Source organism: Physcomitrium patens, chromosome 17, assembly GCF_059467195.1.
Source record: "Physcomitrium patens ecotype Gransden chromosome 17, ASM5946719v1, whole genome shotgun sequence".
Taxonomy (NCBI): Eukaryota; Viridiplantae; Streptophyta; class Bryopsida; order Funariales; family Funariaceae; genus Physcomitrium; species Physcomitrium patens.
The window spans coordinates 11,976,559-12,048,647 of NC_143426.1; the positions used below are offsets into that span (position 1 = coordinate 11,976,559).

The 72,089-nt window shown below is 32.6% G+C and overlaps 4 protein-coding genes and 1 long non-coding RNA gene across 20 annotated transcripts; 2 read left to right on the forward strand and 3 right to left on the reverse strand.

The window, feature by feature from the left end:
• Window positions 1–16,741: 16,741 nt before the first annotated feature.
• On the forward strand, window positions 16,742–19,668 carry LOC112294221 (uncharacterized). 6 transcript variants are annotated; one of them, XR_016497970.1, is made up of 3 exons: window positions 16,742–17,345; window positions 17,524–17,662; window positions 18,453–18,591. XR_016497970.1 is itself a non-coding variant. In XM_090243779.1 (3 exons), the coding sequence occupies exons 2-3, from the start codon at window positions 18,350–18,352 to the stop codon at window positions 19,092–19,094; spliced, it is 441 nt and encodes a 146-aa protein (XP_090099905.1). In that variant the 5' UTR covers window positions 17,014–17,345; window positions 17,524–18,349; the 3' UTR covers window positions 19,095–19,668. The 6 variants fall into 6 exon arrangements, 4 of the variants coding, with proteins under 4 accessions (XP_090099905.1, XP_090099907.1, XP_090099908.1 ...); XR_016497969.1 differs by lacking the exon at window positions 18,453–18,591 and adding an exon at window positions 17,883–18,353 and having other exon boundaries at window positions 16,956–17,345; XM_090243779.1 differs by adding an exon at window positions 19,067–19,668 and having other exon boundaries at window positions 17,014–17,345; window positions 17,524–18,762.
• Window positions 19,669–19,800: 132 nt separating this feature from the next.
• Window positions 19,801–22,473, reverse strand: LOC112294222 (uncharacterized). 2 transcript variants are annotated; one of them, XR_016497972.1, is made up of 3 exons: window positions 21,158–22,473; window positions 20,452–20,972; window positions 19,801–19,986 (listed from the first exon to the last, which is right to left on the reverse strand). It is a non-coding gene; the product is annotated as an uncharacterized LOC112294222 (long non-coding RNA). The 2 variants fall into 2 exon arrangements; XR_016497971.1 differs by having other exon boundaries at window positions 20,452–21,054.
• A 2,026-nt stretch (window positions 22,474–24,499) lies between these two features.
• On the forward strand, window positions 24,500–26,875 carry LOC112294343 (vesicle transport v-SNARE 11). The gene is made up of 5 exons (XM_024544655.3): window positions 24,500–25,156; window positions 25,323–25,381; window positions 25,527–25,718; window positions 25,973–26,143; window positions 26,330–26,875. Exons 1-5 carry the CDS (start codon window positions 25,066–25,068, stop codon window positions 26,480–26,482), a joined length of 666 nt encoding a protein of 221 aa, XP_024400423.1. The 5' UTR covers window positions 24,500–25,065; the 3' UTR covers window positions 26,483–26,875.
• Window positions 26,818–30,761, reverse strand: LOC112294344 (caltractin). 10 transcript variants are annotated; one of them, XR_012219372.2, is made up of 7 exons: window positions 29,614–30,761; window positions 29,083–29,405; window positions 28,848–28,962; window positions 28,504–28,592; window positions 27,782–27,860; window positions 27,346–27,466; window positions 26,818–27,207 (listed from the first exon to the last, which is right to left on the reverse strand). XR_012219372.2 is itself a non-coding variant. In XM_073540112.2 (7 exons), exons 2-7 carry the CDS (start codon window positions 29,383–29,385, stop codon window positions 27,161–27,163), a joined length of 657 nt encoding a protein of 218 aa, XP_073396213.1. In that variant the 5' UTR covers window positions 29,386–29,398; window positions 30,541–30,761; the 3' UTR covers window positions 26,818–27,160. The 10 variants fall into 10 exon arrangements, 8 of the variants coding, with proteins under 8 accessions (XP_073396213.1, XP_073396212.1, XP_073396211.1 ...); XR_002973307.3 differs by having other exon boundaries at window positions 27,337–27,466; XM_073540112.2 differs by having other exon boundaries at window positions 27,443–27,466; window positions 29,083–29,398; window positions 30,541–30,761.
• Window positions 30,762–54,258: 23,497 nt separating this feature from the next.
• LOC112294688 (uncharacterized) lies at window positions 54,259–57,235 on the reverse strand. The gene is made up of 2 exons (XM_024545427.3): window positions 55,078–57,235; window positions 54,259–54,935 (listed from the first exon to the last, which is right to left on the reverse strand). Exons 1-2 carry the CDS (start codon window positions 56,655–56,657, stop codon window positions 54,701–54,703), a joined length of 1,815 nt encoding a protein of 604 aa, XP_024401195.1. The 5' UTR covers window positions 56,658–57,235; the 3' UTR covers window positions 54,259–54,700.
• Window positions 57,236–72,089: the final 14,854 nt, after the last annotated feature.

The window sequence follows — 72,089 nt, forward strand, 5'->3', positions numbered from 1 at the left end:
CAAAAATGACATATTATTTTTAAAGATCTTTATTTCTATTACATTTTCTTTAAGGCTAAATCACATTTTTTTATTTAGCAAAGATTTGTTATTTTTCTATCATGGTTTTAATGGATATGTTTAATTAAAAGCATCAACCTTTTTTACTACATTTATAAGATTTTTGATTGACTTCTATATATATTCACTAATATCATATACGTGCCAATGAACAAAATATTATAACCTATTTCGGTAATGCATTGATTCTAAAACTTCTTCTACTTTAAGCTTTTGCTCAATTTTAATATGAAGTAATAGTATTTGTTTTCTTCTTGAGATATTTATTATCTTATAAGGCTCAAGAAGAGATACATAGAATATGGAATGAATCTTTTTAGAATTTAATAGATGTAATCAATAATAAATTATATTGATTTGTTTACAAATAAGAAATGGTACAAGCCTACAATAATGTAATTTGTCATAAAGATGTTTAATCTTCATATTATAATAGAGTAATCATACCTTGTTACTAATATAAAATTGAAGTTTCTTTTTGCAATAGGCATTCGAATTAGTCTTTTTTTATTCTTGAGATTCTTTTAAAAAAAATTTATTGTTGTATATAGCTCAAATAAATGATTTGTTAAATTTTCTACTACAAGATTATTAACTTATGAGAAGTCAAAAGCATAAAGTCGAAGATGATAACTATAAAAAAGAAAGATATTTGTTGAGTAGAAAAATTTATCCTATCATTATAAATAAACTCTATTAATGGCAAAATAATTATCCAATTATCTTGTTAGTAATTGATGGTATATCTCAAATAATATTCCAAAACTTGATTTATATGCTTTATTTATCAATAAATTTGAAGCTAAAAAATCAAAGATAGTTTTATCTCCAACTTTAGAATCTTAAAAAGAATTTTTTAAAATTTTGATATAAAGTGAGTTCCCTTATTCAATATAATATCTTTAAGCAATCTATAAAAATAATAGATATTGTAAATGAAAAGCTTAGCTATTTTTTTACCTATAATATATTTTGTACATGATACAAAATATGCTATCTTAATAAAATAATCTTTTATTAAAAATATAGAATCATAAAAATCTAAGATTAGAAGATTCAAAATAAAATTCATAGAAATAAAAGACCATGGTTGTTTTGAAATAGATAATGGCTAAAAATGTCCATAAATTAATGACAAGAATTTTTGATCTTGAATAAATATCACAAATTTGTACAAAGTCTTTGATTATCTTTCACATTTGAAGCCACTAAAAATCTCTAGATATTAGCTCCAAAATCTTGTTATATTCAAAATGTCCAATTGTTGGAAAGTCATGATAAGTTTGAATAATACAAAATCATGCTTTATCTTCTAGAATATATTAATGATCCTTAAAATAAATAGATTATTTTTGAATTCAAACTTAGAAATATCATGAGACTTTAAAAAATTATTCTAATTATCACAAATATAAAGATCAAAGGACAAACTTGATTGAACTTACTTAAAAATAATTGAATCAATAATCAATGTTGATTTTTTTGCTCAAAGATGAATATGCTCTAGCTTCAAGATAATAATTCTTTATTAATCAAAAGCTAATTTTTTTTTCTTTTGGTATAAGATAAGAACATTTAAAAAGGATGTTTGATAAACTTTGTTGTTTCTTGAATTAATAAGTGATCTTAAAATCAAATCTTGATAAAGTCATGTTTTGATAGACTTAGAGATAATTCAAAATATATACTACCATAAAATACTCAAGATTCTTTTTATTTCTATATATGATGACTAAATTGAAAGTATCTTTTAGATAATGATGCTATTTTTGAAATGAATCCATAATTATAAGAAGCTATTTATTATGGATCTTGTAGTTAATTTCAACTACTAAAAAAATTTTGGAATAAAAAAATATCAAAGAGAGCTTGTCATTTGATTCAATTTGTGACAATACTACATCTATGACAAAGTTTGATGCATTTCTTTCCATAAAAAATGCCTTCAAAATATTGATCCAATATAAGATTGGTGAAGAAATATATGTTGTCTTCAAGGCTTCAAAAAATACTTCAACTTCTTTATTCCACTCAATTTTGTCTTTACATGTCAAATATATAAGAAGAGTCACAATTTTTAAAAATTTCTTGATAAAAATTTAATAATAATTAAAAAATCTCCAAAAATATTAAATATTTCTTATTAAATTCAAAATATTCCAATCTATAATAGTTTGAATATTTTTAAAATTGATCATAAGGCCATCATTCAAATAATCTATCCTAAGAAGTCAACTTAAGTAGTGTGAAATACACACTTTTCTATCTTGGCATATAATCTTATATTTTTAAGTTTTTGTAATACATGACAAATATAAGATTTATATTCTATTAAATTGTTAGAATAGATTAAGATATCATTTAGTTAGTAGATGAAAAAATCATCAAAAAAAATCTTAAAAAATATCATTCATTAGATATTCAAAAGTAATTAATACATTCTTGAATTCAAAATGTATGACATTATATTTGAAATATCCATACTTGGCTCAGAATGAAGTCTTCCATTCATTACTTTTTCAATACATACTAGGTTGTATGCTCTTTATAGATCTATTTTTGTATAAATCTTTGCTTAATTGAATTGATCAAAGAGTCTTAAAATCAAAGATAAAGGATACCTATATTTCATAGTGATATTTTTGAGCCCTTAATAGTCCACATATATCTATAATAATTCATCTTTTTTCTTCACAAATGAGATAGGAGCTCATACTTGAGATTTTAAATGGCTTATAAAGTTTTTAACCAAGTTCTTGTCAATGTACTCCTTAAGTGCCGCCAACTTATTTTATAATAAGCCTTAGATTGGTCCAAATGGCTCTTTTTTTTAAAAAAAATAATTAAACAATCATATGAATAATATTTTAGAAGGATATTTACATTTCTTTTTTCAAAAATATCTTGATGATTTTAATACTGACTTAGAATTTTGCTTATAGTCTTTTCTTAAAAAATTAAACTTTATCAAACATAAATGTGGGATACATGACAAAAGGTGGTCTTTTTTTTGCAGCATGCATGAAAGCTCTTACACCTACCAATGAAGATTTGGTTATATGGACTTATAGGTTTCTACTTTATTAATAAAACCTTGGATTAAATTAAAAAAATATCAAGGCTATGAAAAATCCAATCTATTTGAGAATTATACTTCTTTAAGCATGATAGTTTTAAAATAACTAGATTGGAAGGAGATTCAATCACATTAAATATTATTAAATTATTATCACCATTAGTCGTTACATCTAAACAAATAGTTTTATAAGTAACATATTCAAAAGACAACAAACGACCTTCTATTAATTTTATATGTATATGTTTAATTTTTTTAATTAAGAATATTTCTTATTTTTTAACAAAATCTTTATCTATAAAATAGACTAAGGCTCTTAAATGTAATAAGGCTAAGACTTTGTGATTTTTTTGTCTTAAAAAATCTTTTGTTATAAAGCAAGGTGAAGGATCTGAAGAAAAAATGAAACCTTTATTTACTATTGTATAAGATTTTAACTATATAATTCTTATTGTAAGTGGTTGAACGTAATTTTTTTCATTAAGATATGAGTTTGGTTTCTACTACCTTTTTTGATTACTTTTTTTAATTGTGGTTGTAAAAACTTTCAAGAATGAATTCAAATCATATAGTCATAAATCATCTTCCATCAAAAGTGCAAATCAAAAAAGATCACTTTCAAATAAAACTGTACTTATGAATCTAACTTGAATAAATTTGTAAAGTTATTGGAAAAAATACAACCATAGATAAAGCTTCACTTATAGTAAAAATACCTCAAAATTTTGATTTTATTCCATCAAACTTCTTTTATATGCTTATTATTTACTTTGTCATATTTTTAATAGCGAAGCTTTTTGAATTTAATTGTGAATTTGATCTACTTGCTTCTTTCAACTATACAATTTCTTGGCATGTACTTGAAACTTCATTATTGACTTCTTTTATGAGTACAAGATTAAAACTTCTATCATTCATATTTGAAATATGTGAGATTTTTATCCTAAGAATATTAATAAGCTTATAAAGATCTATTATAGTTGCAAATCTATTCTCACTTCTATTAAGAATAGCATCTATAATTTTTTCTTTCGTAAATAACTTGAATAAATTCAAAAGTCAAATTGAATGAGAATAATCTATAATTTCAAATATCAAATAAAAATTTCTACAAAGAGGGTTAGTCCATTCTCTTTATTAAAAAAATAGTATTAAAAAACTATAAGTTATTTTTAAAATAGATTATCTAGAACCTTCAAAATTTAATAATAGAAATAAACTAATCTACTCACTTTTAAAAAAAATAAGAATAATGAATTAGCACTCTCTTCAAACTATCAAAGATATGAATATCAAAAAACTAAAAGATCAATACACTCTTGTGTAACTTAAAAAGACTAAAAATTTATTTTAAAATGGTATAATATTAAATTAGAATTGCTATTGTCAAAGACAAAAAGACTAAAAAGACTTGAAACAAGTTTAAGGACTAAAAATGCATTGACAAGAGTAAAAAAGGCTTCATTCTTGCTTCTATATATACTATCTAATTAGGAACTATGTAGCAACATTCTATAGGACTTTTGATATACATCCAATTTATAAGACATGTATTTTAACTTGCAAGGCAAGTTTTTTATATGTGCACTACATCATTAACTTGTACCACAAGCTATCTACATGTATGATATTTAGCTGACTTGTTGGCCAAGTTTCTAACCTATCAATCAACTATAAACATGTACAAAGTCAAATATATATCTATAAAGCTTCTAAGAAGCTTTGTAACAAGATAATAATAAATCTAACTACATTTATCTTTTATTTAGCACTGTCACGGATATAATCATGTAAGCTAGTAATTACATATATAAATAGGTAGAAGTAAGTAAAAGTAGATAAAAGTAAGTTAATTCTATAATATTTAATAAAGAAGCTTCTTAGAAGCTTCGTAGACACTGCTTTGACTTCATAGATGTCTTTAATTGACTTTTTGGATTAGAACGTGGTCAACAAGTTGGCCATGTGCCACACATGTTCTTAGCTTGAAGATCAAGCTAATTATATGGCCCACACGTAGAAAAACTTGCCTTGTAAGTCAAGGCATGTGTCCTACAAAGTCAACACATATTGGAGGTCCTATAGAACGTCGCCACGTAGCCCCTAGTTAGATAATATATATAGAGACAAGAGTGAAGGCTTCTTCACTCTTGTCAACTCCTTTCTTGATTCTAATCTAGTTTCAAGGATCTCTAGTTTTCTTGTCTTTTGGCAATAGCCATTCCAGTTTCTCTTTCAATATATATACTTGTTTATATATATTTTGTTACCTCTCTTTGAGTGAAGGCTCACTTATCTGAATTTTTTTTTCATCGAGTTCTTGTCCTTGAGAGATTGACAAGAGTACACCTACAATATCACAGCTTTGTCTAATCTTGATTAAGAGTGGATTACCTCTTTTTCTTGATAAGATATAAGCGTATTAGAAGTTGCGGATTACCCTCTTCTAAACTGATATTGTCCTTAGTATTTTCTTTGTCCGCAAGTCCTCTCTTCTATTTGACTTGAGCGATATTAGACATCTTCTCTCTTCTAAGTGTTATCATGGCAGAACTTCTTGAAATGAAGAGTGCAATGGCACAAATGCAAGAGCAATTGAGGGAGTTAATGCTTGCGATGCATCAACTCAATTTACCACCACAAGGAGCAATAAGATTGGCAGAAAGTGAAGATATAGAAATAGTTGAAGCTGCTTCAACATCTGCACTAAACCATGTCCTTTCTCCTATGGTGGAACGCCCTTTCAGTGTTAGTGAACCAAGAATTGCCCTACCCGAGAAGTTTGATGGCACCAGATCCAAGTTTCGAGGATTTATCAATCAAGTGCAACTTGTGATTGAACTTCAACCCCAAAGCTATCCAACTCCAGGATCTCAAGTTAGATTCATTGGTACGCTTCTTTCAGGTTCGGCACTATCGTTGTTTTCATCTTTTCTAGAATGACAAGATCCAATATTAGATAATCTAGAGGCTTTTTTGGCAGAGTTTTGATCCATGTATGGAGAACATGATGCAATTCATGTTGCAACCAATAAGATCCGTATTTTACAACAAGGCAATCGATCAGTAACGTTATATGCTTCACAATTTTGACAACTTGCAACTGATATCAAGTGGGATGATGCTGAACTTATTAGCCAATTTCTCTACGGATTACAATATGAGGTAAAAAAATTAATGCTCAACTTACCTGATCCTCAAACATTGAGTCAAGCAATTGACTTTGTTGTAAAGTGCGATAATCGCCTTTTTGAATTTCGATCTGAGAACCGTACAAGTGGACCTCAATGTTACTATAATTCAATGGCAACACCAACATCTCTTCAACACATACATTTGGAAGTAGAGGATATGCAAATTGATGCAGTGCGTTTCAAACCTCTTACTGAACAAGAAAAGACTCGTCGTCGTCAAGAAGGATTATGTTTATATTATGGAGAACCAAAGCACACTGCTCAGTATTGTCTAAAGAAACGACGCAATCACAAAATGAGGAGTATGGCTGTGAAAGAAGATAATATGTCGAAAAACGAGTTTGTCCAGCTACAATAGGGACCGTGCGGCTGGAACCTTGCACAACTTCTAATAAAGGTCCGATTCTCTCTTCAGAGCCCTGTCCTTGTTTTACATTAAATATTATTTTAGGACCTAAACATTACAAAGTCTTTGTCTTGTTAGATTCAGGAGCCTCAGCTTCTTTTTTAGATGAAGAATTTACTAAAAGACATAGCATATCTTTAGTAAAGAAAACTAAACCTATTCATGTAGAAGTCATAGATGGTCGTCCATTGTCTTCTGGAGATATTACTCACAAAATCCTTCCTATAGAAGTAATAATCAATGGTCATAATAGTTTTGTAGTATTTAATATCATTAGATCTCCTTCTAACCCAGTCATTTTAGGTTTATCGTGGTTAGAAAAATACAACCCTCAAATAGACTGGATTTTCTAAACTCTCACTTTCTTTGAAAGTATAATTAATAGTGTAGTTAAGCAAGTAGAGAGTCATAAGTCCAGTTCAATTAAACCCATATTTATAGGTGTAAAAGCTTTCTTGCATGCTGCTATGAAAGAATCACCATACATTATTTATGCTACATCCATTTCTACTGGTGAAAAGACTTCAAGTGGCATTCCAAGCCAATATCAAGAATTTCGAGATGTATTCGAAAAAAAGAATGCGGATACACTCCCGGAACATCGTCCCTATGATTGCTCAATTGACCTTCAAAAAGGAGCACAACTGCCATTCGGATCAATCTATAGTTTATCACAAAATGAATTGGCTGAACTCAAGGAGTATATTGAAGAAAATCTAGCCAAGAATTTCATACGCCATTCTAAATCTCCGGCAGGAGCTCCAATTCTATTTGTGAAGAAAAAAGATGGATCATTGCGGATGTGTGTTGATTATCGAGGACTCAACAAGATTACCATCAAAAACGGGTATCCACTACCTTCAATATCCGGACTTCTTGATCAACTGAATCAAGCTAAGATCTATACAAAAATAGATCTTCGAGGAGCATACAATCTAGTATGCATCAAAGAAGGAGATGAATGGAAGACTGCGTTTCGAACTAGGTATGGACATTTTGAATACAACGTCATGCCTTTTGGACTTACAAATGCAGCAACAGCTTTTCAACATCTAATGAATGATGTTTTTCTGAGAGTTTTTGGACGATTTTGTGGTATGTTATCTTGACGACATCTTGATCTATTCTAAGAATCCAAAAGAACATGAACTTCCTGTTCGTCATGTGTTACAAAAATTAAGAGATGCAGGACTCTATGCCAAGATAGAAAAGTGTGTATTCCACACTACTCAAGTTGATTTCTTAGGTTACATCATTTCAAATGATGGACTTATGATGGATCCTAAGAAAGTTCAAACTATTATAGACTAGAAGATCCCAAAAATGGTAAGAGATGTCCAATATTTTTTGGGATTTGCCAACTACTATCACATCTTCATCAAAGACTTCTCTCGATTTACAGCTCCACTTACATGTTTGACTTGTAAAGACAAACTCCAATGGAATGAAGAAGCGGAAGTTGCTTTTGAATCTTTGAAGACAGCGTTTGTTTCTGCACCAATCTTGTATTGTGTTGATTTTTCCAAAGCATTCTTTATGGAAACAGATGCATCGGACTTTGCTCTGGGTGCGGTTTTATCACAAATGGGAACAGATGACAAACTTCGTCCAATAGTCTTTCATTCAAGAAAATTTTGAGTAGCAGAAATCAATTATGAGATCCACGACAAAGAACTTCTTGCAATTATGGATTCTTTTGAAGAATGGCGTCATTATCTAGAAGGCGCTTCTAGTCCAGTCATCGTGTATATGGATCACAAGAACCTCGAATATTTTATGTCAACACGCTTATTAAATCGTCGCCAAGCTCGTTGGAGCATGTCTTTATCAAGATTCGAGTTCATCATCACTTATCGGCCAGAAAAACAATAAGGTTTATCCGATGCCTTGTCTAGACGTTCTTATCTTGCACCAAAAGAAGGAGATGCAGCTTTTGAGCAACAAAGAACGGTTTTCTTGAAGCCAGAATAATTTCATCTTCGAGCAATAAAATCAACATTGATTGTTGATTTAACTTTCCTTAAGCAAGTCCAGTTAAGTATGTCTTCAGATCTTCTTGTTCATGATATCAAGAACAATTCTTTTAAATCTCATGATCCATCTAAATTTGAATTCAAGAATAACCTACTCTATTTCGAAGGACGCCTATATGTTCCAGAAGGAGAAGCTCGTTTACGTGTTCTTTAAGCTCGTCACGACTTTCCAGCAGCAGGACATTTCGGATATAATAAGACTTTGGAGCTCATATCTAGGGATTTCTGGTGGCTTCAAATGTGAAAGGCAGTTAAAGATTTTGTACAATCATGTGAAGTTTGCTCAAGATCGAAAACTCCTCGTCATCGACCTTTTGGACTTCTTCAGCCATTACCCATTCCAGAACAACCATGGTCTTCTGTTTCTATGGACTTCATCACGGATCTTCCAATCTCAGGTTCTTATGACTCTATATTCGTGATAGTAGATCGTTTTACCAAGATGGCACATTTTGTACCATGTACAAAATCTATCACAGGTGAAGAAATAGCTAAGCTCTTTCTTGACAATATCTATCGCTATCATGGATTACCCAAGGATATTATATCAGATAGGGGAACTCAATTTGTATCAAAATTTTGGCGAACTCTTTTTAAGATACTTAAAGTGGATATAAAACTATCTTCGGCATTCCATCCTCAAACTGATGGACAAACGGAGCGTGTTAATCAAGTTTTGGAGCAATATTTAAGATGTACCATTAATTACCAATAAGATGATTGGACAACTCTTTTGCCATTGGCAGAGTTTGCTTACAATAACACGGTACACTTTTCTACAAAACAAACACCTTTCTTTGCTAATTATGGTTATCATCCACGACTTGATACTTTTGACTTTTCAAAAGTTGATAATCCTACTGCGAAAGATTTGGCAATTCATTTATCAGAGCTACATGCAATGATGAAGGCGTAGTTAAAAGAGGCTCAACAACAACAAAAGGCCAATGCGGATGTCTATCGAAAGGAACAACCATCATTTGTCTTGGGTGATAAGGTATGGCTACTTCGTCGCAATATCAAGACCACTCGTCCTTGTGACAAGTTGGACTATCGAAGGCTGGGACCATTTTCTATTTCTGCACAAATCAATCCAGTTGCATATCGTTTACATCTACCGGAGTCAATAAAAATCCATCTAGTATTCCACGTGTCTTTTCTTGAACCATACAAGACAGTGGACATACCAAGAAGACGACAAGCTCCACCTCCTCCTATAGAAGTGGACAATAATGAAGAGTTTGAAGTAAAAGAAGTCTTAGATTCAAGGCGGCGCCGAAATAAATTGGAATATCTTGTCCATTGGCACGGATATGGTATTAATGAATGCACATAGGAGCCAATAAAAAATATTGCAAATGCAGCAAAGACGGTGGAGGCTTTTCATCGACGACATCCATTAAAATCAAGATGAAAACTTTTTTTATAAAAGAAACAACATCTATGCAAGATAACATTCTACTTTCAATTCTTGTTCGTAGCTTCGTTGTAGTAGTGGCGCTCAAGAGATGGAGAATCAACAACCAGCGGATTCAACTCAAGAGCCTTCATTTGCTGACCTGCCGGACGAGACATTATGATTGTCACAACCTTCAAGACGATGCAATCGAGATGAAGATCTTCAAGAACAACATGTTCTTCCTCGAATAGATTGTAAGATACAACGCGTTTGGTATCACAATTTGGGAAGGGACTCCCGATGTTTGGTGATTTTGCTAGAGATAGGAACAACTCCTGATGGTGTTCCAAATATGCTATTCGAAGGAAGTTACGAAGGCCTCAACAATGATCAAATAACTGGGTGGTCTTCCCGCCCTGGTATGGGACACTATCGATGGTTGAGAGGCCCTATCAATCATCTTCGAAGAGAACAGAGATCAGAATATGTGGGGAATACAATTCGTCGCATCATAGATTTCCTCAACATATGATGACCGCTCCTCGTGGAACTCGTCCCTAGAAGGAAGGGTAATGTCACGGCTATAATCATGTAAGCTAATAATTACATATAGAAATAGGTAGAAGTAAGTAAAAGTAGATAAAAGTAAGTTAATTCTATAATATTTAATATGGAAGCTTCTTAGAAGCTTTCTAGATGCTGCTTTGACTTCATAGGTGTCTTTAATTGACTTTTTGGATTAGAACGTGGTCAACAAGTTGGCCATGGGCCACACATGTTGTTAGCTTGAAGATCAAGCTAATTATGTGGCCCACACGTAGAAAAACTTGTCTTGTAAGTCAAGGCATGTGTCCTACAAAGTCAACACATATTGGAGGTCCTATAGAACGTCGCCACGTAGCCCCTAGTTAGATAATATATATAGAGACAAGAGTGAAGGCTTCTTCACTCTTGTCAACTCCTTTCTTGATTCTAGTCTAATTTCAAGGGTCTCTAGTTTTCTTGTCTTTTGGCAATAGCCATTCCAGTTTCTCTTTCAATATATATACTTGTTTATATATATTTTGTTACCTCTCTTTGAGTGAAGGCTCACTTGTCTGAATTATTTTTTCATTGAGTTCTTGTCCTTGACAAGCACTTCTTATTTAGGTAAATATGTATGTCTATGATAGCTCGTCTAATTGCAACATCTTTGCTAAAACTAAATATCATTATTTTTTTTAACTATATGTATTTAAGTTTGTGTTCTTTGTCTTAAATCCACTTAATTTGATACAATATCTTGTACCTTATGATTTTTTTTTTTTTAATATATACAAAGGTTTTACATCCTCATTTATTTTTTATTTTATTCTAATGTATTAATTTCTTGAATCTAATCATATCAATCTACATAGATTCTTAAATTGATAAATAGATTTTTGATGATTTCGAAGTTATGATCATGACTTGATTTTCTCTTTTGTAATAAAATCTTTATTTTTATTTCTGTTTAAAGAATCAATTTCTACATACAATTGCTTAAGTAATAAATTATTTTAATAGAGTTATTTTTGATATTTTTAACAATATATGTTTGATTTTTTTTCTTGAATCATATTGAAACTAAATAATAAGATAATTATTGTTTAAATCTAGATCACAATAAAGTTTTTGGAATTTTTCAATATATGTAATAGCAAAATGTGATTCTTATTGCAAAGATTAAAATATATATATATATATATATATATATATATATATATATATATATATATATATATATATATATTTTATTATTTTTTTAAATGAGGTTATAAATATCTCTAAAAATAAATTAAAAGAATGCAACTTTATAAAAAAATTAAATTATTGTAAAAAATATTTTTTATCAAATTTATTTGACATATCAATATTTGATTCTTTAATACTTATTATAAGATAAAAAAAATTAAAATGTCTATTTTTAATTACAACAAATATATAGTATATTGATTCAAGATTAAAACACAAAAATGTATTAACAAGATTAACAATAGTCAAAGTCTTGCTTCTATATATACTAATTACTAAAAACGTCTTATAAAAGCTTCTTAAGAATTGCAAGGCTTGTAGCTTAAAGATTGAGTTATAAATTACTTCCAACACAACTTCTTAAAAGTGATAAACTATAAAATCTTATGTTATGATATATGATAGACTATATGTTTTTTAAAGATCTATTTTTGTATAAATCTTAATTTGATTTAATTAATCAAGTAGCTTTAATATCAAAAATGAAGAATAACAATACTTAATCATAGATTTTTTTGATCTATAAAAATCTACAAAATTTGCACAAATCCATCTTCTATTCTACAAAGAAAGTTGATACACATGCAAGAAATTCTTAGTATTAAATAAAACGTTATACAAGATTTTTATCAACTATTTCCTTAAAAAAGAAAATTTTTTTTTTTGATAGGTTATTAGTTGATCTAAATGGTGATTTAATTCATTCTTAAAGATTATATTTGAAATTTTAAGAAAAATATTAAGATTAAAATAAATAAATAAATAAATAACTATTTAAACATATAGATTAATTAATTGAAAAAAAATACAATTAAAGATAATAAAGTTAAATAATTACACTGAAGCATCCCAAAAACTATTAATACTGCCACCCCAGATCTTAATCCAAAACTTTCTCTTTGACTCTTGCATGTCATAATTCTCTTTACATCTCTACTCATAAACCGTTTCAACCAAAATCCATGATCAATATTAGTTCAATACCATGAATCCATCACTCAAACTTCAATCTCACAAATTATTAAGATATTTCATAGGTGGGTCAATTTGAGATTTATCTGGATCAATTTAATATTCTCTTAAATATATAAAGATGATAAAAGATTTAATTGCTTTAATAAATATTCTTGTGTATTTCCAATTGCAATTATGCAAACTATTTTACCTTAAAAGTCAATATTGTTATCATATAGGGAAAAAAAAAAAAAAAAAAAAAAAAAAACTCCAAAGAATAAATAAGGATATGGCCACACAAAACTAAGTAAACCTCATCAACATTTGAACATTCTATATAGCTTCAAAAATTCGTACAAAAAATACATGAAAATAATAAATAAATAAAAATGAATTATAATTTGAGCATCTTCTACACCTAAGATCAAATTAGTTTCTTCTTGGAATTTTTAAATACTACATGAGTTGATCTCCACATCAATAGATTTAGTTTTCAAATGTGTCTAAAAAACAACAAGAACATTTTTATCCCATCACCACAATAAAAATGCATAAAAAACACAATAATTGTGCAGAATTTATGAAGTGTCTTCACTCTCTCTGTCTCTCTCTCTCTCTCTTATTTTTATTCTTTCTTTGACTTATTGATAGTGCTTATTCCCTTTTTCCCCTAGTTGGGTGGATTCAAGCATTTGGGCACAGATCTAGTTCAATAATTTGACTGCATTAGGCCCCTTTGGAAGGAAAAACTTGTTTTAAATATTTATATTATATTTAAATACTACTCTGACCTTCCTTCATTCCTTGCTTGCTTGCTTGTTTGTTTGCACACCATCAAGGTCAAGCCGAAGACTGTCTTGTAAATCACCCCATTGTGAGTCAATGTTCTAAGAAAAGACCTTCATTCCTCTTTCTCAATGCAAAGTTTGAACTCTTTTGTCATGGCTATGGACAAGGTGACTGAGAAAGCCTTGACTCGTACCACCAGTTATTTGTAAAGGTCCTTCACAATGAGTCAGCTTTCTTTAGTTTTTTAAAATCATCATGGAAAATTAACAAATTTGCAGTGGGATATTACAGAATGAAATATGTGTGTGTGTGTGTGTGTGTGTAATAAAGTAAACAATATGATTATTTAATTATCAGTGTAATTTCTATTAATAGTAATCACAGGCTTTCATACCTTGTATGAAGGACAATGGTGCTGGTCCATGATCTCATCAAACACTACTAATTATAGATTGTCAATCTTAAGTCCATCCTTGAATATTCTATGCATTCTTCATTTTCGTAAATGCTTCATCCAATGGTATCATTTTTTATTTCTTATTTTAAACCTCAACTTGAGACCTTTCAAAGTCGTTGGTGAATGTTTGGTTTATATTATATTGTAACACAGAAGAGGAGCCTTAAATTAGGGTCAAATATTCAGTCACAATGTATCTCCTAACAAAAATTCGCTTGTGGAAGCAAAATTGACTTCCCAACTAGACCACCATTTGTACATCTGGTAAAATTTAACTAGAAACTTTGCCACAATATCTCATAGGTATGAATGTATATGTATATATCAATATATATATATATATATATATATATATTGGGGGAGAGAGAGAGAGAGTGTGTGTGTAAATATATATTCATCAGCCCACGTGTTTACACTTACAGGCAAGCTGGGCAGTGACCTTGCATGCACATTAACACTTTTCAAATACTAAAAATAAAATGGGGGGGGGGGACATGCACCCAACTGGGTTTTCCTAAGTGGCTGTAAACCGAAGGGACAAACATGTGCCATGTTCAAGAATAGGGGAAGAGAGCTCACTCATTCCCACTGAGGGGCCGTAAAAACAATTACAATAAATAAATAAAACGCAATAAAAGAATATCTCATAAAACAAATAAACCTACACATGTCAATTGGGGGGCCCCAACTCAGGTTGACCACTCCCACATTTCCTGACCTATCCACACCTTTAAATAAAAATATGTAGTGAGTTAAAGTAAAAGTCGTTGGCTTGGGGGTCATCGCCGAAGCCATTCAGGATAAAGACCTGGGCGGAAGACCAAGATGGGGGGTCTTGATTGACCCCTAATTCATCCGCTATTTATGAACAAAGCAACGGACGACAGAGTAAGACTCCCGGTTCTTCGAATGTTGAACACGTGAGCCATTGACTCTTGATGACCTACGACTAGGAGGCGACCTCGGGCCCAGGCCCGGATTTAGAAAGTCAACCCGTTCAAAACGGGGGACCCGCCAGCTCTGCACGCATCTCAAATATGTACAGTATACGATATTCGCGTATATTATATCATATATCCAGCAGGGCCTCGGTGTCCTGTGAACCTACTTGATGAAGCATTTCTGATCCCATGGGGTTGTATGATCTGGGTGTTTCTCTATATTGCACTTTTTCGTACTATAATAAATATATTTGCTTAAAAATTCTTTTCTACATATGATTCTGTTGTTGGGTTTTGTATGAATTTGTGAAAATACAGACTTCCTGCACAACCATTTTGTGTTTGGATCCTTTTAAAGGGCAATAAAAAAATACAAAATACTGTGATGAAATCAATGCATGATCTAACACATGCTGCAATAGTTTAGATGCTGTTATGTAAACATATTCCAAAGAGATTGGCATGTGTGCACAGTCGAAATACTATATATTGTAATTTTTCCAAAAGGAGTGAAAATCCACTTCTTTGCATTATTGAGGGATCACATGTCCTGATCTACCTTACCAAACAGATCTATAGGTTTAGAAAAAAGATAAAAAGAAAAACAAACAAACCTCACCAAGTCCTTTGAATCCTGATACTGTATACCATGTTTCATAATCTTGCAAAAGGGAATAAGACACAAGTATGCAATGTAAGTGATGCAAAATAATACTAAAGTATGAGATCAGAAAATTGTCTTATTGTAAATTCCATGCACCAAATGATTTCCTGGAGCTACAGCCAAAAGAGCAAAAAATTTGTTTTGCACATTCAAAAAAATCAATGCACATTGGATGTTCCACAAATTCATTGTCATGCAGAGCCCTTGGCTTCAATGCCACACCCAAGGATATCAATATCTAAAGCTACTTTAAAAATACTATTCCCTCTTCAAGTTCAAGTTGACTGCATCTCCAAATCAATTATAATTATTGGCATAATTGTTTTGGTTGTGAGGTGCAAATGTAGGAAAACTTCAATGCACTGGGATCATTTCCTACCATGTATTCAACAGAGTGAAGCCTCTTTTAAGGGCTAGTAAAATATTATATATATCCTAAAAAATAATAAATGAAATAAAAAAGGAAGCAACTGTTGAGTGACATGAGACTTGTGCATGATTATTCCTTATTCCCACATCCTTATATACCTCCTCCAGGAACCTTTTACTGAGGCAATCCTGGTACCCATAGCCACCTTGGCATCTAAACCCCCACAATTAAAATATCTTTGAACAGAATCCACAAATCACACAACCTTGCTTAACATACACACACACACCCACATACACTTTTATATACATGCATATATATATATATATATATAGATAGAGTCAAACACACATGCACACACACACATATGTATATATATACATATTGTCAGACACACATGCCCACACCCACATATATATATCTATATACATACATATTGTCAGACACACATGTACACACACATGTACACAGATATAAATTCATTTACTTGCACCATTTTGTTTGGATATTTAATACATTAATGTGATTTTCATCAAGTGGGGTCCAGCGTGGACTCAAGATTTACACTAAAAAGGACAAAAGGCACATTAACAAGGAAGAAGAGTCCACAAAGGGCAGCTGATGATCAAGTTAGGCATCTCCGCTACCCATTTTGTTGTTTGGTGGGTCGGGTCCATTGCATGCAACGCTTTGCCACTCACGGTCCAAGGCGGAGTACAATGAAAGGTGTGGAGGAGAAATGCGAAGAAAAGCATCAAAAAGAGAGGAAGTAAAAAAACTACACTGGAGGAAAGGTAGGAGGGCGAAAAGAAACGGGGCCGAATGACGCGACCGAGGGCCTCTTCCCTTCACAAGAGACAAAATCGATGTGTCGGAAGCTAGCAAAGCATTAAAATTAGCGTCGTAGCGTGAGAAGCGAAAGGCTGCATCGAAGTGGAAGGGATCAGCGAGAGGATGTGGACGAGCACACGGCGGGTATGACGATGATCGTGGGGGATGATGCGTTGCCAACGTCAGTGCGTGTGGGAGTGGCGAGGGTGGAAGATGGCGATTCGGTGACGAGCGTTTGCCTGGGAAATTCAAGGTGGGGAGTTGGAATCGATCGCCCGCAGTTACCGAGCGTCGCGCAATTAACCGCAGCTCCCACTTCAACGCACCGCATTCTTTCCCATCCGGCCGCTGCTTGTCCTCTGTCGGCAGCTAAGTCTGCGCATCAGCTTACGTCACATGTATGCTGGCTAGCCTCATGCTCTACCAAATGCGTTTTAATATATGGTTTTTTAAAATATTGATTATTTAAATCCCTTTTCCCGTTTTTGCTATTCTTCGCATGATTATGGTTTAGTCTTATTATAATTGAGATCATGTACAAAACGAAGCTTGTGACCCGGGGCGGGTCATTCGTAGTCGTTAGCATGCAGAGGACGAGTTGTTGAGGCAGATTGACCAGCTCTTGGATTTGAAGCTTAACTTGAGGTCATCGAGATCTACTGGGGTCCGCTGAGTAACTTGTACATGATATCGTGGAGGCCGTGTGGACCTTGAGGTGTGTTGTAGCTTCAGTTCGTCAGTGCGTCAGTGCGTTCCTGGAACTGTAGTGTTGGGGATTAGGTTTGCTGCTGTATCTGTCAGGATTTGAAGTCGGTCAGAAGTCGATGCGAATGTTGGCTGGGGTTGGAGTTTTCATTTTAGAGGGTTGCTAATAGTAAGGGTGTGATGTCGTTGCGCGTCGTCAGGGAATAAACGTAACGGGTGGCTTGTAGCAGATTGGAACGTTATTTTTCTACTGTGGACGCCATAGCTGCCTGCCGCCAAGAAGCTGACAGGCTGAGTGGAAGTAGTAAGTGATGCCTGCAGGACTTTTAGTTTATGCGAGTCCCAGTTCCTACAGGTTTCAGCGCAATCTGCGCCAATTGCCGTGACGCATGAACTCCCGGGGGGATTCATAGCTCTTGTGATTGAAGTATTTGAAAATTGCAGTAGACATGGTGTAACCACACGTTCAAGGCAACTTACTCCTGCTTCTGACAACCCTCGAACGTGACAGTGGACACGACAGTGTCATCTGAAAGGTTATCTACGCAAGTCTCAGGGCCAGGGGTTCGCTTAGGCAAGGCTTCCTTGAGACGTCCAATTTGTGCACAGAGTGCCAACCTTTCCCCATTCTTCGCCCCTAATTCGATCTAGTTCCGTAGTTCGTATCGAAAAATCTAATTCACGTTCATTCAGTGAAATGGCGAAATTTGCTTTCCAAGCGGTTCTGTCCCTCGCAGTATTGATGCTGGCAGTTGCTGCACCTCAATCAGGTCCGAAAGTAACCTTCTTCAATTATTCAGGAATGCAGGCCACTGTTCACTGCGTGGACAATCCACCCAAAATCTTAGAAGCTGGCGATACTTGCATCGTTCCTCTCACGAGCAGCGATCAGTCCTGCATTGTAACACTCAAGGATGGGGAGCACGCCTCTGCCACAGTTGACAAACTATTTCCCAGTTCTACAAATTCCGGTCATTCCATATCTGTAGACATCAATGACACGTTCCTTTTCTTTGCTGTGGAGGACGCACCTCATCATCAGTACGTAAGCTTCCTTGATAGCCAGAACGAACAGATCCGAGCCGAGAGCAACTCCGATCTTCTGCTGTGGTGAGCTGAGCTTCTCCTTGTGTCCATAGTATACCTGAATTATTTGTGAATGTGATTTTGGGAGGAAAGCAAGGTGGTTTCTTATTGATCACATCAGATTCATGAGTCCTCTGGTACCGAAACATACGAATGCTTGAGTTTCTTTCATGATTTTCGCGCGGTCTTTTGAAGCCGTTCTCACGATCTTCGTGCAAGGGGCTGATTCAACACACTAATTACATTGTTGGACATGCTATGAGAGTTAAATTCAAGAGTTTTGGGTTTTGGTTGAAGAGTGAACTCAATTGTGGTTTTCGTTTTGCAGGTCAATGGAGAATGCTTCTGATGAATGACTCTCTCCATTTGAAGAATACTGTCGAGCAATTCCTCATGTTTCAATGAGAAAGAGCTATCTGATCTATGGCAGATAATTCAAATGATCACGGTTGATTTGAACACAATGAGCGAAGCCAAGTCTCCTTTGTGGAGGTCTTTCACAACCGTAGCAATCCTCCGTGTCCTGTAGCGTATGATAAACCCCCTATGTTGTGTATACTTAGTCTGTCACGCAGGATAGAAACAAGTTCCTCATCCTCAAAAGCCATTACACAAAATATAAATCCTCGATCCTCTCGATACCCCCCCCAGGACGAGGTGCACACACCAAGACTACTTCAAAGGACGGTACTGCATTCATTTGAATTTATCTAGATCTTTGCTGATCGCTGGAATTCAATACCTTCTTGATTACACTATAATGGAATATTCGAGAGCTCCCTATTTCAGCACTCTAGTTCAAGTTTCTTTCAGCAAGTTCTCCATAGCCATACCGTTCAGGACTCTATACAAGCTGTTCTGATGTGAGCGTCCGGGGACCTCATGGTGTGAAACTTGTAATAAACGATAACACTTTATTTGCTGACGCAACTAACAGTGGGCTTATACTATTTGTGGAAATCATCATGCCATGACTGAGTAAATATGCACATTTTGGTGCAGTTAGTGATGTCTCAGCGTCTCAATACAATCTGCACTTATTCTGTTCGCTTTTCCACGAGGATAAATAAAAATTCCTAACCTCGTGACCTCACCACTAAGATAACATAATGATGAAGTGATTTTGAAGCAATTGCCATCACCATAACTCATGCGAATAACTTTACGTTGACCATCTGCTGCCATGTCTCCAATGTTTTCAGCATCTACAGCTCATCATTTGATCGAATCGCCACAGATATCTCATCACTGGCCAAGCAAAAGCACAGACAAGAAACAGGACAAGAAAAAATCTTTGATAAGGATTGAAAGGAGTACAATAAAATAAAATGAAAATAAATTCTGGTGGTAATATATAGAGCTGCGTGTCACATGAGCAACTGAGTCACTTGTGTGGACATCCAGGCAGCTGAAACTGCAGGGTAGTCACCTGTAAACCTGACTCTCATGTGAAGCAGTGAACTGTGAACTCCGGGCGCTGGCACATTAAGACACTTCTGAATAGACCTTCTGAGTTTGGTGGATCGTCATAATCTTACTTAAACGAAGTTCAATGTTGAAATAGTGATTATAATTAATCAAGAACGAAATTTTGTTAAACTTTTCTCAAGGTAGAGTACCACAGCGTCCATTTTAGAACATTCTGGAGCAATAGAAGATTAAGCATCATGAAGAATGTTCAATAGATAACGGAAAGTCTGATGCTCAACGTACCAAAGAATCATACAGAACCAGTCGTGATGCAGCTTTCACAGATTGCTATGCATCAAATAGAACCGCAGCTTCACCTTAAAAAGGTCTTTCGCTATAACTGTCTGTCCTTTCCCCTGGTATCCATACAATGACTCCAAAGTTCTTCACATATTCGGATATAACGCAAAATTGCTGAAAAGTCCTAGCGGAATCGGCAAGAGCGCAAAGTGCAGAGCAGGATTACAATAGTTTCAGAGCTTGGATCAGCTCCACTTTCCCTCAAGCACCGGGCAGCACTGGCATGTCCTGAAAGACTTGTTCAAGTAAGAGCAACGATTAAATAACTATAGGAGAGCAATGCACCACACTGTAGACGATCACTTGCAGTGATCCACCAACCTAAATTCAACTTGCGCCTGCAAAGTGGCTTTGATCTTGCTCATCGTTCAACTCGTGCCGTACACATCTAGGAGAAAGCTGTTGGCTATCACGTCCAGTTTACATCCTGCGAGTTGCATCTGCTCCAAGATCTGCTCCAAGATCTGCTCCATCTTTTCAAATTACTAACAGCTTTTCTGTATGCGTGCGTGAGTGATCTGTGAGCTAGCATATCTGCTGGACAACCTGCAGATGACATTCTTTTCATGATCCTGTCCTAAAATCGTTTACTACAGACATCAACCATTGTGTTATATGTGAAAGTACCAGGAGTAAAGCCGGCAGTTACCTTAACATCCTTTTGCCCCTTCCGTCTTGCACCGAAGACATACATTTCCATAAGCATCAATAAGAACGTTGAACGTAGGTCCAAATAAAATGAAGACCACCTCCTCGACTTCGCTGAACAATGCATCAATTCTCTCTCACTGTCTGGCTCGTCCAAACACAGCCATTAGGTCGCAGAATTAGGTTCACAAGGAGGAGTCTCTTCCATCTTTTGAGAAACAGAGTCTACCTTCTTAAGCAAGCCAGACCGCCCGCATGTATCAAGGAGCGCAGCAATGACATGGACGTCTGGATTTGAACTCTGTTTCGAAGAGCCCGAACATTTTACAGATAAACTCACAGTCCTCTTCGTCGACAACACGCGTGTGATTACTAACTAGGACAATACGTGCAAGTTTCTTTGTGCTGATGCTGTCTATTTTGTTTATATTTTTGATACCTTGGTATTTGTGGCGAAATGTCACGGCCGACTCGACATTTCTAAGATTAGGGTGGTGCTGAACCCTTTTAAATTCTTATCATTATACTTCCAATAGTGGACTACATGTTCCAATTGATGAAATTGGGAGTTTAGTCAAATTGAGCTTTGTTTTGTTTTTACGTATTTAATTTAAGTAAAATTTCTGTTGTTATTTAAGAATAAAAATCTAATTATATAAAAATGTATTGCTTGTCAAAATGTAGTCCTAAGAGTGAGTGAAAGTGAAACATTCTTTTCAAAATAATTTTTTACAAATTAACAATTTAGACAAGTAGCCAATAAATTCCAATGTCAATACATATTCTTTAAGAGCTTAAGAACTTAGGAAAGAAAGCATGTTACTTAACAAAAAATTATTTTATGATTTTTTTTCTTGGTTTTATTTAAAATTATGCTAGATTTTTGCTAAAACCAAAACCTTGTGAGGAAGATGCAAATATTGTCTACAATAAATTAGAATATTTATCAAATCATGTAATTATTGTACATTTTTTAGATAGAAATCTTACAATAATTAATTTTTATAATTAGTAATGTAATTATGAAGTTATATTAAATTTATTTAAAAAAATAAAAGAAAAATAGTAATATCATATAAAATTTAAATTATTATATATAACTTGAAAAAAAATTGTTACTCTCTTTATATTGAATTTTTGTTAGAAGATAAATATTTTAGTTATATATTTATAAATTTAATCTAAAGATAATTAAGAATCTAAATACTATATTAGAATTAGGCTTAATTAAGATTTTATTCATAGATAGAGTTAAAAGACCTTCCAAATTAGTTTTTAAAAGTTATTTTCTAAATAATAGGAAGTTTGGATGAAGATTTGAAAACAAGCCATAACAACAAAGGTTTATTGGAGTCTAGATTTTTAAAATTTTTAAGTCTAATTAAAATTAGAATTAAAATTTAAAATTTAAAATTTTAATAGATTAATAAAATCCCGATTTAATAAATGTATTGCATATAAACTAATGATTGGATTATGAATTTGAAACAATTATTTAATATTAAGTTAAAATCAACCATAGAAATATATTCATAAAAAGAAGTACTATTTTTTTTTTTTTTAAATATGAAGTCAAATATTAAAAAATAAAAATCTATATCAAAGACATTAAGCAATAATTTTAAATAGATTTTTTAATAAATAATATAAAAATAAAATAAAATAAAATAATAAATATAGTCTTATTTTAGTAAAAATATAAAAACTAGAAAGATATTATTAAGTTAAAAATAAAGGCTTACATTCTAAATCAATATGATATTTTAAAGATAAATCAAAAATATTTTTGTAAAGACCTTCTACCAATAGTTTATAGCAATTTTTTTGGATTATTCTAAATAATACTATTTTTTCTATAATAAGTCTATTTAATGCATTAAATTTAGAATTAGATTTTGAGTGTTTTTAAAAGGTGCTCAAATGTCAAATAAATTGTATCTAGTTTTAATAAAAAAAAGAATTTAAATAAAAATTTAAGTTGCTATGGATTCAAATAAAAAGCTTAGAGGATAAGTTATTAAAATATTAAATAAGGCCTATATTACTTAATAAAATTGGCAATATAAGAAGAAACCTTTGCAAGCAAGTAAGGCATGTTAAGACATAATAAGAATCTTATTAAATAAGACCAACATTTAGAAAAACCAAAGCATAAAACATATATATGAACAATTATATAAACTAAAGAAAAATCAGAAATAAATTCAACCAAAGAATTATTTAAATTCTTTGTAGTTCAGCAAGTCATAACAAAATAGCAAATATATATATATATAAAGAAAAGAAAAACCAATACTTGCATACTTAGCCAAACTAGTAAAAGAGACTAAATAAAGACTTATAGAAACAACCTCATCCAAACATGTTGATAACAATAAAGAAGAACAACAATAGGTTGTAAGACAATCATGGAACAAGGCAAGTAGCAAATTATTGTTGGATACCAATTCAAGTTGTAAGACTAAAAAACATTGTAATTTGTATATAATCAAGTTACAAAGTTGTAGGCATAAAGTTAACAAATATCTTTTAAACTTTAACTTTAAAAAAACTTTATTATCTATTATTTAAATGATATTCTAATCTATTCTAAGAACACAAAAAACACATAAACTTCATGTTCATTGTGTATTACAAAAACTTAAAGATGTAAGAGAGTATGCCAAAATAAAAAAATATGTATTCTATACTTTTGAAGTTTACTTCTTAGGATACATCATTTCCAACAAAAGACTTGTGAAATCCAAACTATTATAGGTTGAAAGGTTCTAAAAACAGTCAAAGATGTGCAATGGTTTTTGAGATTTTTTAATTATTATAGAATCTTCATTAAGAACTTTTTCAAATTGCAGCTTCTCTTAAATGCTTGATGTGTAAAGATAAATTTAAGAAGAATAAAGAAATTGAAGCATCTTTTGAAGCTTTAAAGACAACATTTATTTCTACACCAATTTTGTTTTGCGTCAATTTTTTGAAGACATTCTTTATGACACATCAAACTTTGCTATAAATGTTGTTTTGTTACAAATGAGAGTAGATGACAAGCTCCACTTGATAGCTTTTCATTTCAAGAAATTTTGAGCAACAAAGATAAACTATGTATGTTTTGAAGTTTTCAACTTTATCTAGTTAACTTGTATAACTTCTGCAAATCCCTTCATTGACGTCCCTTCACAGTAGTGAGGAACAAGAGTGCTGGTTGCTGTCTTGTTTCTCTTCATGGTTGTCTCTGACTCTGCAATTTCTACTCCACTTCCATTTCAATCGTAGTCCCCTAGGCATGTGATCTTGAATCGTCGTTTTTTCCTAGATAAAAGTAGTTTGTTCTGAACACTGGATAGTTGTCTAAGTTAAATCCCGTGAATCATTCGAGCCGTGACAATTCGGTTTTGTTTGGCACTTGACCTGCATCAAGAGGTGTATCCTGAACAATAACTGTATGTCGCAGGTCCTAACGACGGAAACGGCTCGCTGTCTAAAGGGGATTCTTCTCTGCCATCCTCTTTAGAGTCGTTAGGGCGTAACAGGGATACTCGTGCGCTACTGATGTCTCCTTCGTGCTTCTCTTGCAAAGACATCAACATCCATTTAGTAGATTGATTGATGGCGGGCCTACGTATGGGTAGTTTTCTGGTGAAAATCCACCTAATTACAGTCAATTCGCTTCAGTCCCTTCACTCGAAATGTCCACTATGGAATGCGGAGGTTGGTAAGGAGCACGATGTGTAAGACGCTGGCATATGATGCTACTTGAAACACTTGTTCTACTTGTTCTTCTCAAAATAAAACAGTTCCGGCTGCGCCTGATATTCAAGCGATTTTCAAGACTCTGTCTGGGAAGGGTTTGTTGCGTAAGAGACATTCAAGAATTGCACGAGTTACGCGAGGAGTTAGGACACTGGTCCAGTCATGAGCGAAATCTTCGACGGGTACGAGAGGCAGTTTTGCGAGCTGTGTACTCACATTAAAAAGCGTTGCAAATCAGTCAGTTCCAATGAAAGTGCGTTGTTACTTCAGACTTGCATATGCTTTGTGTGATTAGCAATTCACCTATAAATCGCACGCTACAATTTTGTTTGAATTAGCCAATTCAAAGTTGATCTTGGCATGTTTTCAAATTTAGCCGCATATCTCCCTTTTAAAAGAAAACTGTTTCTGAATGGCAGCGGAGAAGAAGCAGAAGTATGACGAGCTCAAAACTGGACTGGATCAGGCAGAGTCCTTGGTACTGGATTCTTTATCCAAGCACATTAGGTCATTATACTCTGGGTATATTATATTTTGTGGCGTTCAATAAATGTTAATTCAAATGCTTGTTCAAGAATTCATAGCATTCCTGGTAGATTAAAGTGGTGAACAAATGAGTGCAGATCAGGAGAATGGATCTGGAGGCGCGGACCTTGATTCCCCCTTTGAAAATTGCGCTTCTCACAAAGCTACGAGAATACAAGTCAGACTTGAATGTTCTTAAACGGGAAGCCAAAAATTTCTTGGTTTCGATAGATTCACTTTCAGCCAGAAATGAACTGATCGATTCTAGGCCGGGTGGCCTTCAATCAAGGGTACGCAGACAGTTGAAAACACTTCACCAACAAGGCTACTTAGAATTACCAATGGTTGTGGGGAGTCAACTGTATTTTTTCCTTTATTTCCCCTCTAACTTCGAGATACATGCACCTCCGCCTCTCTTGAAAAATCATGTTGTTCAGGGGCCCAAAAGTTAACTGTCTTGCAATCCCTTCTTAGTGCATTTCATTAGTGATGGGAGGTTTTAATAATGTATTTAGAAATCAACGGATAGAATGCCGTGCTGCAGTTCGAAGCAGATCAAAGAGATAGGCTTGTAAATGCCACAGACAGGATCAATCGATCTGGCGAAAAGGTAAAGGAGAGCAGACGGCAGCTTATTGAAACCGAAGACCTAGGTGTGCGAATTCTTCAGGATTTACATGTTCAACACCAAACGCTTCTTCATACACAACAGATGGTGAGCCTTTCTTCGACTCTAATGTACTCAAAAGGGTTCGAATATTTTTGGCATGAAGCACCTTCGACAAACTGGGAGATCTTACAAATTGATGAAATCGTGCAAGAGCAATCGTACAAATTTTATTTTGCACGAATGATCTGATGTCTCTTTTTTTGATGCATATTTACACGATCTGACATGCAGATGCATGGAGTAGATACCAATATTGCAAAGAGTAGCCGTTTGCTGAGTTCTATGTCTCAGCGCTTCGAAAAGCACAAGTACATAATGACAGGCATAATAGCGGTTCTGTTTCTTGCGATTATGTTTGTTATTTACATAAAGTCTCACAAGTAGTTCGAACTTGAAGGAAGTTCTTGCAGGATGTGAGGTTGATAGATGCATGTAAGCCGACTTGCGAAGTGTAGCATCAATCTTTGAATTGAAGACCATGTACTAGTGGGATTCAAATCCAACATGTTCGGAGCCCATGTAGTTTTGTTGTGGCTACTTGAAACATGGCGGGTTTTCAGTTTTTTCCGTAACTGTAAGCCAGCCAACAATGACGTTGATTTCATGAGGTGTTCATGTCACCAGTCCCAACAGAAATACTCATGTAGACAGTAAACATGGTGCTGGCTTCCGAGTGCATCTGAAAGGTTCTGCTCTCGTTATCAGGTGAGTAACATATAATCTGAAGAACTGGCAATCATATTGTATAAGCTATCAAATGTATTCTCAGATTCCATACCTTGGTGAGTAGTCTACCATATTCTGGAAGTGATGAGTTGCTACCAAGGTTTGAAACTGACGTCATCCGTGTGTTTTAACAACTCCATATTGTGTTTTTCTAGAAGAAGGTTCATCTCTTTAAGATTCAATGCTTACATGTTTCTGTGTGGTGCTCAGCTAGATCATTCCTATCATTCCTGACTACCTCCATAGCATTAGGTCAGCATTCCTACTCAGATTGTCGGAAACTTCGTTTGTCTGTTAATGAGGTTAAAGAGTGGGCTGCATTCATGGAGTAATCCTTCACAAAGTGTCCCTTCTCATTATGCCGTAGAACTCATCCTGAGTAACTGCACAATGACATTAAGCATCGTATGAAAAGCTGAAGCCATATTACTCAACAAACGAAGTCCAGCATTTTAATTCAAATCAAGAATAATGCAGAAGGTAATCTGTAGAACATTCTGTTGAGGGTTTACAATGCACACTTGCAAGTCAACCGAGTTCGGTATTTATCAAAGTAGGATTTGATTCTGTGCGGAAAGTAGGGGTTGGTGGTACATCATCAGAATGCGCTGACCATACCTTCACCATCCCCGTCCCTGTCAACTGCAAGAACATCCCAGCAGCCAAATTTTAGTACACAGGAGTTAAATTGCAGCGTGGTAGACACATGAGTATCCGAATTATGAGTCTACGGTGTGTCTACTACTGATCAAGAGTAGACGCTTTTTTCCCAAGAGCTGCCTAAGCCACCTAAACTCCTTGCGCTACTGACTGAGAGATTCAAAATAGATTGGTTTCTTTAACTTTTACACTTCGGTCCCTGCAGCAACTAGATCAATTAGTTGATATACTGGCTATCATTCTTAATCCACATTCAGGAGGTCCCACAGAAAAGGTTATAGAATCGAATGAACTAACATATAGTGATCATTGCCTCGAGCTGCTCATCTGTGAATGGCTCTCCCAGGTCCCTCGCCACTTTCCTTACGTTTTTTATCTGCTTGCAGTCACGTCCAAGGTCAGACTTTATCACAAATATCACAAACATTCGAAATATTCTCTGCTCACTCGGACACCATTCTAAAAAGAACTTCGTTTTATAATTTTCGTGAAGGTGTCATGGTAAAGAACTACGATTATAGCTACAACACCCCATGCAGACATACTTGTGGTGTGTAGGAAAAAATGTAACGATTGAAATTAGGGATGATACACATTCGATCAGTGTACTGGATTTTACAACTACTGCGAGTTTTAATACTATACTCTACCTTGTTACTAAAATTTTGCAGGTCAAAAACACATTATTATATTGTATATAATTATTCATTTCTATTATACTTTAATCTTTTCATTTTTCAGGTAAAGCTTACTTGATTCTTAAAATTCTTTCAATTAAATACATTTTTGCATGAAGAAATTGCACTAATTTAGGTGTAAAATCATAAGTATTTTGTTCTCTCCATTCTATACTGATATACCTTGAATACTGTGAACTCTTCTATCACTGTAGCTCACAAAATTGAGTAAATCTCAAAGATGACGCAATTCTTTGTTATTGGTGCGGCTGACAGTAATTGAAATAAAGGGTGTTCTAAGCTTCTGGTCAATTCCTGGAGCTGGGGGGTTTTGTTAGTTACCGATATTTTACCCCTGCCTTCCTCATCATAGACTGTCCACATTTTGCCAATGGTTGCCTCTGGATCTTTCTCTTTGTATTTCCTCATTACTTTTGTGATGAAAAGGAAAAGATTAGGGAACCCAAGAATGAAATTATGTTGACAAAATTTTGTAGCTGCGTCGTCGATTTTGCAGCTCTGGTGAAACGAAATATTTTGAAGACTGTAGACACGTGCATGTGCAGAATATAAAAGATATCTTGAAATCTGGAACTACCTTATCTATCATATCTAGGTACTAAAATTGATTTTTTCGGTAATAAAATATGAAAATCAATTCATTTCGAGAAGCAGTGGTCGCTTACTGATTTGCATGAACTCCTCATGGTCAATCTCATTGTTGTCGTCCTTAGAAAACTGTTTCATGAGTTTTAACACCTCCGCTTTCTTCACATCGCATTCCAGTGCTCTCATCGCCCCCTGCATTCATACATGATGGCTATAATCTTACTTGCAATCTAATGCATGATCCAAAAGACATTAAACGTGTCACGCCTGTACAAGCAAGAGCGCACCGCAAAGAATGATGATAATTTGCACCTTCATGTCTCTGTAACAAAGTCTGCCAACTTTTCGGGTGTCGAATAGTTCAAAGGCCAGTCTTATCTCGAATTTGTCAGCGTTGCTGATGTCAAAGATTTCGTTTTTACGAAATATCCTGGGGCTAACAGCAACAGCACGTGCTGTTAATGTGTTATACTCTCCACATCGTGAGGCCGTAGGGGTGGAAGGAGCAATTCTTGAAAGGTGCGACGAAGATGATGAAACGGGATTCCATGAGGGTTTCCTTCTGAGATCTTGAAAATCTCGTTGTTCCAAGGATTCCATGCATGTCTTTGTCATTTCGTCCTACGTCCTTATTCCTTAAAGACAAAATGAGTTGCAAAATTAGTCTCCGCCAAGGAATAACTTCAGCTCACTGTCAAGATGATGATACATCTTACTTCTTGTTATTCTTATTTAGGAACTGAGCCACGTTAACGAAATACAAGCCAGCTTGTCTGAAATTTGCTAGATTACGTATACTCGCTAATCACTACAAACAGATCTTAATCAGACTTTCTATAGTACCTTCCACAAGTATACTGTATGATCAGTGGAAATTACTGTCCCACGTAAGAGCAATACTAATCACCATCGTAAACATTCATTGCATTCTTGTTGTATTGAAGCAAAGGGAGATGCTACAGTGAAGGAGAGTGTGGGAGCCCAACAGCCCATGGGTGACTAATGCCGATCCTAATGAGATTGTGAACTTTCAGAAATAAGGTTAAAACATGCGAGGTCCGATTTATGCCGCAGAAGTCAATTGTAAACCCCCACCAATTTAAAGTTAGAGGAGAATTACCGCATTGGTCATATGTCGTACGGAAGAGAAAAAAAAACATTTAAATTTAATTGGTCAAAAGAAACCCACTTCTTGATCAGAGGCAAGAACACCGCAGCCTCATCACAAGTTAATTGAATGCAGCAGAACTGTTTCGGAGTTTCCGTAACAACTTCCTAGTCTTAGCTGTGCGATGTCGGCATTTCTATCACTGACGCAACAGAATTTTGCTGCATGCGAACAAATATACACCACGACAAATACTGGAGTGTTTCTAAGATTTAACGTAGATTTTCGAACATTGTGCCATCAAGTTTCCTCGAGGTTTTGCTTGACTCTGTGGTACGATCTTCTTAATACAACCACTTCAGCGAAAAATGTTGGATCATTCGCTAAACAATGATCAGAGCTTAGCTAAAATACTCACCTAAGCACTCCTGAAAATCTGAACTCGAATTTCCATATTGAAGATCAAAATAAATTAAAACGCCGACAAAGGTTATTAGTGTCTCCAACCACATCACCACCTCATACCAACAAGCGCAATTAGTGGATATTACTTTTTACACTTACGACGGAAAAGAGCCACGGAGTTCGAATCTAAAACATATCCGACACCACCGATAGACAAACTTCGGCTACACATTTCCTGGGCGAGGACAGGAGCATACCGAACTTCTACACTCTATTCGATTAAGTTCGTCACGCGGTTGGCGACACTTTCGACGTTTCCAGGTGGCCTTCACGAACCTAAACTCATCGTTATTCAACTACTGGAAAGATTCCGATCGATAGTCCGTCTACAATACAATACAATACAAGACCCGTGGTGCAAAGCATTTGCTGCAGGCACTGCATCTTCAACCAGCTTCACCGAGCAATCCCGTTCGAGAGGTGCGATTCAAGAAATCGGCTGCGGGGAAGAGAACCGGCATCCCGTACCAGGGTCTCGGTTCTTGGTCCGGATCCGGATGGTACGATACCCGGGTGGTGCGAACGGATATATGACCGTCTATCAGGTTATCGCCATCGTATGAAAATGGGTAACAATCTCTTCAGTGTGAATCCGAACAATTTGTAGTTTTGAATCTTATGAAACTATAAGATAATTTTTTTAAAGGTAAAATTCTATTTCCGTTTGTTTCTACATTTTTATAAATTAACTGTGATTTTTTTATCATATATTTGGCTTATATTATAATAAAGTATAGCATACAAATTTTAGTTTATTTCATTTTTTGGTAATTTAAAGTATTTTAATTTTTGTAGTTTTTCAGATTTTATGACACTGAAAATTTTAAATTAATAAATTATCTATTTTTTAATATTTTTTATTTTTTTTGTAACACAAACTTAAAATATTGCTTCCACATACAATCATTAAAATATCTAATAGCATGCTTCTTAAATCTCAAATTGAAGGAAAGTAGATATTGATCATAATATATTCTCTTACATCTTACCTTTATCAAGTAATTTTATGTTTGTTTATGCATTTAAACATATTATGATTAATATTTTATTCTACTTTTATTTTTACTAATTAGTTCAAACTTAATTTAAATGATAGTTCTACAGTGTGATTATTAAATTTTGAGATTTTTTGAGTATTATTTTAAATAATATCAAAAATAAAAATAATAATTAAAATATTAGATTAAGAAAAGAAAGATAATATACTACAAAATTTTAATTTTTTTAAAAAACAAAAACATGTTTGAATTTTTGTTGAAATAGAAACAAATGTCTTTTTCTACACCAAATTGCAATACAAAGATGCCTTTAAGCAAAGAGCATAAAGATTAACTTGTTGGAAGCAAAGTGTTGATTAACAAAATTAGGATTTTGTATAGATTTGGTGTATTGACAATGTAAGATTATAATTTATAAAATTGAGATAAATTAGAAAGTTAGATTAATCTTTAAAAAATCCTACAAAAATCTTATGACATTTTAATCAAATTTAAGTAAACCTTAAACAATCCTTAATGAACCTTAATAAATTCTTAAAAATCCAAATCAATCCAAAAGAAATCATTAAAAAATTCATAAAAAATATTTAAGAAATAATTAAGAAATAATAAAGAAAAATTAAAGAAATACTAATCAAATCCTAATCAGTTCTGAAGAAATCCCAAGTAAACTTTAATTAAATCTTAATCAAATCCTTAAAAAATTCCATAATTAATTTAAAATCTTAATAATCATTACTTTAACTGTTGTTTTTTATTCAATTTTTTTATACTTGTCGATCTACTAATTAACAACATGCACATAAAATTCAAAGAGAATAAAAAATTTAAAATTGGAAATAAATAATGCTTCTAATTTACTTTGGTGTTGAATGTCATTTTTTTTTAATCTTAATGTTAACCTTCTAGTAGCAATGTCTCTTTTTTGAATTTTTTATTTTCTACCAAACCTGTTTCAATGTTAAAAACTAAATCAATTATCAATATGCAAAAGAATCATTTCAATCTAATTGAAAAATCCTTCAAAATAGTACAAACCATTAGTAGTCTTTAAAATTCAATTTTTAAGTTTCTAATTTATTTAAATTTTAATTAAATAAAAATTACAAAACACATTCAATATAACTATATTTAAAAACCTAAAAATTTTAAATTGTAGATTTCCTATAAACCTCACATGGCTCACAAAAATATAACTTTTCTTTTATTCAGCAAAAAATAAAGTCACCTAAAACAATTCTAAATTTTTTAATTTGTGACAAAATTAATATTTATAAAAATTCTTCAAAATCAACGTTTCAAGAAATCTTATTAATTTCTTTCTAATCTTACTCTAAAATCAACAAAAGGATCTTTTAATTGTTGTAGGTAAAATTTTTTTAATTTTTCACTATTATTAATACTTGAAGGTCTAATTTTGATACTAATTTATAATCAATCTTTTTTAGATATTAATATAAGGTATTTCTAAGTAATTTTTATTAAAACCTATTTTTTACTTATATCTAAAGATGCTCATAATATTGTTCTTTCTAACCTATTTTTTGTCTTATTAATAGCTTTTTTAAGTAAATAGAAGTCTTTTTTCACAAAATGATAGCATTAGCATTAAGTTTTTTTTTACTATCTCTCTCTATTTATTTTTTTTTTAAAGTAATTTGCTACTATCTTTTAAATTATGCTCTTTTAAAATATAATCTTTATTTTTTTCTATTACCCAATAGTCATTGTAAATCATTGAAATGGCTTACTTGTAGTTTTAGAATAAAAAGTATATTTATAGTAGTGTCATGGACAAACATATTTATTCCAATAATTACCTATGTGATTAAGTAGAAGTAGATAAAAGTTGATTAATTTCATAATTTCTTCTAAAAAAGCTTCATAGATGTTGCTTTGACTTTATATGTATTTGTAATTAATTGGTAGGTTAGAAACTTAGTCAACAAGTTAATTACATGTCAAATATGTTAATATCTTATAGAACAAGCTAAGTTTATAGTACACATATAGATAACTTGCCTTATAAGTTAAGATATGTATTTAACAAAGTCAAAATGTGTTAGAGATTCTATAGAATATTCTTATATTGTCATATTAGATGAAGCCATGCTTAAGAATGCATCAAATACATCATTGTGGAAGGTAGAAGGAATATTGCAACAATAAGATTTTAATTCTAATTGAATCATAAATAACTTTAATTTAAGCTTAACAATGCTAATCAAGCTTTAATCAATCTGAAGAAATCTCAAAGAAATTACGAAAGAATAATAAAGAAATCATAAAGAAATTCAAAGAAAGTATTAAAATAAAATCAAAAATATATTTTAAATAAATTCCAACCAAATCTTACTTTAATCCTAGTTAAAATTCAAATATTTCTTATTTAAATCCTAAGTCAAATCCTAGCTAAAACCTAAAAAAATCCTAAATCCTAATTAATTCCAAAATCCTAAACCAAATCTTAATCAAATTAACCTAACCTTGAGATAGTTTAGAACCTCAATATCTATCAATTATACCATTGATCTTGCTTAAGATTTTACACACCTTTCAAAAACTAACTTGGCAACAAGCTTACAAAATTTGAAGAAGATCAAACTTACCAAATAGAAAATCAATTGTAAATTCCACTTAGGTATTGGTTGGCCTCCTATTCCAATCTAAATGTTGAACTTCCAGTGCAAATATCTCATTCTTAAACCATTGAATTGCCTCCAAATTATACTTAAATTGTGGAAAATCAAGTCGAGTCTCCATACAAATCACTTCAATCCAATCAATAGATTGCTAAAGATCTTAAAAATACTCACTAACCCTCAAATTCCAATTTCTAAGATCTCAACCTACAAAAACCTTCACATACTTCGATCTAACTATTTGATTCACCTCAAAATCTTCACACATTAACAACTAGAATACCAATATGCTATCCAAAATTCACTTGTATACACACCATAGAACTCAAAAAATCCTTGATTTTGTAAACATAATTTTATTTTTCAAAATTTAATCCAACCAAAAACTAATTTTAAAAATCTCTCAAAAATTGAATATTAACTCAATTGACATAAAATCAACATTTAAAAATCTCTTTATAAATTTTCTCTCTATATTCTACTCTTTGATCTACCAAAGAACCTTGGACTTTTCCTAGGTACATGGATTTATGCCTTAGAGATTGATTTTGATCTAGATTGACAACTAGTCCTCTCTGAATATCAATATTTAATAATTTGAGGTACTTTTTACTTGAATCTATTGATAACTCTTTTCTAAACATGTCTATATCAATTATTCATCTCATTTATTTTGATTTGAGGCATTAATGCTTTTATAAAGCAAATAGAAGTTTTTTTTTTAAAGGCAGTATTAAGACTTAATTTTTTATTATCTTCTTATTATTTATCCTTATTTTTCTACTATATCTTCCTACTAGGCTCTTCTATAACAACATCCATGTTTTTGTTTTTCACCATATAATTGTCTTACTACATGACAATATAGCTCCTAGTTAGAGAGTATATATGGAAGTAAGAGTCAAGTTTTTTTTTTTTTACTCTTGTCAATGCCTTTTTAATCCTTAGTCTTGTTTCAAGACTTTTTAGGCTTTTTGTCTTCGGCAATAGCCATTCTAATTCAATATATTACTATCTTTGAGTGATTTTTTAATCTTTTTGAGTGACACAAGAGCGTATTGAAGATTTCTTTCTTCAAAATTCATGTCCTAGACAATTTGGCAAAAATAATATTTTATTGTTTATGTCTTGTTTTAGAAGTAAGTGGATTATTCTACTTCTATTGTTGAATTTTGAAGGTTGCAAACTACTCATCTTTAAACAAATAGTTTAGTTTTTTAACCTTAATTTTTTTCTTAAAGAGAATGGATTATTATTTTTTGTAGAAATTTTCATTTGATATTAGAGGTTGTAGATTATTTCCTTTAATTTATTTTTTTTAATTTATTTGAGTTGTCTATAAAAGAAAAGATTATAGATGCTACTCTTAGTGAAAGTAAGAATAAATTTGTAACTATTGTAGATCTTCATGAACTTTTCAATATTCTAAGGATAAAAAACTTATATACTTCTAATGTGAATCATGGAGGTATTATTCCTATGCATATGGAAGAAGTCCATAGTCTATGCCAAGCAATATTGCAATTGAAGAAAGGAAGTAGATCAGCCTTACAACCAAATTTAGGAAGTTTTGTTTTTAAAGATTCAAAAGAGGCAAGGGTTAGTATGCCTGAGAAGTTTGATAGAACAAGATCAAAATTTTAAGGATTTTTGCAACAAATTAAGCTATATTTAAGTTGCATCCTTTCCAATACTTCAATGGATTTATTCAAATTGAATTTATAGTTATATTTCTGTTACAAAGTGATCTCTTTTATTTTCCACCTTTGATGGAAAAAGATTCATAAATATTCTATGATTTGAATTCATTCTTGGAAGTATTTATGGCTATATTTGGAAAAAATTATCAAAAAAAGATAATAAAAATTAAGCTTATATTTCTAAAATAAAGATTATATTCAACTACCACATATGCTATTGAATTCCAAAACCTTGCTTGCAATGTGGATTGAAATAACAAAGCTCTTATCAATAAATTTTGAAATGGATTAAAAAATAATATCAAAGATTTATTATTTACAATATTGAGAATAGATTTAGTAGAGTAATTTATTGCTCAAGCCATTACTTATAAAAATTGTCTTTTTGAAAGACATGAAGAACAAAGATTTAATTGGAGAAGTATAAGTCAAACCATAGCAACATCTTCATAGTTTTCAGAAGCTTTCTTGTTTAAATGAGAGTGGATGCAAATTAATACAGTATGTTTTCAATCTCTTATTAAACAAAGCAATACTTATTGTCATCAAAAAGATTTGTACCTTTATTATGGAGAATCTAAATATACTACTTAATATTGTTCAAAGAAGCAACACAATCACAAAATAAAGAGCATGGTTGCCATCGACAACAATGTGTGAAAAAACAAGTTTTTCTAGCTAAAATAGGAACCATGCAATTAAAATCTTACATAATTCATAATAATAGTCATATTTTGTTTTTAAATCCTTTTAACTTTTTTTAAAATAATTTTTTTAGGACCAAAAAATCACAAAATCTTAGGTTTTTTAGATTTAAAAAACTAAGCTTATTTTATTGATGAAGACTTTATCAAAAAATAAGATGTATCCTTAGTTAAGAAAATCAAATCAGTATCATATAGTAACACAATTATATAGTGAAAAATGAAGATAGAGATGTTATTATAGATGAATCTAATAAAAAGACGTAGTAGAAAAATAAGAATAAAAGATAAAAAGGTAATAAAAGATTTAGTTTTAATGTTATTTTTTTATAGAAGGGACTTCTATTTACTTTGTAGAGGCATAAAAGAGCCAAATCAAAGTAATTGAGATAAAAAATTAATATAATTATATTTAAGAGAGAATTAAAAATAGGATAAAGTAAAATTTACTTCAAATTATCAAAAATTGATACTCATAGAGGACTAATTATTAACCTACATTGAAATCAGATTCCAAGGCATAAAATTTCATCCATATGATGACTTTAAAATTCTTTGGTATATTAAAATATTGGATTTGAGAGAAAACTTAAGAAAAGATTTCTAAGCATTGATCTTATGTCAAATAAATTAATATTGAGTTTTTGAAAGATTTTCAAAATTAGTGATGTTTTTAATTGGTTTAGATTTTAAGAAATAAAAATATGTTTACAAATTTGAGAATTTCTTGAGTTTTGTAATATGTGCATAAGTGAATTTCAGATAATGTATTGATGTACTATTTTTAAATGTGTGTGCAAATTTTGAAGTTAGTCAAATAATTAGATTGAAGTGTGTGAAGGTTTTTGTAGGTTGAGGTCTCAGAAATTAGAGTTTGAGGGTCATTAAATGTTTCTAAGATCTTTAGTGATTTATCAATTGGATTGAAATCATTTTTTATGTAGATATTAGACTTGATTTTGAAAAGAAGTAGAAGAAGCAGTATGATTGCTTGCGGAAAAAAATAAAAAATAAAAAATAAAGTAGGTATTTAAAGATTATAATAAGCATCTAAGATAAAAATGCCTACTATCTATCCTACATCTATGATTCAACCTTCAATGGTTATGTCAAAGAAAGAAGAAATGGACATTCATGAAATCATATAAAGAATGAGAGATTTGCAAATAAAATTTACAAAATGTAGAGAGAAGAGTCAATCATCAAAAATAAAAATAAGACAAAAATTAGGACCATTAGAAGTTGTAGTATATAGGTGCATGTGGTGTGATAGCATGAATCATTCAAGAAGGGAATATGAAAATTTTACAAAGGCATTATTCAAAAGAGTTGTTTTTCTTAAAGATGGTATGATACATTTAAAAGAAAGTGAAGAAAAATTAGAAATAAACTTTATTAAGAAGGAGAAAGAAGCTCTTACAAAGGAAGTATTTAAAATCTAAAGATATAAAGCATCAACATATTAAATGGAAGTAAATCCTAGAAAATATTTAAGCTAAATTTAGAATTTTTAACAAAATCTAGTTCTTTGTGGTCAAATACAAAAAGCTATGCTAAAAAAGAAAAATTTACTAGAAATGATTTAAAACTTGTTGGCAATAACATTTAGAAAATTACTAGGTAGAATAATATAATAGGTAGATTATTATTGAATGCTCACATTTCAAGGAGTCAATATGAAGCATTAATAGAAGAGAGAAAAAAAAAAAAAAAAAAAAAAAAAAAAAAATGTGATTCAAGCTTTTAGTTGTTATTTTCAAAGTCATTGGACAAAAGCTACTATGAAAACTTTGGTAAAATTAGGAGATTTAAAAGAACCAATTATAGTATTGGTTGATCATGGTTTTAAAATTAATTTGATATCAAAAAAATTGTATGAAAAGAAAAAATGGCATATTAATATTAAACATGGATGGATGATAAGAAGAGTAAATAATTTAAAAAGAGATTTGTATGGAGCTTCTTCAATTATCAAGGTGGTGATAAAAGATGTTATTTATGAATGAAATTTCTTTATGCCAGATATGTCTACATATCCTATTATATTAAAAAAAACTATATATTATTTCTATACAAATGGAAAAAAAGATAATAAATGATGGTTTAGCTTATACAAAGTTAAAAAATCAAGATGGAAAGAAGGCAATGTAAATTTTAACAATTTATGCAAATCATGAAAGAAATTGGTATATTTTGAAGGATCATCCTTTACAAAGGATATACAAAGAATTTGAAGATCTTAAGAACTCAAAAGATTTTTATCAAAGACCATTGTAAAGCAAGGTTATAATAATAGGAGTGTTGGCTTCTCACCTAATATAAAAAATGAGGCTATTATAGAATTATCATAGAATGGATATATTTCATTCAAAAATATAGATAATTTTAAAAGAATAGAAAATAAAAATATCTAAAATATGAAACATAAATTGTAGTATTGCCACTAAGATCAGATTTTGAAGAAAGAATTAAAAAGGCTTATATATAATCTAATTTTAGTAATCTAAAAAAAATAGGATATGAATTCAAAGATGAATTGACATTAAATAGTTTGAAAGTTTGATGTAAAGAATTTTTAATAAAAAATGAGGAAAGATGTTTCAAAAAATGCTTTCACAATATGGTAAGGCATTTGCATTTGAATTGTATGAAATAGGATGTATTGATACAAGTATTGTAGCACCTATGGTTATTTTCACAACTCTGCATGAACCATGGAATTTGAGGCCAATTTGAGTTCCAAAGGCCTATTTCCAAAAGCTAGTCAAATTACTCAATGAAAAGATTATGATAGAAATTTTAGAATCCTTTATTGCACCATATTCCAATCAGTGGTTCATAGTACCTAAGCAAAATAAAATATTGAGGTTTATATAAAATATATAATTAGTTAATAAAGTAATTATTAGAAATATGGATTTAAGTCTAATTTTTGATGAATTTTCAAAGGTAATTGCAAGAAGAATAATTTATTCTATAGAAAATCTTTATATGTGATATAATCAATTTCAATTGGCAAAAAAAAGTAGAAATTTAACAATTTTGAAGACACCATTAGAATTGGTCAAAATGTATATCTTATCACAAGAACTACAAATTCTATGGCATATATGGTAAATGAAATGTATAAGGTATTAAGAGAATTTAATTTGAATATAATAATACCTTTCTTAGATGATATGCCAATTAAGAGATGTAGAAAAAAAAAAAAAAAAAAAAAAAAAAAAAAACTGAGATATTGGATTTAAAGGGATATAAGAAGTTTGTGGCAAATCATATTGATGATTGTGAGGAGATTTTAAGAAGGTTAAAAGAAGTTCATTTAACTTTATCAAGAGCAAAATCAATGATTGGAATAAAATAAGTTTTAGTGATAGGATTCACATATGAATCATTTAGATGTAAGAAAAGTATAAAAAAATAGATATTATTAAAAAAATAAAAAAATATGCAATCATGACAGAAATCATAAGATTTTTAAAAGTATATATTTTCTATCATATATAGATCATTTATTTTACACATATAGTAGATTCATTATATGAGTTGTTAAGAAAGAATCAAACATTTCAATAAAAATAAGAATAATGAAAAGCTATGGAAAAATTGAAAGAACTTCTTTCTTCATCTCCAACTTTGAAAAAAGTAAATTATAAATGTGAGAGGCCGGTGATAATAATAGTTGATGCAAGTTCAATTGGAATAAATTGAGCAATTGGACAAGATGATGAATAAGAAAATAGATGTGTATTAAGGTTTGAAGCAAAGATTTTGAATGCTAGGCAAAGGGCATATGCACAAATCAAAATAAAATTATGGAGTATAGTAATAGCTATGAAAAATAAAAAAGAATACTTGATTGATGCATTGATAGTTGTAAAAATAAATTGTTTATTTTTATTGAATATAATTATAAATTATTCAACTCTTGATATTACTATATTAAGATAGATAGTATATATCAAATCTATGAATTTAAATTTAAACGCATTGTAAGAAAAGAAAAATTAGTTACAAATATATTATCAAAAATAAGATATTATGGTAAAAAAAATATGATTAATTTGGAAGATGATGTGGGTACAAATTTTTATACTAATACATTATCAAAGGGAGAAGGTTCATATTTAAATATATCATTGGAAATATTTTCAAGAAATTCATATAAAAGAAAATAGAAAGATATTACAGGTATTTAAACACATTAAAGTAATAAGAGGATTGGACAAATTAAAAATTTAAGAAAATCCATAAGAAATTCTATAGATATTTTTTAGATGATGAATATTTATCAAAGCATCCAGAGATAAGAAAAAAAGTACCTCAATAGATTATATGTAGTTTAGAAGCTCAAAAAAAGATAATTGATGAATTTTATTAAAGTTTATGAATAGAGCATTGGGATATTTTGGCAACATTTATTAAGTTGAAAGGAAAATATTTATAAAAAGGCATGCACAAAGACATAGAAAATTTTGTAGGATCTTGTAAAACTTATCAAGTATATTCAAATATTTGGCATCAAGATGGATTACATCAAATATATCCTTTAGCTTTATATTATAAGTAGATAGTGGATTTAGTGGCAATGCCTATGGGACTTGGAAAAATATAGTATTTAGTACTTGCATGAGAAGATTTATCAACTATGATTGGGGGACAAGCATTAACAACAAAAGATACTATAGGTGTATGCTAATTTTTATTGAAAGATAATATTTGTTGTTATGGTTGTATCAAGAAAATTACAGTAGATAGGAATGAATTAGATGCAAGAGAATGAAGAAAATTTTTTAGTAGAATAAAAATTAATTTTTTTTTAGTAATAGCATATAATTTATAAAGTAATAGTAAGAGTGAGAGTAGACATTCACCTATTTTTAAGGCATGCAATAGCAAAGCATATGAATGGCGTACACTACTACCATTTATATTATGGACTAATTGTACAACTCATAGTTCATTAATAAATTATCTACCTTTTGAATTAATATATGGATTAAAATTATTAATGCCAATAGAAGAAGTAGTGTCAACATGGGGTGTATAGCCTTAGAAGGATGATTTCAATAGAGAAGAACTTTTAGTATTAGAGATTCAATAATTACCAAGAAGATCCAATGATATTAAAGAGGCAAAAGAGAGGTTAAAAGAAGCAAGGAAAAAATATAAAAAAAGATTTGATATAAAATATTTTAAGTTCTATCAATATATTTTAATTAAAAGATTAATTAAAAATATAGTTTTAAATCATTTAATTATATAAATATTAAGATTAAAAAGTTTTTTTGATTATTTAAATATGTATTAGAATTTAAAAGTATTTGTAAGTTATAAAAGTCTAATTAGAAAAAATATATATAAAATAGAGTCTTAGTACATGTCACAAACATACATATTTATTCTAATATTTACCTATATGATTAAGTAGAAGTAGTGAAAGTAGATTTATATTATAATATTTTCTAGAAAAGCTCCTTAGAATCTTCATAGATATTATTTTAACTTTACATGTATTTGTAGTTGATTGATAGGTTAAAAACTTGCTCAAAAAATTAATCACATGTTGATACCTTGCAAAATAAATTAATTATGTAATGCACATATAGAAAACTTGTCTTGCAAGTTAAGATATGTGTCTTATAAAGTCAACATATTTTGGAGGTCCTATAGGACATTTCTACATAGCTCCTAGTTAAGAGTATATATAGAGGTGAGAGTAAAGCTTTCTTCATTCTTGTCAACATGTTTCTAGTCTTTAGTCTTATTTCAAGACTTTCTAGTCTTCTTGTCTTTAGCAATAGCGATTTCAGTTTTATAATATATCATCTTCAAGTGATTTTTTAGTCTTTTTGAGTGACACAAGAGTATATTGAGGTTTTCTTTCTTTGAGATTCATGTCCTTGACAATAAGTCTTGAAGGCAATTATCTTAGTTAGTTTAGTATTTTTACTTATTGTTAAATATTAAAGATTAGTTATTAAGACTAATATCTTTATTGGCCTTCTATCTACATGTATTACTTATAAAAATCCTATAAATAATTAAATTAATAAATAGATAATGCATAAAAAAAATTATCTTTTTAGTTAATATATAAAATAAAATAAGATTTTTAGTAGATTTAAATTAATTTTACTACTATAAAAAATTATTAAGATAAGAAAATATAGCTTTAAATAGATATTAGTATTTTTAAAATATTACAAGATTTTTTAGAATTTATTTAAAATTTATTTATAATTATTTAGAATTATTTAGTAATTTTTAGAGAAGATTTTAAGATTTTGATAAAATTGAGTTTTATCACCTTCTCAGATATTATGAAAAAAATAGAATAAGATTTGAAGGCCATACAAGGTTTTTAGGCTATTTGGATGTTTTTAAACATCTTGATGAAGTCAAAAATGAAAAATTATGAATTTTACTAATAAGAAATAGTAGGACATGGAGCTAGTTTAGTCCTTGTAGAAAGAGATGTGTACAAGTCCCATATAGGCTATAGCACCTTGAATAGAGTTAGAAGGATAAAATTAAGGCTTTTTAGCCTCTTTTAATACCAATATAGAATACATGTGAGACTTAGTGGGACTCGAATACTTGATCTATAAGCAAGTTATGTTTGAAGTAAATTATTTTTACTTAACTTTTTAATTACTTACTTCTTAATTTTAAACTTTTATAACTTATTCATTGTAATTTGGATTTATATTTTTCTTATTTTATTATAAATACAATAAAATTATCTATCTAAAAATATATTTTTTAATATTTGACTTTATTTTATTTTTTATTAGATTAAAATTTGATAATAGACTATAGACTTATTTTATTATATGTAATTATTTGATTATACTTATTTCACTTATTTTGTATTGTTATTTTTTTTTTCTTGTTTATTGCATCTTTTACTTCACACCACCAATTACAAGTAACTTTTAATCAAGGCAATCTTGTAATTTGGATTGATGAAAAAATTTACTCTCATAAATATTAACTATGATCTAAAGCAATTAAAGATGGCAATTAGATGTTAATTAATGATTGTAGCTTAAACAATCAATATACCATAACAAATAAGTTTGTAAAGAGATGATGTGGACCTTATATTGTCAAACAAGTATATTATAATAGAATATACTTATAACAAAAACTTGATCGTATGAAATTAAAAATATCTATAATAGGTAAGTAAATAAATTTATTTAAATAAAGAAATAAAGATATTTATTTTAATGATGAAAAAAATCCATTACAAAAAATTGAAATAGAAATAGAAGAAAAAATTAAATATCAATAATTTAATGAAGATGAAGAACATTCTATATCAATGTGATGAAGAAACTTGGCACATGCTAGAGGATACATAGATTTAAGATGAGTGGATGTTGTAATATAACATGGCTAATAGGAAAAAAACGTAAAAAAAATATTATATTTTAAAAGATCTTGTTTCAAAATTTTATAGCAAATTATCTTAGAAATATAGATAATAGTCAAAGATAGTAAACTAAAAGTACAAATGATACCTTTTTACAAAATAGGCTTCTATTTACTTTGTATAACCATAAATAAAGTAAAATAAGGTAGATTAGAAAAATAAAGAATATAAGTATATGTAGAAAGAATTTAAGAGTTGATTTTAGCAAAAATTATCTTAAAAAGACAAAAATTGATACCTGAAAAGAATTAGTTGTCAACCTAGGTCAAAATCAAATCCCAAGGCACAAATCTACATACCTACAATGACTTCAGGGTTTTTTTGCAAATCAAAGTATAGGACTTAAGAGAAGATTTCCTAAGATTTTTTTGAGAATTTATTTATAGAAAATATAAATTTTCAATGAATTTGTAAGAGCTTTGTAAACTCATGGTTGTTTTAGATGACTCTAGATTTTGTGAAATGAAATAAGGTTTATACTTTGGATAATTTTATGAGTTTTGTAATACATCTATAAATAAAAAAATTTGGAATTGAGAGTAGAGTTGTGCTAAATATGTGTTGTAAATTTGAGCTTAATCAAATAATTGGATTGAGGGTAATTGAAGTTAAAATAGGTTAAGATCTCAAAAATTAAATTTTTAGGTCTAGTGAGGTCATTTAAGATGCAAAATAGTTTGCTAGTTGGATTAAGGTGATTTTCATTGGAGCTAATAGTTGGCTTAATTTCCAAGACTTTTGCAAAGCTTGAGAGTAAGTTAATAGTTCAATTAGGAGTTATTACTATTAAAAGATCAACATTAAGATCAAAAATGGAGGCCAACCAAATCTCAAGTAGATTATGATGTTTTTCTCTTATTTCATAAGTTAAATTCTCTTCAAATTTATTGTGCTTATTATTAACTAAAAGATTAAGAAATGTATAAAATTTTAAGTAAGATCAATAATTTAGTCAATATATATTAAGGTTCTAAAACTATCCTAGGATTAGTTTGAATTGGTTAGATTTTGGTTAGGATTTGATTAAAAATCGATTAAGGTTAGATTTAGGGTTTATGATATAAGGTTTGATTAAGATATGGTTTTGGATTTTGGATTTTTTTAGGATTTTTTATTATTTTTTTATGATTTATTGAGAATTTCTTTATTATTTCTTTATAATTTTTTTAGAAGTTTTTTAGGATTTCATTGTGTTTCTTTTATAATTTCTATGAAAATTAATTGAACTAAATCAATATTTGATTATGTTTATTAAGCTTTAATTATATTTTTTATATTTGATTCTATAAGAGTTGTTAGTACTTGTTATTATAATTTTCTTTTATCTTTCACAACTAGAAACCTAATGCATTCTCAAGCAAGATTTTACATAATATGATAACATGAAAGATAAGGTATAATTACTTCATTGCAATATTAAGTCCACTTGTTATTGTGACAAGTTGGACCATTGTAGAATTGGACTATTTCCTATTTGAGAATAAGTCAATTCTAGTGCTTATTGATTATATCTATCGAAGTCTATGAAGCTACATCCCATATTCCATGTATTTCTTTTTGAGCCATATGAAACAATAAATTTTTTAAGAAGAAAAATACCAGCTCTTCCTATAAAAATACATAATAATCAAGAATTCAAGATGAAAGAAGTTTTAGATTCAAGGTGGTGCCAAAATAGATTGGAATATTTTATTTATTGGCATGGACATGATATTAATGAATGCACATGGAAGCCAATAAAAAATCTTGTAAATGCAATAAAGAAGGTTGATGCTTTTCATCAACAATATCAATCAAAACCAAGATGAAGAATAATAAAACTTATAAAAGATGATGACCTCTTCTCATTGAACTTGTTCCTAAAAGGGGAGGTAATATCACAGACATACATATTTATTTCAATAATTACTTATAAGATTAAGTAGAAGTAAATAAAAATAGATTAATTTCATAATATCTTCTTAAATAGTTTCTTAAAAGCTTTATAATTGCTACTTTGACTTTACTTATGTTTATATTAATTAGTAGGCTAGAAATTTGGTCAACAAGTTAGTCACATGTCACAAATGTTAGTAGATTATGAAACAAATTAACTATGTGGCACACATATAGATAACTTGTCTTACAAGTTAAGACATGTGCCTAGCAAATTCAACATATATTCGAGGTCTCATAGAATATTACTATGTAGCTCCTAGTTATAAAGTATAAATGGAAGCAAGAGTGAAGCCTTCTTCACTCTTATTAATGTCTTTTTTGTTCTTAGTCTTGTTTCAAGATTTTTTAGTCTTTTTGTCTTTAGCAATAGCCATTGTAATATATTACCATCTTTGAGTAATTTTTTAATCTTTTTGAATGACACAAGAATATATTGAGGATTTCTTTCTTTAATTTACATGTCTATGGTAAGTAAAAATATATATATATAAAAAATGAGTTAATATAAAAAATCTTAAATGAGTAGAGCAATTAGTATTGATTATAAGAATGTAACTTTTTGTAGAAATTTTCACGGACCAAAAATACAAACAAGAAATCTAAAAAAGAAGTTCAAGAAGAAATGACAAGAACTAGATTATCAGATGAGTACAAGAGTAACGCCAAGAGAATTGAGCTAGAGCTTTAAGAGATGTGTTGTCGAGACTGAAGAACTCTTCAGCCTCGACTCCTATATATACTACTGGCCTATGGTTCTAAGGAAGCGCATCAAGAACCTTCCCAAGAACTATGAAGCTTCTAGAGCAACTACCCAAGAGCTAGGAAGCTTCTCAAGTAACTTCCTAGAATCTACTAGAATATTCTAAGAATCTTCTAGAGCCTTCTAAGTGAATCTTTAGGAAATCTTCAAAGAATCTTTAGGAGATCTTTGAAGAATATTCTAAGAGAATATTCAAAGGATCTTCTGAAAGTTTCTAGAGACTTCTTTCTAGAAGGTTCTAGAAACTTGTCTCTAGAAAGGTCTAAGGACTATGTCCCTAACATCACCTCCTCCTTTAGCTTCGAGGTCTCCGAGAAGCAATGTTATCGTCAGTCAATACCAATGCAAGAAAATGAAGATTTGTCACATAACCTCTACTATGAACTCCAATTGTTGTTCACGAGGCAAGTGATTCAATGGTCCTTGAAGCCAATGGTAGTGGCCCACGCCTTCAACTTCTGACCAAGCATGTACCTCCGTGTCTTCATTGTGAAATTGTCCTGCAAACACTCCATCTGGCTGACCATTGTAGGCAGGCTCGACCTCAAATACAATCACCAGCGATCTGTTGCTCGGAATCCTTCGACGTCGTCGTGGTGCAGGCGGTTCTTCATCTCGCGGTCGTCTTCGTGAGCTAGTTGCTTGAGATGACATGACAAGTGTAGTATCTTGGCTATCCATATTCAAAGGCTAAAACAATAAGAACAAACTTGGGCTATTAACAAAGTTCTACGCTATCTTGGAGAGAATGACTACATCAACTATGGATTTTGGTAGTGCTCTCTCCTCTTTTCTGTTTTCTGGATGAGCAAGCTTCAGTAAGAAGCTATCGTCGAACCGGCTTGGGTTTCTCAGGATATCGTCGATGAAACTCCTGTACCTTTTGCGGTGCATTCGCGAGATTTTCGGCCGGCTCCCATGTTCGTTCATTAATATCGTAACCACTCCAATGCACAAAGTATTCTAATTTATCCCGTCTTTGCCGTGAATCCAGGACCTTTTCCACCTCGTATTCTTCGTGGTTCTCTATTTCTATGCTAGGTGGTGGACATTGTACTCTTCCAAGAAAAGACGATTCTCGATAAGGCTCCAACAAAGAAACATGAAAGACAGGATGTACCTTCATAGTAGCTGGTAACTCCAGACGATACGCTATAGGATTGATCTGCTTCTGGATAACAAATGGTCCCAATCTTCGATAGTCCAATTTGTCACATGGCCACTTGGTCTTAATATTTCGTCAAAGCAGCCAAACTTTGTCTCCAATCATGAATTTAGGTGCCTGATTCCGAAATTTGTCCGCGGACGCCTTGTAAGATTCTTGGGCAGTTTGCAATTGAAGCTTCAATGTAGTTTGAAGCTGCGAAAGCTCCTTCACCAATCCTTCAGCTGCCGGATTGTTAATCGTTGACGAACTCCATAAGTCAAGCTTTGGATGGTATCCATAATTGGAAAAGAATGGCATTTGTTGAGTTGACGCATGAAGGGTGTTGTTATATGCGAACTCGGTTAGCGGTAGATATGCGACCCAATCATCTTGTTGATAGTTGATGGTGCAACGTAAATATTGCTCTAAAACTTGATTCACCCATTCTGTTTGGCCGTCCGTTTGAGGATGAAATGCCGAAGAAAGCTTGATATCCACCTTCAATATTTCAAAAAGAGATTTCCAAAACTTTGACACAAACTAGGTTCCTCGATCCGATACGATATCATCTGGTAGACCATGATATCGATACACATTATCAAGAAAGAGTCTTGCTGTGTCTTCGCTTGACGATGTCTTCTTGCAAGGGACAAAATATGCCATCTTTGTAAGCCGGTCTACGACAACAAAAATGCTGTCAAATGAATTCGATGGTGGTAGATCCGTAATAAAGTCCATGAAAACCGAAGACCATGGTCGGCGCGGAATAGGCAATGGCTGTAGAAGTCCATAAGGCCGATGTCGAGGGTTTTTGGATCTTGAACAAATGTCACAAGATACAACAAAATCTTTCACATCCTTCCACATTTGAGGCCACCAAAAATCGTGGGAAATAAGTTCCAAGGTCTTATTGAATCCAAAATGTCCCGCAGCTGGAAAGTCATGACGAGATTGAAGAACTCGGAGTCGTGTTGGCCCTTTTGGGATATACAACCGCTCTTCGAAATATACTAGATCTCCTTCCATCTTGAATTTATCATCACTAGCATGTTGCTTGATATCAAGGGCTAGAGAATCTTCAATGGTTGCAGCCCGTACATGGTCGAGGAAGTCAGCATCAATTCGTACAATAGCTACGTTGAGCCGAAATTTCTTTGGCTTCAACAATGTCGTGCACTGTTGATCAAATGCTGCATCTCCAGCCTTTGGCGCGAGATATGATCTCCTTGATAATGCATCGGACAATCCTTGTTGCTTCCTAGGCCGATAAGTAATAACAAAGTCAAACTTGTATAGCGACATACTCCACCGAGCTTGACATCGATTCAAAACCCGAGCTGCCATAAAATACTCCAAATTCTTGTGATCCGTATATACGGTCACTAGATGTGCAGTTCCTTCAAGAAAGTGGCGCTGCTCTTGGAAAGAATCTACTATAGCAAGGAGTTCCTTATCGTGGATCTCATAGTTGATCTCAGCAGCAGAGAATTTTTGAGAATAGAACGCAACTGGATGGAGCTTCTCATCTACGCCCATCTGTGAAAGTACAGCTCCCAAAGTAAAATCCGAAGCATCTGTCTCCAAATAAAAGGCCTTTGTAAAGTCCGGATGTACCAAGATTGGAGCTGTAGTAAATATCATCTTCAAATCTTGAAATACTTTTTCTGCGATAGGTCCCCATTCGAGCTTGTCCTTACACGTTAACCGAGTGAGGGGGGCAGCAACTTGAGAATAATTCTTGATGAAGATCCGATAGTAGTTAGCAAATCCAAGAAAACATTGTACGTCCCTAACCGTCTTCGGAACTTCCCAAGACATGATTGCTTCCACCTTCTTTGGATCCATCTTCAAGCCTTGCGTAGTCGCGATGAATCCCAAAAACTCCATCTCAGTTTGGTGAAATAAGCACTTCTCCAATTTGGCATAGAGTCCTCGCTCCCGTAGTTTTTTGAGTACCAGACGAACGTGCTTCTCATGTTCTTCCTCGTTCTTAGAAAATATCAAAATATCATCTAGATAGATGACAACAAAATCGTCTAGATGCTCTCGAAAGATGTCATTCATCATGTGTTGAAAGACCGCTGGAGCATTAGTAAGACCAAATGGCATGACATTGTATTCAAAATGGCCATACCTTGTTCGGAACGCTGTCTTCCATTCATCTCCTTCCTTAATTCGCACAAGGTTGTAAGCTCCCCTTAGGTCAATCTTTGTAAAGATCCTTGCACGCCCAAGTTGTTCTAGAAGACCAGAGATAAAAGGCAGTGGGTAGCGATTCTTTTTTGTCACCTTGTTGAGACCTCGATAGTCCACGCACATCCGTAGTGAGCCATCCTTCTTCTTCACAAATAAGATTGGTGCCCCAGCTGGCGACTTCGAATGACGGATGAAGTTCTTGGCTAGATTCTCGTCAATGTACTTCCGCAACTCAGTCAACTTCGTCTGCGACAAATTGTAGATTGGTCCAAAAGGTGGTTGTGCTCCTTCTTGCAATTCAATGGCACAGTCATAGGGTCGATGCTCTGGCAGTATATCAGCATTCTTCTTTTCAAAGACATCTTTGAATTCTTCATACTGCTTTGGAATAACCAAAGTCGGAGTTGCATCTTCTCGAGTCGGAGTTGCGAAGATGACAAGAGGTGTATTTTGCTTGGCTTCCTTCATGAAAGCCCTTGCACCTATAAACAAGGATTTGTTTCTAGACATTGTCTTGGCAGATTCCACCTTCAAGGAGTTTGTTGGAAATGTCACTTTCCGCAACTTCCAATCTATCAATAGATTATATCTATCAAGCCAAGATAGTCCCAAAATGATAGGACATGAAGGGGTCTTGATAACATTAAACACAATATTGCTCTCATGGTTTTCAAGACGTACCTTCAATGGTTTAGTTTCATGGATAACATTGCCCGAAGACAATGGTCGTCCGTCTATGACTTCTACATGGACAGGCTTAAGTTTCTTTACAAGAGAAATATTGTGAAGCTTGGCAAACTCTTCATCTATAAAGCAAGCGGATGCACCCGAGTCTAATAAAGCATCGACTTGTAGTTCTTGAATACCCAGATGTAAAGGTACCATAAAACAATCTGAAGATTGAGCTGAGAGAAAGGGACCTTGATTAATTTTGGATGTTGAGATGTCCAGCCGCACGGTCCCTATTGTGGCTGGGCGTCCTTGTTTTCATGCATGCTTGTACTCCTGAGTCTTGTTGTTTGAGGCTTCTGTTTCTTCCGACAATCTACAGCTTTATGGCCCGCTTCTCCGCAATATAAACACAAGTTTTGTTCAAACCGTCGCTTCCTTTCCTCAGCTGTGAGGGGTTTGAAACGTACTGCATCAATTTGCATGGGTTCAGGATCTGTGGAGTGATTCTCTGGACCTTTTGAAAATGTAGCAAATGCTCCATCATTTTTCCAGCCTGATCGTCTTTCTTGTCGTAATTCAAAGAGGCGGTTGTCACAAATAATTGCCTGAGATATAAGTTCTTCTAAAGTATCCGCCTTAGGCATGGTGATCAATAAGTTCTTGACATCATCTCTCAGTCCATATCGAAATCGTGTCATGAACGCCTTATCATTCCAATCAAGATCACATGTAAGCTGTTGAAATTCTGCAGCATAGATTGCAGCAGAACGTGATCCTTGTCGTAGATTTTGTATCTTTCTTTCAGCCACTCTTTCTCGATCGCTATCTCCAAACGCAGCAGTAAGTCTCTCTATGAAAGCCTCTAGGTCGTACAATATTGGAGAATCCTTCTCCAATAGTGGAGCAAACCAAGAGCGAGCATTTCCTGATAGAAGAGTACCTATGAAAGCAACCTGGGTAAATCCATTCGGATAACGAGAAGGGTATAGGCATAGGTAAAGCCGTACTTGTTGCACAAAACCTCGGAAGTTGGCTCTTGTTCCGTCAAACTTGTCTGGCATACTCGCTTTTGGTTCTTTCATACTAATCCTTGAAGTATCCATAGGGGTCGTATGTGACACATGTCTTGCTTCTCTCAGTCGAATAATCTCTTGTTGTAGGCTATGAATTTCGCGTCTAGCTTCTTCGGTCACTAGATCAATTTGAGGTTCTTTACTTGGATTGCGAAGAAATGTAATCTCCTTTCATACAGTATTCATAAGAGCTTGAAGATCTGCAAGAGTTGCGACTCTATTGTCTACTTGTCGAGATGCACTGTCTATGATCTGGTCTACTTCCATATTTAGAGAATAGATGGATTAAAATTTTGAGAGAAGAAGAAATTGCTAAGTCTCTTGGAGAAAATTGTAGCACTACCTGTCACTAAAACCTACTCGGAGAAAAGAAAAAAAAAAACACTAAACGATTTCAGTTTTAGAGGAGGATAATCCGCAACCTCTAAAAATGCCTCAATGCTTTCGAGAAGAGGGGTAATCCGCACTCTATCAAGAAGGCAAAGCTCTGAAATCGATGTTAACAGTCTTTTTTACTAGCTATGCTAAACAAAAAGAAGGAATTAATATCAGTCCAAGAGAGGGTAATCCGTAACCCTTAGAACGCTCAAGTATCTCCAAGGAAAGGGGTAGTCCACTCTCTGCCTCAAAGAACTAAGCTCTGATATTGTGATTAAGAAAATATCAGTTTAGAGGAAGGTAATCCGCAACCCCTAAAGCGCTCGAATACCTTCAAGAAGAGGGGTAATCCGCTCTCAAACAAGAAGGATTCAGCTCTGATATTAAGATAAAGGTAGTCTCGACAAACTGTCACGGACCAAAAATACAAACAAGAAATCTAAACAAGAAGTTCAAGAAGAAATGACAAGAACTAGATTATCAGATGAGTACAAGAGCAACGCCAAGAGAATTGAGCTAGAGCTTCAAGAGATGTGTTGTCCAGACTGAAGAACTCTTCAGCCTCGACTCCTATATATACTACTGGCCTATGGTTCTAAGGAAGCGCATCAAGAAGCTTCCCAAGAACTATGAAGCTTCTCGAGCAACTACCCAAGAGCTAGGAAGCTTCTAAAGTAACTTCCTAGAATCTACTAGAATATTCTAAGAATCTTCTAGAGCCTTCTAAGAGAATCTTTAGAGAATCTTCAAAGAATCTTTAGAGAATCTTTGAAGAATATTCTAAAAGAATATTCAAAGGATCTTCTGGAAGTTTCTAGAGATTTCTTTCTAGAAGGTTCTAGAAACTTGTCTCTAGAAAGGTCTAAGGACTATGTCCCTAACAGAAATTTTGATATAAATATCTAAGATAGTTATAATTTCTTTATACCAAATTAGTAATTCTTTTGTTGCCTATAGAGATTTGATGATAGATCAATCAATTAATCATAGATGTTTATAAATAATCAAGAACTCATAGAGATGTTAAGGCATGAATTACAAACAATAAAAACCTCAATACATTCTTCTGTTACCAAAAAGTAGAGATGTTTATTTTTAAATATTATTATTTAAAAATTACAATGGCTTTTGTCAAAGACTACAAAATTACATACTTTGTAAACTAGATTATTAGCAAGAAAGAAATTGATAAGAGTAAAGTAGGTCTCACTCTTGTCTCTATATATACTATCTAATTAAGAGCTAGGTGGCAATATTCTATAGGACCTTTGATATGTATCTAACTTGCAAGACAAGTTTCTTATATGTATGCCATATGGTCAACTTGTATTATAAGTCACCAACATGTGCAACACATGGCCAATTTATTGGCCAAGGTTTCAACATATCAATTACCTACAAATATGTATAAATTCAAATCTACATCTATAAAGTTTTAAAAAGCTTTTCTACAAAATACTATCAAATCTATTTACTTCTACTTACTTCTATTTATTTCTATCTGATTTCTTTAATATATGTAAATATATATGTCTATGATACCAACAAAGCCCACTTGAACAATAATTTAATAAGTTTAGCAACAAATTAAATAGATCAAAATGAAGAAAGATCCACATTCCAAAAAGTCAAGAAGTATTATAACTTTCCCTCATATATTAAAGAAGCTACATCCTCTAAAATTTGTTACCATAGAAACACAAGCTAAACTTCGGCAATCTATAAGATAAATTCTCAGTTTCATTTCTCTTACTATGCCACCCTTAATTGCCGGAAGAAATTTTGCAAATTAGAGGCACGTCCACAGAGCACTCATCCTAGCTTCATGCTCACTTACACATCCCTTCCTTAAACATACTATACTACTACAATAAGACAAAATCGCCTGCTAGCATTTATCACTTGTGGACTCGCCGCATATTCGATGGAACCCAGTTGATCGTTGTGATAAGAAATCTGCAGACTGGACGGGATACGACTTATCAAATTTTGTCGACGCCGTTTATGGGGGTATAAGGCTGTTGAGATTAAGACCTAATTTTAGAGAAAAGGCCGCGAATGATCCATAACCTTACTATCAGATACTGACGAATATATTACTAGGTCTGCCATTGTTGAAACTCTTGTTGTAATTATAGTAATCGTTGTTGCACTAGACAGTTGTGTCACAAGATCCACCACAGAGCACGTGAATAGTTACAACACGACAGCTTTTGATAAACGCTCTGATACATGCTCTTCTGGAAAGCATGTGCTGACAGCGAGATTACAAGTCTTCAAGCGCGGCAGAAACAGAATTTTAATTATGCTTATGGACAATTTACACATATCAAACTCAGTCGGAGGTATTGGACCTTTGCTGGCTATCAGGCTAGATTTTTGCTGCAAGCGTCCATAAACTACTTTGTCATTCTCAACGTGACCTACCTTACGAGCACCACATCGATTTTATACACTGGGATCAAAATTGTGAAGTCCACATGAGACTAGTTAAGTTAGGGGTTTCTCTGCAGGATAACTGTTTACTAACTCACATAGGTTTCCGAAACTCCTTGAGAAGATTCAGAAGGTATGTCGAAATATTGGCGGGAAAAATAGATAACTCCATCGAAAAGTCGTGTGATTTGTGATACGACGTTGAAGTTACCAAATATACTAAGGATTCACATCAATCAAGTGAGACGGCTTTGTTTCGACGAATCATGAATTCACAACGTAACATGTGGAGTGACACTTTGGGAGTTCGATTCTGAGTGCCAAAGAAAGTGGGAGTAGTTGCCAGCATGGTAGGGGTTGGCAGGATCCAAAGCAGCAGCAGCCCTGAAAGCTCTTTCTGCTGTTTCCTTGTCTCCGCGGGCGAGCCATAGGAAATTAGCGAACCGGCCCAGAACCTCCCCATCCGACGGATCCGCACGTATGGCACGATGGAAGTACTCTTCAGCCCTAACAAAAGAAAAGAAAGGCATAAGAAAAATTGAATTAGAGTTTTAACTTACATCTTGAAATCCAAGGACAAGACAACTTACTCGTAGTCACCAAAAATAGCCACTGCACAAGAAGATACTAGGAGAGAGAAGTGTCATACATGTTGTTGTCGTGACGAACAACGTAGAGAAACTGCGCGTAGTTGGAGAGGAGCATGACATTGTTGGGCTGCAAGCTGATGGCGTGCTGATACTCAAGATCTGTTCGGTCGAAGCAGGGGTAATTGTCAGGACTCAGAGTGGCTTGCACCGGTGCAACGAGCATCTTAGTAACTTCACGATCAACATGAGTAACCGGCTGCCATCCTGAGTCAGCCTCGAGCTGCTTCACAGTCTCAGACATCATTGATAGCATGATTGACTCCTCTGCAGCAGAAAGTTTTGGGAAGCTTCCGTTAAAACATTCTGTGGGCACTTTGAAAATGTGCGAGTTTCCAGGCTTAGGAGAAAGTGCAGCTTCTTGGCGTCTACTCAAATCCTCGGCCACACCAGACTCAACCCGTTTCTTGGAAGAAGCAGAAATGCCATCCGGAAGGGATACCTCCGGATTGGCCATGTTCACAGCGGCCGCGAAGGCCATGTGCTTTCCCAGGGAAAGCACGGAGAACTCTGCAAGTAAGACCATAACAGCGAGCATGTACTCCGGCGTCCTTGCAAACACTTGCTGGAAGAGCAAAGAAAAAGACAAATCCATGTCTCGATGCATTGGAGTGACGAGGTTCAGTAGGTGGTCTTCCTGCATTTCCAGGACATGCCTGTGCATGCTCTTGATAATAAACGCCATTGCTGAGAAGCCATTGCTCATGGCACACAAACGAGGCCTCGACATATTCTTCTCCTTGTTCTTTCGTCGCTTAAGGCTCCGAGGCAGCGCAGACAAATTTAAACCTGACACAACTTGGACTATGCCAGAAAATCTCACATCTTTACGAGGCGAGACATCCATAGTGGGAGGCGCTGGTAAGAGCTTGACCACAGGAGGGGACTTCGCAGAGCCATACGAACACTCAGGTTGCATCCGCAAAGAAGAATCCAGCCTGTCCTTCAAAGAATCGAACGATTGCTGCGCTTGCTCAACCACTACGGACTTTTGCGGTGATTTTGGTGTCTTCGACGGCACAGTATGACCCATGGAGAAAGTTCGTTGGAGTTCCGTCCGAGAACTGTTACCAGGTCGTGGAAAAGATGGCGCTGCCTTGTTTTTCCCCAAACCGTGCCATTCCTGAGAAGGTAGCTGAACCGAAGGAAAGGTATCATTGTGCATCGTACCTCCTGACCGGTTGGTGTTCTCAAGGGTTGCAAAATTCCAATTGCACTCCTCCTCGAACCTCTCCCACCTATCATCCCCGTCAGAGATTGCCTTAAAATTACTACTAGCTTCCAGGCTTTCCAGACAACCTTTGCTACCAGACCTCTTCATGGACGAGTTTATTTCCAAAGACTTCCTCGACGAGCTGCTTCCGAGGAAATCTGAAAGTGCAGACCCGACCGAAAGGGACCGCCGAATAGTAGTGACGCCTTGCCCTCCTCCCTTGTTTCCAGCACCCAATCCAGCGCTAGATTTCCAGTCCACCTTCGGGGAGTTACTACCTGGAGTCAATGACCCCTGCCGTCTCAACATGGACCGACCCTCATCAGGAAGAATGTCGAGAGACAAAGGCGCATGAAGGGTTGCGGCCATGGCGAGAGCAGTCTCGAACGGTTATGTAGAAGATTCAGTACCGGTTTAGTCGTCAGAATGACGTGCATACAATGTCGCTCACTGGCGTAAGGATCCAACCACGATACACACGATTCAACAGCGACGCTAAATTCGATTACACTCAGAGTCTTCGAACAATGCTTCGCAACGACCCGTTAACTGAGAACCAAGTTCCAGTAACCATTGTAACCACGCAGAAGACGCTTGCTACTGCGTCCGTCATATCTTCTCCATGCGAGACGGAAGCGTCACCAGACCACAACCCTCCACACAAGAATGGCGCCTCTATAAAATCAGTCAGTAGTAATTTTATGACACAGAAGCCCACCGACTACCAATCATCAACGCACAAGGTCGCAGGATTTCTGATGCGAAATCATGCTGTATATCAATCATAACCTGCTACAAGCACTGGACCGCAATCGATCAACAATTAGAAGATGAGAGAGAGATGCGTCAACGGACGGTCCATACTCTCCTAGCAATACCGATACTAAAAGGCAGTCTGTAAGTAGAACCTAGCTAACTGAGGGCGCCGCTCTCTACTCAGACTAACCGAGACGAATATTCTAAACACTTGCAAAACGCACAAACAAAAAATAAAACCCACAGCCCATGCCTTAGCTCATCAGTCAACCTTGGCTCCAATCGGGAAAAGATAGTCGTCTGCTCATCCTATTCGTCCTCTTTCCTTTTCCTCTTGTCCCTGTGTAAAAGCGACGAGAAATTCCAGTCCACAAGCGACAAGCAACAAGTGAGATGGGAGGTGCGGAACGCTGCACGAGCCAGCTGCCGAGTGCTTCTGCGATAATTATGGACAGCACTGGAAGATGCACATCGAAATTATATCTGGAAAAAAAATCTAAACAAAGCTCTCAGAACGAGATCGCTCTTTTCTGTGCTGGCAACTGAACTCTCCTCTCATTCTCGCGTCTTCACATTCTTCCTCCAGTCGCAGAAAAATCGTCGAACACTGTCAACCCCCGCAACTCCTGGTTCGAGTGAAATTCCTCCAACAAGTGATTTTCCCGTTTTCTTCGCCTTCTTCGTCTCTTACTTTTACCGCGCATCCGGATGTGGACAGAGCATTCCACATTGTCCCCCTCCGCCAGCAATCCTGACCAGTCCACGACGCATCGATATCAAATACTGAATTCCTCGTGGGTTTGTCAGGAAGGAAAGATCCATTTGTGGTGTGTTGGGGGCGGGAGAGGGAAGCAGAGCGGGTTGTTGGAGCCTAGCAATGATGTGGCGCGGGACGGATGCGCAGGTGGATGGAGGGCGTGGAAAGAGACGATGAGCGGACGAGACGCGACGAGGGAAGCGATGGATGGCGGTGGCTGGCCCCCCAGATTTCCTCGTGCTCTGCTCTGCCCCTGGCGCTGGCTCCTAAATCAATACACAGAATCCGCGGCCCCATCCGATATGCCGCTAAAGTTGGCCTCGTCGTCGCTCCCGGTGGGGTCTCATTGCGCTGCAGCTGTAGCATCTGCAACTGGGTGGATGGCGCCCCTCTCTCACTCCTGTCGCTGCCGCCTCGCCTCGCCTCGCCTTTCCCCTTGGCCCCGACGCTTCCAACAGGTCCCTCTCTACTGTCCATCCTTGTCCACAACCCAACCCAACCCAACCATCCCCTATTCCCGCGCCACCGACGGTCACCGATCATTGTGCCCTTGCCATTCGATGAATTCACCGGTCAAAGATCCTTGGTTCCTCGTTCCATTTGTGTGAACATTGACTTATCAGCCCGTTTTGTGTGGCGTATGGATTATTTGTGATCAGATAATAATGCTTATTTTTATGCTTGATGGCATTAGGATCAAATTCTTTCAAATATTTTGGAATATAATTGGTAAAGACTATATTTTGATGATTAATCAAACATTGGCTAAAAATGTTTTTCTCAAAGCTTTGTCAAACAACATATTATTCTACTTCACAAAAGAGAGGACAAATCAATATTTTGCAATTGGAGAGATATCAAAATAAATAACACCACACATAAAATCTACATTGAAATGCTCCAAAAGCAACTTTAAGGTTGTTTTATAAGAATTACTTAATCTAAACAAAAATGTCTTTCTTTTCCAACATTATATTTTTCATAATGTGTTATTCACACAAGAAACAATTAGCCAGACCAAATCTTCTAAGCAACCTCTTATTCTTCTAAAAATTGACTTCTCAAAAAGATATGATAAATTTTATTTGGATATATATATATATGTATATATATATATATATATATATATATACATTTTTTTTTCAAAGCTTAAAGAAATTTGGTTTTAATACTTTGTTTTGTTACATGATCAAGATCATCTTTAGAGATGCTAATACCACAATAAGTATCAATCGACCCATCACAAATTATAACCAACAAATAATAAGCTAATATTCTAACAACTCCACAATCACAATTAGAAGAAAAAATATATATATATAGTGTTCGTACTTTGATAAGTATTATTAAATAACTTAGTTTAACATCAAATCTTAAAATTAATTGGTCTAAATCAATTGTCTATTTTCAATTTTTTTTTAAAAAATATAGACTAAAATAGATTAACAACTTTGGTTGGGCATGAGCAACATCATATGATATTATCAAGTTATTGTCAAAGATATGAATTATAACAAAGCTCCAAAGAAGCAATACATCCTTGTGATGCTCAAAAAGAGAAAGTAGACAAATTGAAGACAAATTGAGGATAGATATAAGATAGATACTAAAATGATTATTGCCAAATATAAAGATACTAGATATTTTTGAGCTAAGACAAGAAGACAAGAAATGTATTAACAAGAATAAGAAAGGCCTCACTATTGCCTCTATATACACTATTTAACTAAAGAACTATAAAACAATGTTTTATACGTCATCCAACATGTGTCCAACTTATGAGACTTTAATTTGTTTTCCAAATTCATATTTAATAGCATTCCTTAAAATCTTGTATGAAGCTACAAGGCATTATTTTTGGTAAAATTAGAAACATTGTTTGTGGAGTGTGGAGCATCTACCAAGACATTTGAACCAATATGTAGATTTTGATGTTTAAACATGCGTTAAAAGAATGGATGCATTGTATTTATTATTGGAATATTTTAAAAGTTAAAATGAAAAAAAAAAAAAAAAAAAAAAATGTCATTGATTGTGAAGGAACTTTCTTTTGCTTTTATTTTTCCTACATTGCTTTGTATTGTCTTTTTGAAATGTACACAACAGGAGAAAGAGCAGTTATTGTATGAATTTTGGGTATTACAATATTGTGGTACTAATGAGCCATGAAAATTTACCCTAATTTCCTTTTTGCATGACACCTGAAAGCAACAGCAAACCAATTTTTCATTCTGAGAGACAATGATGTGATGAAACATTTATTAATTTTGTAAAACAACAAGTACTATTCAGTACATTGTATGGATCTTCAAAACTTAACACTTGTACTATTTGTATGATCTTGATCAAAAATATAACTTATAAATTTATTAATGTGTTTTATTTAAAATTGGTTTCTAGGTTGGATAAATTTCAAATCAAGATTTGGAATTTTTAACAACACTCACCATAGAAACCTTTGATATATTTTTGAAATTAATGAAATAATGTGAGGATCAATGTTGAAGTTTTAAATAAATTGTTCTACTTGGACAATTGGAATCAACCAATGATATTTTCGTTGCATTAAGTTCAGTATTTTATAACCCGTAAAGGTTTACATTCACTTTGTCAAATATATTTTATGTATGTATCATTTTATCGTCCTACTAATTTACTATATTACTATTTTGTGAATACCATTTATTTGATTTAGCTTGTTCACAAATTTTAATTTACATTCTTACTATGACTGTTATTAATACTTTAATAATAGACCTGCAAGTTTTTAAAATAATTTTAAGTATTCTAAATTCAAAAAAATTGGTTTCAAATTTCAAAAACTTGTGTTTCATAAATTGGTATATTCAACTATATCATTAAAAAACCCAATACATAGTATAATTTTTTTTTAAGTGTAACCAAAAATACAACAAACTTTTACAATAGCTGAAAAGATTGTAAGACAAGGATTTACAAATTTACAAATTTAGTTTTCTATTGGTAGCATAAATACATATTGACAATGACATCAATATGATAAACATTTCAAGTTGCATAGACTGAAAACAACTTGTGTAGAATGATTTCTTGAGCAACATTAATTAATAGTTAATTTTATGTTCATATATTAAATAATCATTGCATTGTGTAGTTTACCACACATTATTTATTCTCTCTCTCTCTCTCTCTCTCTATATATATATATATATATATATTATGTTATAATTGGAATCCATTATGTGATTATGTCATTTGAAAGATAGAGATAAAAAGAAAAATTTAAGAAAGCAATATAATTTTGATGTTGCTTTCATTGTTTAATTATTTCTACTTTCAGTGTCATGCATACTATTAATAGTTTATAGAAGAGAAAAAAGTAAAGCAAAAACAAAGAAACTACAATTTATTTTAAAGTTGAAATAGAACAATTTCTCATAAATTACAAGCAATCAGTGTTCAATAGTTTAATGAACTGAGTCATCTACACAAATGAACAAAAACAATAGTTTGAACTCTACACTTAATATCAAAAAAATCAACCAAACTTTAAGTTCTTTTTTGCACAACAGTGATAAAAAGTAAATAGTACGATGGAATAGAGGCAACTCTTCCTCTTCTAGATAACTTTTCTACATGTCCCTTTGATTCCCTCTACTCTTGGCTAGAAGATCAACAAGAATTAAAAACTGTGGAATATCTGGGCCATTTCTAAAGACCACCACTTTCCCAAGCAAAAAAGCATTTATAGTAGCAAAGCCAAGAGGGTGCACATGACCACATCCCCCGTTTCTGACACAGTCCAAACATCCATAATTCCAACCCTCCAAAACCTGCCCTGCCACCCTCCCCAATTGGGTGTTGTCCAGAAGCATATTTTGGGGCTGAAATACAACATTGCACTGTCCAGTTGGGGGCTGGAAATGGATGGTGGGAGTTGGAAGCTGTAAGTAGAGTGGGGAGTAGTAACTTAGTAGCAGCAGTAGCAGTGTCATGGTGGCAGTGGTAGTGGTGGAGGGCCATGGAGACTGTGCACCCCACAATGCTTCATGAGGTGCACACCTTCCAGAGGTTCACTACTTTAGTGTATAATAATAAATAGTCTGACCTTACCTCCCCTGGAAAAAAGGAATTTCCTAAACCCTAATTTTGCAACAGATGCTGTGGCACCTTAGAATGAGACCCAGGGGGGGGATGCTTTTATACACTACACTTCCATGATTGAGAATGGAAACCACATGGCTAGTCAGCATATTCTATTTAAGTTTTTTTAATACTTAATAATAATAATATTAATAATTCTTCATGTTTGTGAAGTGTGAGACATGGGTAGGTGGGTACTATTCAATCTTTCTTTTTTGCTTTCCATTGGGTGCTCTGCACTAATATTCCCTTCCATTCTGTGGGGATGTACTCAATGTGATGTGATGTGAGAATTTTCCACTTTAATGAACAGGAAAACATTTCAGAGCGCTGCTGCACTATTAATTACATTAGAATGAGAAAGACTTACCCCCCCCCCCCCCACATTTGCATCAAAATTGTGAACAAAGATGCTCCACAGGGTAAGGTCCAGTTTCATTCTCTCCTCTCCTACAATGACATGTCTGTTCCCCTTTACTCCAAATTAGGAATGAATAGAGCCAATCAGTGCTCGGGCCCAGACACTCACACTAGCCAAATTGCAGCATGCACCTTGGCTGACATGGACACCACCACCACTACCCCATTCACACCAGCCTCATTGTTATATTTTGAGTGAGTGTGTGTGTGTGTGTTTGTGTGCATGAGATAGAAGCTTCTCTGCTGGCATCACCCTCGAAAATATCTTGGGTGGATCCAATGCCAGGCCTGGGGTTAGAATTCCCCATTGTCATTGTCTTCTTTCTCTTTCCTTCCTTCCTTCCTTCCTTCCTTCCTTTTCCACATCATTGTTGATGCCTTCTACTTTTTCTTTTTCTACTCTTCTCTTTTAGGAGAAAGATATTTTTTCTTAATGAGAACTCTTTGCAGGTGATGGATGCCATCAGCTTCTGTGGTGCTGATGGCATCCATCAGCACCACAGAAGTCTTTGCACTCTTGCACTAGTCTTTCTTCTCCCTATATGTAATATTTTCTTTAATTTATTTTTTAAATATTTTTTTTCTTTAATATTTTCATTTATAATAGCACATCATTCAAGAAAAATATTTAGTTACTACTTTAATGAGGTAAAACTATGTTTAGAAAATTGTATGATGATTTCAAAAAAATATTAAATTAATATTTTAGAAGTATTCAAAATAAAAGTAAATAAAAGTAAAAGTAGCACTACATGGGATTTTGACCACTCTGCCTCCTTTGTCAAAACCTACGAGAGGGTGGTTGAAGGATTTTTGAGTTGCCTGCTAAGTCATTCATAATAAAAGCTACAAGGACACACACTTGGCAGAAAAACATTGATCAGACAGCTTATGACATTAGTGCCTTCAAATGATCACATAGACAAGGAAAGGGTGCTAAAGAGATATTTGGGCCTGTAGCTATCAATATCTCCATCACATCAATATTAACCCCACAGACAGGACTTGTGCATGTGTTGCAAACAGTGAAGACACACACACAAAAGTATACTTTGTTGGGGTTTTAGCCTAGAACTGTGTTTTCTTAATTCTAGATTGCTTTAACAGGTAGAAGAATAGAGCCTGAAAACTTAGATTAATCATGTTCAATCCCATCTCAAACTTTGATTCTCTAAAGCTGTCATACAACATGAAGAGTGAATTGCTGCACACATTAGTTGAACGATGTGAAATCTATACAAGCTTATTATCCAACCATTGGTTAATGTTTTGTGATAATAAGAATGTCTGATTAATAAATGATATTATATTAGGTATAAATACAATTAAACAAATGAATGAATAAATAAATCTCTGGTATTACCTCTCTCTCTCTCTCTACATATATATATATATATTTAAATATATCTGTTACATATATTTGGCTGAATAAACTTATCAACATACAATTTTATTAAAGTTTAGGTACAGTAAAAAAGGTTATTATTTAATATATTTTGTTGGTTGTGACAGTACCATGAAATTCATTTTTTAGACAATATTATTATTTTATGTCATATCACTGACAACTACTTACAATTACCTAACATAGTTTTTCTTTATATTAATCTATAAAGTAGGACATTATGAAAATTGGAAAAAGTAAAATGTATATATTGAGCATTTTTTGAATTATTAGCTTAATTAAAAAAACCTTTATTTGAGTAATTTTAAAGAAGATTATCTTATCTTTTTCAGTGTTAACAATGGATTTCTTTTGCACTATAATACCAAAATAAAGTAATTTTTTTAGCTATAAATATATTTGATGATTTATTAACATTTTTTGAATTTTTTTGAAAATTTGAAAATTTGGATTTTTAAAATTTAAAATTTTATATTAAAAAATTATGCTCCCAATATCTCTATTACATGAATAAAATGAATTGTGTGAAGAGTAAATAAGTTTCTGAAGGTGCTCACTTGCACACACACACACACACACACATATATATATATATATATATATACTAATATTAATATAATAAAAAATCATAGTTGAATTCTAAATCAATATTCAAGGACTTTAAAATATTTCTTGAAAATAAAAGGACAATTCAACTATTCTATTAAACTTTTTTTTGTAAAAAATTGTAAATTATTTCTATTATCTATTTGGTTTTTTAATCTAAATTAATAATTCCATATATATTTTTTACTATAGCTAATGTGTCTTCTTTTCTTTTCTTTTCTTGTGGTTAAATATTTTTAGTTTGTGGATTAATTAAAGGATTTAAAAAATATTAAGTAGTATTTTTTCTAACTACATAATCTAATGATACTATGTATGTGCATAAAACATCTAGTAATGTTTTTCGAAACATTTTTTGTGGCATCTTAAAGTTGTATACAAGTGCTTTAAGCATAATGTTGTCTTTAATCATGTTATGATCTAACAGCCTCTATTACCCTCTTTGTGAATAGAAGTTCTATGTTGTGACTTACAAAGGATTATTTTGTGCCTATAATTATATTTGAATTTGATTTTTTTAATCATCATGTAAGTTATCAATTTTGTTTAGTTTTTTAAGTAAGTAACTATGAAAAGAGATTATATAAATTTGAAATTTCCATATATTTTGAAATAAAAAAAATTAGAAATTAAGAGTAAAAATTTTAGAAGTTCATTTTTAACTTAAAAAACACACAATATGTCTAATATTTAGAAACTTTAACTCTCATGGTAGTCATTTAATGCTAATTTAGAATTTTCAAAGACCTTAATACGTTTGCTAGATTTAAATATTTTTTGTAAAATAAATAAAAAGCTAATCATAATCTTATAGTTCTATTAGTAGCTTCTCAAAGTTTTTTTAAAAATCATTAACAAATTTGAGTCCATCCATAGTAGAAGTAGAAGAAGTTAGTTTTATTCTTCTTTATGAAGGTAATATATGTTAATAAATGTATATCTTATAATAGTAAAGATTTTTTTTTTCTAAAATAAACTTTAATTGAAAAAATGGATATTTAAAATTTTCTTTAAATTTATTTTTAAGTTTTTATTAATTTACTATTTTAAAAATAAGATTTGAATTTTAAACAAGTACCAAAAAGAAGGTGGATGTATAAACCAAAACTGCAAGATGTTGCTATGGTCAAATAATTTATAGTCTTAACTCAAGTATATAACAATTTTAATAAGATAGCACTATTTCTATGAGATCCAAGGTCAAGATATTAGTAAAATAAATCAATTAGTTGTAAAACATAGATTTGGAAGATGAAGTATTTAGCATCTGAAAAAACACTTTTATTTTAGTTATAAAAAATCTGAATGTTTTTAAAATAAAGATGTTACAACATACTAATAGACAATGTATCAATGGTTTACAAACTTTATAGGCATGGTATAATAAAAATATCCATAACTTAAAGTTAATAAGCACTAAAGTAGTAAAATTCTTTCATAAAAAAAATACCTAAAACATAATAATAATTGTTAAAATAATATTTATAATTAAAAATAGTATTAAAAGAAGAAAGAAATAAAAATAATTAATTGAAAAATTCACCTTTTCAAATTAAATTAATATGTAATAAAAATATTCAAAAAATCAATTGATGGTCTTTATAAAATTAGAATGTTTAAAAATTTAGATTTATATTAAATATATTATTAGTTGTGACAATAATCTTAAAATATAAGTAAGATTTTATTATAAAATACATTTAATTGTGAATACAAGTAGAAGTATTTGTTGTTTAATTTAGAGAATTATCATTCAAAGTTTTAATGTATTTTAAACAAATATTAGTAGACTTATATCTTTATTGATAATACTTTAATAATATTATAAACTTTCATTAAAGTTATTATAAATTTCAAACATATTATAGAATTATTATAAAAATAAAGTTTCATATTTTAATTTCATATATAAGTATATATTTAATATAAAGTTTAAATACTTGAAGAATATAATGTACAAATATAGAATAGTATTTTTAGAAATAAGATTTTTTTAGCCATAGCTTTATTCTTAAGGCCAACACATGTTAATAAGAATTGTTTCTAAATAGACTCTAATGTTATGAGGACAAAACTTTGAAGTCGTAGATAATAGAGACTTGATATGAATGAATACCAAGAATCTTAACTAAAATCCAAATATTAATCAAATAAAGTTTATGTAACTTAGATGGCATATAAATATAGATACAATAAATGATGTTTTTTCAAGGATAAAAATTTGATGAAAGTAAATAAACAAGTATAACAAAATAAAATTAAAAAAATATGTATATTAATAAGAAATTGAAATGGCTATTGCCAAAAAATAAAATAAAACTAGAGACTCTTGAATCTATAGTAGAAGCAAGAAAAGAGTTGATAAAAGTGAAGAGGGCCTCATTCTACCCTCTACATATACTATTTACCTAAGAGCTATGTGTCGATGTTCTATAAGACCTCTAATATATTTCGACTTTGCAAGACACATGCCTTAGCTTATAAGACAAGTTTTATATGTGTGTGCCATATAGTTAGCTTGTTTTTTAAGTAACCAACATGTGTGGCACATGGTTAACTTATTGATCATGTTTTTAACCTAAAAGATCAATTTTAGACATCTATAAAATCAAAGTAGTATCTATAAAGCTTCTACAAGCTTTAAAAGAAGATATTTTGGAATTAAACTATTTTTACCTACTTTTATCTAATCGTATAGGTAATTATTGGTTTACATGTATATATCCTTGACATTATCCTCCCTTCTAAGGACAAGTTCCATGAGGAGCAGTTATCATATGTTGAAAAAATTTAAGATGTAGCTAATTATATTTGCCACATACTCTGATCTTTGTTCTCTTCGAAGATGGTTAACAAGGCCTCTCAACCATCGATAGTATTCCATACTAGGGCAAAAAGACCACCCAGTTATTTGATCATTGTTGAAGCCTTCATAGTTATGAAATAAAATAAAACATCTGAAACACCATCATGAATTGTTATTACTTCTAATAAAATCACCAAACATTAGGAGTCTCTTCCAAGGTCATGATACCAAACATGTTGTATCTTGCCATCTATTCAAGGAAGAACATATTATTCTTGAAGATCTTCATTTCGATTGCATCCTCTTGAAAGTTGTGACAATCATAATATGTCGTTTGATAGATCAATAAACAAAGGCACTTGAGTCAAATCCATTGGTTGTTCGTTCTTCATCTCCTTACTGTCACAAATATAAAGAAGTTACAACAAAGATAGAAAGTAAAATGTTATCTTGCTAGCATCTTATTTTTTTTTATAAGAAAGGTCTTCATCTTGGTTTTGATGGATATTGTTGATGAAAACCTTCAACTTTCTTTGCTACATTTATAAGATTCTTTTTGGTTCTCATGAGTGTTTACTAATATCATATCTATGCCAATGAACAAGATATTCCAACCTATTTCAGTGTTGCCTTGAATTTAAGACTTTTTCTACTTAAAAATCTTAATTATTATCTACTTCAATAGGAAGAGGTGGCATTTGTCTTCTTTCCATGATATTCAATGTCTTATATGGCTTAAGAAAAGACATGTGAAATACAAGATAAATCATCATAGACTTCAATAGATATAATCAATAATCAATAGCATTGACTTGTTTATTAATAAGAAAAGATCTAAGCCTATAATAGTTCAACTTGTCACAAGGATGAGTAGTCTTGATATTGTGACAAAGTAATCATACCTTGTCACCAACATTGAATTATGGTTGTTCCTTGCAATAGGCACTTGTTTTAATTTTTTGTAATTCTTGAGCTCCCTTTAATTGTGACTTCATTATTGCATATAGCTCTGACAAATGATTTGCCAAATCTTCTACATAAGATTATCAACTATTGAAAAGCCAAAAATATCAAGTTATAGATAATAACCATAATTGGCAAAAAAAAAGTGTTTGTTGCATAGAAAAATGCACCGTATTATTATAAAAAAAGCTCTTCCAATGGCAAAAGAGTTTCTAATTGTCTTGTTGATAATTAATTGTATATCTTAAATATTGTTCCAAAACTTGATTTACAAGCTCCATCTATCCATCAATTTGATAATAAAGGCCAAAGATAACTTTATGTCTAATTTTATAATCTTAAAAATGATTCTTCAAAATCTTGATACAAATTGAATCCTCCTATTTGATATAATATCTTTGAGCAACTTATAGTATTGATAAATATTATTGAAGAAAAGCTTGGTTGTTTCTTTACCTGTGATAGATTTTATATACGGTACAAAATATGCCATCTTTGTAAAACGATCTACTATCACAAATAAAGAATCATACAAACCTAAGATTAGAAGACCAATGATAAAATCCATAGAAACAAAAGACTATAGTTGTTCTGCAATAGATAATGGTTGAAGCAGTCCGTAAGGTCGATGACGATGAGTTTTTGATCTTGAGCAAACATCTTATGATTGAAGAAAATCTTTCATTATCTTCCGCACTTGTCACCACCAAAAATATCTAAATAGCAATTCTAAAGTCTTATTGTACCCAAAATTGTGGCATATTTAAAGAATACATTGTCGTGTTGTGGTTCGGCTACTATGTGAAAATAATGTGATTAAGTATTTAATGTATAATTTACTTAACAATATGATTAGAGCCATGTTACTGGATTTTAGTTGGTTGTAGAATATGGTTAAATTACTACTTTAAAAGGAGGTTATATAAAAAGATTACTATTAGAATTTGTATAACTTTATTTTCTATTGATAGTAGCTTTTAAGATTGGTTTTGATTGATAGTAATTTCTAAATATTTAGAGTCACCTTTGTTAGACATTGGTGACCTTTGAGAACTTATTTCAGTTCTTTTATTTGGTATTTAGAGCATAAATTATATAAATCTTATAAAAAAAAAGATTGAAGAAGGATTTTAGTAACAAAGGGAGTAATTAGGGCACTAATATAGATGAATGGAGATGGATGATGAAAATCTCCATTCCTATTGATCAAAAATCATGACCAATAGGCTTTAAGGAGGCTGCCTGAGGCCAAATTAGAGATTAGAGTTAGTTTTTCGGAACCATTTGAGCTTTAAAGACTAAGATCAGAAATTTTAAGTTTTTGGTTATGATTTTGGTACAAATCTTGTATTATTTGGAATTTATATAAAAGAGATATAGGTGCTCAAAGTTAAGGTATTGATTTGGGAGCTATTATCACTATTTTGGACATAACGCACACGACCAGAGGGCAATTGAGAATTGGCAATTGTAATTGGAGAGAGCACTTATGTGGCTACCCTAAACCCTAAACTCTAAACTTTTTTTGTTGAATTCAAAGTTAAAGTAAAGGAGTTATTGCATTTTGAAGTCAATGCATGCAATCTAAGGGTAGTAAGTGACTCAATTTACTAGTAGTTGTGCCTTGAGCTATATCTTGAGTAATTTGACAAGGTTTTGGCTCAAAATTTTAAGAAATGTGTATATTCACATAAGTAAACTTTGTACATAAGTTTTATGATATTTGAGTATTGGATTCTTGAGATACTAAGAGAATGGTGCTCAAGTGCTTGTAAATTAGGGTTTAAAGCATCTGCTAGGATTTTTAAGATGCCAGAAGATCTGAAGTGAATTTACAATTGGTTTTTTTTTGTGATAAAATTTAAGGATAAATTCTACCTATCCTATAAATTTGAAATAAACTAAACGACTAGATTAAGTGTTATGAATTTCTAAAGTTTGGAAAGAGAAAACCCTTCACGGAAAAAATATGTTTTGAAGGAATTTTATTATATTTTGAGTTTTATGCAAATGAAAGGAGTTTTGGAAGCTAAGACAAGATTCATATAAAAGTTTAAGCTAAACTCTCTACAACTAGATACCCAATGTATTCTCAGATAGCAAATCATGTTATATGACAACGTAAATATGCTTCTTTTTTTAGAATATATGTTAGGGACATATTCTTTAGAACTTTCTAGAGAGAAGTTTCTAGAACCTTCTAGAAAACAAGCCTCTGGAACCTTCTAGAAGAGAAGCCTCTGGAACCTTCTAGAAGAGAAGCCTCTGGAACCTTCTAGAAGAGAAGCCTCTGGAACCTTCTAGAAGAGAAGCCTCTGGAACCTTTTAGAGAGAAGTTTCTAGAAGCTTCTAGAAAGGAAGTCTCTGGAACCTTCTAGAAAAGAAGTTTCTAGAAGCTTCTAGAAAAGAAGCCTCTGGAACTTTCTAGAAGCTTCCTAGTTAATAGAAGTAGCTCGAGAAGCTTCCTAAGTAGGAGTATATATAGGGATCGAGGCTGAAGAGTTCTTCAGTCTCGACAACACATCTCTTGGAGTTCTAGCTCACTTTTCTAGTGTTGTTCTTGTACTCATCTGTTTAATCTAGTTCTGCCACTTCTTCTTGAGCTTCTTGTTAGATTTCAAGTCTGTATTTTGTGTCAGTGACAGTTTGTCGAGACTACACTAACTTGAGATATCAGAGCTAGTTCTTTCTTAGTAGAGTGTGAATTACCCCTCTACTTGAAGGTATACTAGCATTTTTTAGAGGTTGCGGATTACCCTCCTCTAAACTGATACTTCTTCTGTTACAATATTGGAGTCTTATTCTTCTGGGAGAGACTGGATTACTCCTCTTCTTGAAATTCTTAAGGCGTTTTATAGGTTGTGGATTACCTTCCTATAAACCAATATCGCCTCTTATAGGGTCATTTTTGTCCTTCTTTTAGAATGGCCGGAGGTCAAGACATTAGTATGACAGAAAGTTCGGAGTCTAAGTTAGATGCTATTATGAATGTCCTCGCTACGTTATCACAAAGAACTGCAGAGATTGAAGGAGTGGTGGCAAGGCTTCATAATGATGGAGTATCTGGGATAGCACAATCTAAACTACACCAGCCTCAAATTTCGGCACTTGGAGAAATAACTTTACCTTAGGTTCGACAAGAACCACTAGTTCTAAAATATTAGGAGCCTCGACTTAGCTTTCCAGATAAGTTTGATGGAACACGTTCCAAGTTTCGAGGATTCGTCAATCAAATCAGGTTGATAACAGTTTTACAGCTCGAACGATATCCAACGGAGGAGTCACGTGTTGGGCTTGTTGGAACCTTACTTACGGGACAAGCTCTATCATGGTTTGCTCTTTTGTTTGAGAAACGATCATCCATATTAAACAACTTCGAAACCTTTTTGGAAGCATTTGCGGAAGCATTTGGTGAACACGATAAGGTTCGATGGGCTACAACAAAGATCCGGTCGCTACGACAAGAGATGCGTTCTACATCAGTCTATGCTTCGGATTTCAGGCAATTAGTATGCGACATCAATTGGGATGAAGAAGCGTTGATGAGTCAATTCTATTGGGGTTTAAGAGATGATGTGAAGGATTTGCTGTTAACTCTTCCTGATCCACGAACGCTCAATGAAGCCATTAGCCAAGCTGTGAAGTGCGATAATCGCCTATTCCAATGTCACCAAGACCAACGCTCAAGACAACATACAATTCGCCATGCTCCAACTATGTCGGCAAGCGGTGTGAATTCGCATTCAAAGGTGAAAGACATGCAAATTGATGCGGTACGTATCAAATCTCTTACTATAGAAGAAAAAAAGCGACGTATGGAGGAAAATTTATGCTTGTATTGTGGTTGAGAAGGCCACAAAGTCGGAAACTGCCCCAAAAAGCAAAATCGAGGCATAGTCAAGACTAGGGGAGTATTTGTTCAGGAAAATGAGGATGCCCAGCCACAGTAGGAACCGTGCGGCTAGA

Excerpts from the sequence above, each read along its gene's own strand:
- LOC112294221 (XM_090243779.1), top strand. The coding sequence starts at position 18,350 with ATGGCGAAATTTGCTTTCCAAGCGGTTCTGTCCCTCGCAGTATTGATG. Across the intron at positions 18,763-19,066 it reads AACTCCGATCTTCTGCTGTG|GTCAATGGAGAATGCTTCTG; the intron begins GTGAGCTGAGCT and ends TTCGTTTTGCAG.
- LOC112294343 (XM_024544655.3), top strand. The coding sequence starts at position 25,066 with ATGAGCGAAATCTTCGACGGGTACGAGAGGCAGTTTTGCGAGCTGTGT. Across the intron at positions 25,719-25,972 it reads CGGGTGGCCTTCAATCAAGG|TTCGAAGCAGATCAAAGAGA; the intron begins GTACGCAGACAG and ends GCCGTGCTGCAG. Across the intron at positions 26,144-26,329 it reads TTCTTCATACACAACAGATG|ATGCATGGAGTAGATACCAA; the intron begins GTGAGCCTTTCT and ends TCTGACATGCAG.
- LOC112294344 (XM_073540112.2), bottom strand. The coding sequence starts at position 29,385 with ATGACAAAGACATGCATGGAATCCTTGGAACAACGAGATTTTCAAGAT. Across the intron at positions 28,963-29,082 it reads TTTGTTACAGAGACATGAAG|GGGGCGATGAGAGCACTGGA; the intron begins GTGCAAATTATC and ends GTATGAATGCAG. Across the intron at positions 27,208-27,442 it reads CAGGGACGGGGATGGTGAAG|TTACTCAGGATGAGTTCTAC; the intron begins GTATGGTCAGCG and ends GTCATTGTGCAG.
- LOC112294688 (XM_024545427.3), bottom strand. The coding sequence starts at position 56,657 with ATGGCCGCAACCCTTCATGCGCCTTTGTCTCTCGACATTCTTCCTGAT. Across the intron at positions 54,936-55,077 it reads GTTCGTCACGACAACAACAT|GGCTGAAGAGTACTTCCATC; the intron begins GTATGACACTTC and ends TTCTTTTGTTAG.